General features: G+C 46.5%; 5 protein-coding genes across 9 annotated transcripts in view; 4 read left to right on the forward strand and 1 right to left on the reverse strand.

The window, feature by feature from the left end:
• Positions 1–10,464: 10,464 nt before the first annotated feature.
• On the forward strand, positions 10,465–11,431 carry OR52W1 (olfactory receptor family 52 subfamily W member 1; the record flags this gene model as incomplete). Its single annotated transcript, XM_082628891.1, is given in 6 exon segments — positions 10,465–10,500; positions 10,504–10,524; positions 10,526–10,633; positions 10,635–10,988; positions 10,992–11,105; positions 11,108–11,431. Coding segments are annotated over 6 exon segments (957 nt in total).
• Positions 11,432–13,129: 1,698 nt separating this feature from the next.
• Positions 13,130–21,174, forward strand: LOC309807767 (uncharacterized protein C11orf42). Its single transcript, XM_082627683.1, has 3 exons — positions 13,130–16,485; positions 19,912–20,710; positions 20,976–21,174. Exons 1-3 carry the CDS (start codon positions 16,414–16,416, stop codon positions 21,104–21,106), a joined length of 1,002 nt encoding a protein of 333 aa, XP_082483809.1. The 5' UTR covers positions 13,130–16,413; the 3' UTR covers positions 21,107–21,174.
• Positions 21,175–21,231: 57 nt separating this feature from the next.
• FHIP1B (FHF complex subunit HOOK interacting protein 1B) lies at positions 21,232–42,535 on the reverse strand. Of its 3 annotated transcripts, none has more exons than XM_082627681.1 (12): positions 42,428–42,535; positions 34,980–35,308; positions 34,212–34,850; positions 33,689–33,847; positions 33,409–33,495; positions 33,035–33,202; positions 28,996–29,075; positions 28,623–28,786; positions 27,413–28,192; positions 24,759–24,937; positions 24,437–24,599; positions 21,232–21,949 (listed from the first exon to the last, which is right to left on the reverse strand). In XM_082627681.1, the coding sequence occupies exons 2-12, from the start codon at positions 35,115–35,117 to the stop codon at positions 21,588–21,590; spliced, it is 2,919 nt and encodes a 972-aa protein (XP_082483807.1). In that variant the 5' UTR covers positions 35,118–35,308; positions 42,428–42,535; the 3' UTR covers positions 21,232–21,587. The 3 variants fall into 3 exon arrangements, with proteins under 3 accessions (XP_082483807.1, XP_082483808.1, XP_082483806.1); XM_082627682.1 differs by having other exon boundaries at positions 27,995–28,192; positions 28,581–28,786; XM_082627680.1 differs by having other exon boundaries at positions 21,233–21,949; positions 28,581–28,786.
• A 4,038-nt stretch (positions 42,536–46,573) lies between these two features.
• On the forward strand, positions 46,574–51,413 carry CNGA4 (cyclic nucleotide gated channel subunit alpha 4; the record flags this gene model as incomplete). Its single annotated transcript, XM_082626873.1, has 6 exons — positions 46,574–46,635; positions 46,771–46,872; positions 47,072–47,178; positions 47,480–48,125; positions 48,902–49,251; positions 50,953–51,413. 6 exons carry the CDS (start codon positions 46,574–46,576, stop codon positions 51,411–51,413), a joined length of 1,728 nt encoding a protein of 575 aa, XP_082482999.1.
• Positions 51,414–65,653: 14,240 nt separating this feature from the next.
• CCKBR (cholecystokinin B receptor) overlaps positions 65,654–70,961 on the forward strand; it is a gene marked incomplete at both ends in the record, with an annotated part of 10,209 nt that continues 4,901 nt past the window's right edge. For all 3 annotated transcript variants that reach the window (XM_082627430.1, XM_082627431.1, XM_082627432.1), the window contains one exon: positions 65,654–65,804. In XM_082627430.1, the coding sequence (XP_082483556.1) occupies positions 65,654–65,804 (151 nt within the window). The remainder of the gene's footprint in view (positions 65,805–70,961) is intronic.

Raw genomic sequence — 70,961 nt, forward strand, 5'->3', positions numbered from 1 at the left:
TCAATATATGATGGGTTTTCATGTGCACTGCCTTTGCTATCTATAATCTGGACCATGAAAAACTTCAGAAAACTACAAATCTATCTAATTGAAGTCAAAAAGTGTAGCTCAATCCCTAGACAATATAACAGGAAAAGTAGATTTCGTAGCAAATATGCCTAATTTATCTCTCTTCATCCTTGTCCCTGTTAGTTGAATGACCACTAGAATTTTATCTTTTTACTCAGTTGCCTAGCCTGCAAAATTGGGAATAATGATAATTCGTGGGCTATTTTGACCATAATCTCTCTGAAAGTAGTTTATCTCTTGGTAACATCTATGCTAATCACTACTGTGCTAATCACACGTAAAGCACTCAATAACTAAATTTTGGTTGCGCAGATGAAGAAATAAATAAATGTTGTTATTACATCAGTCCTTAGCAAAATACTGCTAATATAACATCTTATTAACTATAAGAATACAATATACCCTTGTGAATACCTGATTCATGCTATTGATTTGACATTGTTTTTAAATGTCACTGAAAAAAAGGAAACCAGAAAAAAAAAAGGAAACCAGAGAATAAATTATATCCCTTTTATCTTTTAAATTAATCATTCAGCTCCCCACATGCTTATGAGCAGGAAGTACAGTATTTTCTTCTTGAAGCTACTCACTACCACTCCCCCTGAGTGTTGGAACGCCTGTTTTTCAGAGTTGTCAGTCCCCTTTCAGAAACAAGCGGAGGTTGAGAACTAAAGTATTGCTATTCCTACTTATAGCCACAGGGCGGCAATATTGACATGTCAGCAACGAAGTGTTTCTCTACGCCTTGCAGTAACGTCATCCTGTTTATAGACTCCCTGGCTACACAGCCTTGAGGTTCCATAGTCCGCCTCTGAGGTCACAGCTCTCATCCTTAACACCCGTATGCTTAGAATATATCGCGAAGCACAGTAGAGTATCAGATGACTATGTACTAAGAGGCCCCCAAACTCCACTGTGGAAAACGTAGTTTTGTTCCCTCAGCAATATTTTGGTGTTTGTTACGGGCATTGGTCACCAGCATAGACTCCCTTTTTCCTCCAGATAATTTAATTCCTGGGAACTTGTTGCTCTCTCTTGCCACTGCATCTTGATTTAAATCTGCTCTGATCCTGAATAGCAGTGTTCAGTGGTTTCAGATCTTCTTTCTCAAAAGGGTCTGTGTTCCTCATGCAAATGTGACTAACCTGCAAACCCGGGGAGTAAAGTAAGTGGCCTTAGTAGGTCACTTCTCCCCCCTTCTCATGTTCTTAGTGCACCCCTTCCAGGACAGTTGGATCACAGTCAGCCTATTGTAGCACCGTGATTCTTCACAGATCTCAGTTAAACTGAGAAAACATCTGTATCCCAGCATTTTATTTAATTTTTTCTTTCAGTTTTATTGAGATATAATTGACCTACAGCACTTATAAGTTTAAGTTATACGTATGTTGTGAAATGACTACCACAAGAGTTTCGTTAATATCCAACATCTCATATAGGTACCAAAAAGACGAAAAAGAAAAATGCTTTTTTCCTGTGATGAGAATTTTTAGGATCTACTCTCTTAGCAACTTTCAAATATACCTTACAGCAGCGTTAATTATAGTCATCATGCTGGACATTGCATCTTTGATACTTATTTATAACTGGAAGTTTGTACATTTATACCCCACCAACTTAAAATGCCTTCAGTTTATGCTACTTCATTCTATCCACTCAAGACAGTGTTCAAAGATCTCTACTAAGTATGTTTTTTAATGCTATGGGAACTTCACAGCAGAGTTGTGTCTGCCCTTCAAGACTGGGCTCTTTGAGTTATCCTGTTCCTCCATCCCCTTTATCTACATGTAGATTCACCCCAAAGCCTATCTTAGGACCACTGTGTCCCATTCCTTGAACCACCTGCACTGGGCTTGACAATTCTGTGAGAACCTGTGATCCTCTTAACTTCTCTCCTTACAACCACAGCAGAGAGCCACCCTTATGTACATGGCATATCTGTTTGTGCCCTGCTTCTATGAAACTAGAGATGCACTGTAGACACTGTCAACTCTTGACTTAGTCACTTCAGTCTTGTAAGTAAGGGGATGTTCACTGAGCCCCTGGATGTGCAAAAATTGTGCTAGTTACTGTGAGGAATGACAACTGGTGTGTTGGTCCCTACATCCTTACAAATCCCTACAACAAGTTGGTAGTATCTATCCCCCTGTGCTCCAGTTTGAGTCAAGCTTCTCATAATTATGTCAGCTGTTTGCATTGATCTAGAGAAGCCTAGCTGAGGAATTAAGACCTGAATTTTGTCCAACTAACAGACTCTTATTTGAGTTCTTTCTGGGTTTGCAGGTGGGAAAGCATAACAAAGGTAGAGAAAGCACTCCTACAGACCAACAGAGTAGACCAGATGTTTGAAAATATTCCTTGACAATACGTACCATATTCCTATGAATTATATTCTTTCTGTTAGATCTTTTTTAAAACTCATTTTTTATAATCATCCACAGAAGGCTCTTATGAAAATTAAATGTTATCATGAACAAACACTGGTATATTGCAAGTGTTCAAAATATTTGAGCTTTTAATTTCATGATTATTACTATAATTATTATCAATATATAAGGACATTGAGATTATTAGTGTCATTAGGCAAGTGGTGTTGAAGTTGGCCCTCCTGTCCTCTGAGGGACAATAGGAGACGGTGGTGCATAAAATTCTTCCGGCAACCATGAGATGGAGACAATTCCTATTAAAGAATTCCTTTTTAAAAAAATGACAGGGCTTCCCTGGTGGCACAGTGGTTGAGAATCTGCCTGCTAATGAAGGGGACACGGGTTCGAATCCTGGTCTGGGAGGATCCCACATGCCGCGGAGCAACTAGGCCCGTGAGCCACAACTACTGAGCCCGCGCATCTGGAGCCTGTGCTCCGCAACAAGAGAGGCCACGATAGTGAGAGGCCCGCGCACCGCGATGAAGAGTGGCCCCTGCTTGCCACAACTAGAGAAAGCCCTCGCACAGAAACGAAGACGCAACACAGCAAAAATAAATAAATTAATTAATAAACTCCTACCCCCAACATCTTGAAAAATAAAATAAATAAATAATAAATAAATAAATAAATAATTTTAAGAGAGTATTCAGAAACTTTTAAAAAAAATAGAATGCCTTTAAAAAAAAAAAAAGAAATAGGTGTTTCTATAGAGAGTCTCCTTCTGTGTATTTAAAGCTCCCTCTGGGAGGAGCTGGAAGAAGTTGCTGTTGCAGGTGGCGCTGCATTAGGAAGACCAGATATCGTCTTGTGCTACTGATCATTGATACGTTCAGGAGAACCTGAGGCCCAGGAGAGTTATTATTATTTGTCAGGAGAGAAAAGAGAAAGGAGACACTGGAATTCCTGTAACGACTAGGAGTGTGGCTGAGAGGGTTTTGATGCTCCAGCTGGATGTCAGGTGTGAGCCTCTGAGATGGGGTAGCTGAGTTCAGGACATTGGACCACCAGAGACCTCCCAGCCCCACATAATATCAATCAGCGAGAACTCTCCCAGAGATTTCCATCTCAACGCTAAGACCCAGCTCCACTCAAACACCAGCAAACTCCAGTGCTGGACACCTGATGCCAAACAACTAGCAAGACAGGAACACAATCCCACCCATTAGCAGAGAGGCTGCCTAAAATCATAATAAGTTCACAGACATCCCAAAACACACCACAGGATGTGGTCCTGCCCACCAGAAAGACAAGATCCAGCCTCATCCACCAGAACACAGGCAGCAGTCCCCTCCACCAGGAAGCCTACACAACCCACTGAACCAACCTTAACAACTGGGGACAGACACCGAAAACAATGGGAACTACAAACCTGCAGCCTGCAAAATGGAGACCCCAAACACAGTAAGTTAAGCAAAATGAGAAGACAGAGAAACACACAGCAGATGAAGGAGCAAGGTAAAAAACCACCAGAACAAACAAATGAAGAGGAAATAGGCAGTCTACCTGAAAAAATATTCAGAGTAATGATAGTAAAGATGATACAAAATCTTAGAAATAGAATAGAGACAATACAAGAAATGTTTAACAAGAACCTAGAAAAACTAAAGAGCAAACAAATAATGATGAACAACAATAACAACTATATATATATATATATATATATATATATATATATATATATATATATATTATACAAACATTCATCAAAAAAGCAGGAGTGGCTATATCAATAGCAGATGAAGTAGACTACAAAGCAAAAAAAATTGCTAGTGACAAAGAGACACATTACATAATAATAAAAGCATCAATTCACCAGGAAGATATATCCTAAGCATGTATACACCAAACAACAAAGCCTCAAAACACATTAAGCATAAACTGAACTAACTGAAAAGAAAAATAGACAAATCACAATTATAATTCAGTACTTCAAAACCCCCTCAGTGTTGAAGTTCTTCTGTCTCTGCAACTGATAGAACTACTAGATAGAAAATGAACAAGGATATAGGAGAACTGACCAACATAATCAACCAACAGGATCTGGTTGACATATATAGAAGACCACCTAACAACAAGTGACCATACATCTTTTTAAATCAAGCACCCATGGACAATTACCAAGATAGACCTTATTAGGAACTATAAAACAAACCTAAGCAATTTTTTTCCAGTTTTATTGAGAAATAACTGATATACATGACTGTATAAGTTTAAGGCATACAGCATGATGATTTGATTTACATATATTGTGAAATGAGTACCAAATAGGTTTGGCTAATATCCATCTTCTCATACAGATACAATAAAAAGAAAAGAAAGGAAAAAATTTTTCTCCTTGTGATAAGAACTCATAGGATTTTCTCTCTTAACAACTTTCCTATATCATACAGCAATATTAGCTATAGTCATCATGTTTTACATTACATCCCTAGTAATAATTTATCTTATAACTGAAAGTTTGTACCTTTTGACCACCTTTCTCCAATTTCTCCTCCCTCCACCCTCTTCCTCAGGTAACCAAAAGTCTAATCTCTTTTCCTATGAGTTTAGGGTTTTTTCCTTTCTTCATCTTCTTTTTTTTTTTTTAGATTCCACATATAAATGAGATCATACAGTCTTTGCCTTTCTCTGTCTGTGTTATTTTACTTAGCATAATGCCATCAAAGTCTAACCATGTTGTCACAAATGGTAGGATTTCCTCATATATATACCACAACTTCTTTATCCATCAATAGACATTTAGGTTACTTCCCTGTGTTGGCTACTGTAAATAATGCTGCTATGAACATGGGGTTGCAGATATCTTTTGGAGTTAGTGTTTTCATTTCCTTTGGATATACACTTGACCCATGAACAATGCAGGTATTAGGGCCACAGACCCCCCAAACCCCAAACAGTCGAAAATCCACATAAACTTTACATTTGGCCCTCCATATCCATGGATTCAGCCAACTGTGGATTATGTAGTACTGTAGCATGTATTTACTGAAAAAAAATTCACATATAAGTGTACCCATGCGGTTCAAATCCATGTTGCTCAAGGGTAATCTGTTTCCCAGAAGTGGAATTGCTGGATCATATGGTAGTTCTATTTTTAATCTTTTGCGGATCCTTCATACTACTTCCCATAGTAGCTGTATCAATTTATAGTCCCACCAGTGGTGCACACATGTTCTCCTTTTCTCCACATCCATGCTGGCATTTGTATTCTCTTGTCTTTTAATGATGGCCATTCTAGCAAGCATGAAGTGATAGCTCATTCTGGTTTTAATTTGCATTTCCCTAATTACTAGTGATGTTGAACATCTTTTCATGTACTTATGGGCCTTTCACACATATTCTTTGAAGAAATGTCTATTCAGGTCCTTTGCCCATTTTTTTATTGGGTTATTTGGTTTTATGCTATTGGGTTGTATGAGTTCTTTATGTATTTTGGATATTAACCCCTTATCAGATACATGGCTTGCAAAGATTTTTTTCCCATTCCATAGATTGTCTTTTCATTTTGTTGATGGTTTCTTTTGCTGTGCAGAACTTTTTAGTTTGATGTAGTTCTACTTGTTTATTTTTTATTTTGTTGCCTGTGCTTTAGGTGTCATATCCAAAGAAAAATATTACCAAGATCTATGCCAAGAAACTTTATTTCTATGTTTTCTTCTAGGAGTTCCATAATTTCGGGTTCATTCACTAAAGTTTTTAATCTATTTTGAGTTAATTTTTGTGAGTGGTGTAAGATATGGATCCAGTTTCATTCTTTTACATGTGAATATCCAATTATCCCAGCACTATTTATTGAAAAGACTCTCTTTTCTCCATCAAGTATTCTTGGCTCCGTTGTCAAATATTAGTTGACTGTGTATGCTTGTGTTTATTCCTGGGCTCTCAGTTCTGTTCCATTGGTCTATTTGTCTGTTTTTCTTCCAGTACCATACCAGTACCATACTGTTTTGATAACTGTAGCTTTAGAGTATATGTTCTTCTTTCTCATGATTTCTTTGGCTATTCATGGTCTTTTGTGGTTCCGTATAAATTTTAGGAGTACCTTTTTCTACTACAGTGAAAAAAATACTATTGGAATCTTGATAGGGATTACATTTGAATCTATAGATGGTTTTTGGTAGTAGTGACATTTTAACAAAATTAATTCTTCCAGTCCATTAACACAAGATACCTTTCCCACTTACCTGTGTCTTGTTCGATTTCTTTCATCAATGTATTATAGCTTTCAGAATAGAGATCTTTCATCTCCTTAGTTACATTTATTCCTAATTATTTTATTGTTTTTGATTCTATTGTAAATGATTTGGAATCATTTATTTCTTTTTCAGAAAATTTGTCATTAGTGTATAAAAATGCTACTGAATTTTGCATGTTAATTTTGTATCCTGTAACCTTATTGAATTCATTGATTAGATCTAATAGTCTTTTGATTGAGTCTTCAGGATTTTCTATATATAAAACTATGTCACCTAAAAATAGAGACCATTTTACTTCTTCCTTTCCAATTCAGATACCTATTTATTTCTTTTTCTTGCCTGATTGCTCTAGTTAGGACTTCTAGTGATATGTGGGGGTGGGTTTTTTTGTTATTTGTTTTGTTTTGTTTTTTAGCCACACCACTCAGCATGTGGGATCTTAGTTCCCTGACCAGGGATCAAACCCGCACCGCCTGCATTGGAAGTGCGGAGTCTTAACCACTGGACCACCAGGGAAGTCCTCTAGTACTGTGTTAAATAGGAGTGCTGAGAGTGGGCACCACTGTCTTGTTCCTGATCTTAGAGGAAAAACTTTCAACCTTTCCCCACTGAGTATGAAGTTAGATGTGGGCTTATCGTATATGGCCTTTTTTATGTTGAGATATGTTCCTTCTATGCCTAATTTGTTGAGTTTTTATCATGAATAGATGTTGAGTTTTGTCATATGCTTTGTTTGCATCTATTGAGATGATCATGTGATTCTTTTTTTCATTCTATTAACATGATGTATCATGTATCATTGATTGATTTGTGTATGTTAAACCATCCTTGCATCCCAGGGATAAATCCCACTTGATCATGGTTTATGATACTTTTAATGTACTGTTAAATTTGTTGCTAATATTTTGCTGAGGATTTTTGCACTTATGTTCATCAGGGATATTGACCTGTAATTCTTTTTTTTTTAAATATCTTTGTTTTTGATATCAGGGTGATGCTGGCCTCATAGAATGAGTTCAGAAGCATTCCTTACCTTGCAGTATTTTGGAATAGTTTGAGAATAGTTTGAATTTGGTTTGCCGTATTTCATTGAGAATTTTTGCATCTATATTTATCAGGGATATTGGCCTGTAGTTTTCTTTTCTAGCAGTGTCCTTTTCTGGTTTTGTTATCAGGAGAATACTGGCCTTGTAAAATGAGTTTGGGAGTGTTCCCTCCTCTTCAATTTTTTTCAAAGAAACTCAAACACTTTGAGTTTCAAAGAAACTCAAATTCAAGCTCTTTTTTCAAAGAGCTTGAGAAGGCTGGAGGTTAATTCTTTAAATATTTGGTAAAATTTTACCAGTGAAGCCATCCGGTCCTGGACTTTTCTTCATTGGGAGAATTTGATTACTGATTCAATCTCCTTACTAGTCATTGGTCTATTCAGATTTTCTACTTTTTTCTGATTCAGTCTTGAACTGTAAATTGTATGTTTCTAAGAATTTTTCCATTTCTTCTAGGTTGTACAGTTAGTTGGTGTACAGTCATTCACAGTAGCATCTTATGATCCTTCGAATTTCTGTGATATCCATTCTAATGTCTCCTTTTTATTTATAATTTTGTTGATTTGGTCTCTTTCTCTTTTTTCCTTGGTTAGTCTAGCTAAGGATTTATTAATTTTGTTTATCGTTTTAAAGAATCAACTCTTAGTTTGGTTAATATTTTCTATCATTTTCCTGTTCTCTATTTCATTTATTTCTGCTCTAATCTTTATTATTTCCTTTCTTCTGCTAACTTTGGGCTCAGTTTCTTCTTGCCTACATTCCTTAAGGCGTAGGGTGAGGTTGTTTATTTGGGAATCTTTCTTGCTTCTTAATGTAGGCATTTATTGCTATAACATTCACCCTTAGAACTGCTTTTACTCATCCCACAGGTTATATTCTAACCACTTAACATGTGTAAAATGGTACTACCATTTTTATTAGGTTCTCATCCTTTTTTAAATGTGTCACTGATGAAGTTATTAATGTTGTGCCCCTACTCTCATTTTTCCCATAGGCCCTGTGGTTTCATTATATTATCTTACATAGTGTGGTGATTTTTAGAATATGTCTCATTATAGCAGAAAGAATTTTACTCAGTGGACATGTGGATGATGGTGAATAACTCTTTTTCATTTCCATGGATACTGAAGGCTTCTGAAACTGTAGGAGCCCCTGTTAGCAAATGCTGTTTGCGTGGCTGTTTGGGCCAGCAATTTTGTCCCACAATTAAGAGCAATAAATATTTATTTATAGACAACTAACTACCAGGCATTGTGATAAGCAGTGGTAATACTGAGGCTAATAAGCACTGCCTGTAACTCTTTCAGTCTAGTCGGGGAGAGAGAGACAAGTAATTACAACAGAGGGGAATTGATGCTATTAAAGAATAAAGAAAGCAAGGTCTTCTCTCCAGACTTCAGGAAGTCAGCAAAGACCTCCCAGAGGAAGTGTTCCTCTAACCCAGATCTTTCCACTGCCAAATGTCAGTCTCTTTCCTTGTTGCCCCCATCTCTGCCTCCTTACTCTACTTCCTGAGTTACCCAGGCTAGCAGAGGCAGAACAGGGAAGAGTTAATGTGGCCCAGGTGGGAGGGGTAAGGGTCCTGAGGGAAGTGGGTGAAAGGGCCCCACAGGCATTTGTCAAGGTGAAGAGAAGCTGCAAACACACGGTGCTTAGGCTCTTTCCCCAGTCAAGTCTTCTGCTGGTGCTTTCTTCCTCTTTCATTTATCCATCCAACCTTCATTAAGTTTCTGCCATGGGCTAGATTCTGGGAGGAATCGGTTCTACTCATCCTGCCTCCTCCAACACCAGAGACGATTCTTCCTCTTCTGGCTGCTACTCTGGGTTGAGTGCCATCTCCTCCCCTTCTGTCACCTGTTCTGCCTCTGGCACCCAAGGAATGAAACTCGAGGGTAACCCCCTTCTGGTTCGTGAAGAAGGAAAGAAGACAGAGAAGTTCCTTTTTTTTGCTGCCATCTCTTTCTCCATTGCTTCCCAGGCCCAGCATCAATTCTCCAGCCCACGTTCAAGTTCACTACTTCAGCATCAAGTTAAGAATAAAATACGCATCCCACACCCCAAAAACCCACCAGGTTTTCTCCTGTCACATCAGCCTTCACTCCAGGTCCCATCTGCCTCCTCCTCCTGTTTCTCCCTTCCTCTCTACTCTCCTTCTTTCTTCTTGTGGGGTTGGTGCCCAGAATGTTAAAGCTGGCAACACTTAAGATCATTGTGCTCACCCCCACTGTAGAGCTGAGGAAGCTGAGGCCCAGGAGTTCTGCTTAAGGATACACAGTCAGGGACAAAACCAGCCTGAGGCCTGATCCCCACCCAGCACTGGCCTTCTCCCCATCTACAAGACTGAAATTGACTCTACTTGGACCCTTAGGAAGAAAAACACTCATCTCCGCTCCACTCTCAGCTGAGCTCCAAATGGAGGGCTCCAGCTATACTAGCCACTGCAGCAGTGACACCACACTTCACTACCACTGTCTCTCATTACTCTCCCTGCAATACTCATGGACTTTCAGGCACAAGGATTCTCCCATCCTAGCTAGGGTTGTGACCTGGATTATCCATCCAAAACCCCAATCAAAGGTTATAACACTGCAATCCTCCCAGCCCTGCACCACTCCTACACATACCTGGATGGATCTATGCCACTGCCACACCCCCCACATCTCTCCCTTTGTCCTTCCCCTATCAGGAGTGATGCCCCCATGAGCCCTAAAGCTTTGACCCCACAGGATGGCAGAAGCTCCACAGTCCAACTCCACCTTCTCATGACCAACCTTCCTCATACTGACTTGGCATTCCAGAGTTAGGGGTTGCTGAGGCCTGGCTGACACTGGTCTTTGGGCCCATGTATCTGCTTTCCCTGCTGGGCAACAGAGCACTGCTGGCAGTGGTGGAGATAAGACTCCACACTGCACAAGCCCATGTTTCTGCTCCTGGCCACGCTGGCAGCCACAGACCTGGGTTTAACCACATCTATAGCTCCAGGGCTGTTGGCTGTGCTGTGGCTTGGGCCCCAGCCTGTGCCATACATTGCCTGCCTGGTCCAGATGTTCTTTGTTCATGCGCTGATGGCCGTGGAATCTGGTGTACTGTTGGCCATGGCCTGTGATCGTGCTGTGGCAGTAGAGCGTCCACTGCACTACCCCATCCTAGTCACCAAAGCCCGCGTGGGCTATGCAGCCCTGGCACTGGCACTGAAAGCTGTGGCAGTTGTTGTGCCTTTCCCTCTGCTGGTTGCACGATTTGGGCACTTCTGAGCCAAGACCACAGACCACGCCTACTGTGCACACTTCGCGGTGGTGGGGCTGGTCAGGGGTAACACTCGGGCCAGCAACTTGTATGGGCTGGTGCTTTCATTGGCCGTGTCAGGTGTATAGATATTCTAGGCATCACAGGTTCTTATGGGCTCATTGCCCACGCTGTGCTGCGGCTGCCTACCCGGGAAGCCCATACCAAGGCCTTTGGTACATGGAGTTCCCACACCTGTGTCATTCTGGCCTTCTACGTGCCTGGTCTCTTCTCATACCTCACGCGCCTCTTTGGTCGTCACACCATCCCAAAGCCCAGGCACATCCTTCTTTCTAACAACTATTTGCTGCTACCATCTGCCCTCAACCTGCTCATCTACGGGGCCCGCACCAAGCAGATCAGTGACCAGCTCCTAGAAACCTTCTCATTCAGAAAAAGCCAGTTCTAATAGGCAGTAAAAACAACGGAGGCTGGGGGTGGAAGTGGGGGGACATTCAGAGGAGCCTGGGGTCTGGAGGTATGGATTATGTCATCTTTGTCCCATGGTCTGCCTATGACTGTGATAATCACTCAACAGGTACTTGCTGTGAAGGCTCTACTGTGGGTACCACTGGCATATGTAGACTGGCCTAGTCATGCATTCTGCTTGGGAGGAGGCAGGAGACAGGCTACCACGTTACCATGCAGAGAAAATAAGAAAAGGGATTAGGGAATTATCATGGGATCACAGTACACACGATTTAACTTAAAGAAAACTACCCTCCGCCTCCTCCCCCTACTCTGCCCCATCATTTTAACCTAAGTCTGTCCCTGTTCCCACACAAAAGTTCCTCTACAGATCCTGGACCCAGGAGCCTGGGAAGACTGACACTGCCTCTGGAGGCAAGTGCTTGGGTACCTGTCTGGGATCACAGCCTTCTATGCCTGGAGCCAGATGCTGTTTTCAGTCGGTCCTTAGGGAAGAAGCTAAACAGGCTTATTCCCCACCTTCTGAGAATCTGGATAATGTGCCCCTGAGTCCCAAATTTGTCTAAGACCCTGATCCTTAAGACATATTCAGTTCAGAGAATCTTCTTGGTCTCATGCATAATCACTATTCCCCCTACCCTCACTGTGCTGCCAAAGTCTCGGGAGTTAATGGCTACAACGTCTCTCCCTGGGCCTGCAGCTTCAGGGGCCAGGGGTCCAACTGAAAGAAATTTTGATATCCCAGAAAATCGTTGTATTTAATATTTCACCTGTTTGCCCGAGGTCAAGTCTTTACGGTCTCTTACCAGTCTGCCCTTTTGTGCATCCTGAGCCAGAATGTAGAATTCTCAAATAAAATCCTCATCAAATAGAACCCTCATTTGTTCTGGCCAACATCACGAGTAGCACACGATGCTGGTGCAATATGATGAAATAGGAATATTTCACACTGCTGTGGCTTCCAGAGAACAGAGATATTAAACAGGAAGTGTCGTGGTATTGCCCAACATGGGATTCACTTTCTGCTCAAAGACTCCACACTGCAAGGACATTGCACAAAATAATCTTTCATGCCAGCATAAAATCCAGAATGAGAATATTCTCAGACAAAAGGCAGGGAGTCACTGTTATGAGGTCAGAGAAAGCTATGGGCTGCACAGGCAGACCCAGGCTCTCTGGGAATATGATCATAACCGTGCGTATTAGAGTTAGCCGGTAAGACCTGAAGCCCAGTACAATCTGGACCACTCAGACGGCTAGACCAAGCACCATGGGATATCACACAGGAGGGCTGCAGATCCGAAAAAGCAAGTGATGCCATCTCCAGAGCCACACGGGGTCTCACCAGGTCCTCATTAACAAGGAACTAAAGAGATAGCCCAGGAGCTCGGTGTGATTTTCAGAGGTGTTAATGCTGAAGCCAAGTGGATGAGGAGGAAATCTACAGTCCTCCTCAACCCAAGTGTGGGCTCAGTCATTCTCAAGGCTAATCTTTTTCATGAAGTTCTAAGTTAAAAAGCCCTCCAAGCAACGGTTTTACAGATAATTGTGACAAAATTCTAATCCTAATGGGTGATGAGTCTTTAAGATGTACACATCATTCTCTTAGAGATTCCTCCTCATTAAATCTATCCTGACAAAATAGATGTGAACAAAGATGTATGCAGTAAGATATTTATTACAACATTATTATAAAGAAATATAAAGAAATGCGTGACAGTCATGTGTCACACATACACACACACACCATTTTTTGTCTTTCACCTCTGGTACGTGAAAAGGGAAATCATGTGCAACCGATGTTCAAAAGCAGTGAGTTCTGTCTCCCTCCCACCACAGGAAGCCTCTCTGCTAAGGCACCTTCACTCCATGGTTGTGCACAACTCCCAAGGCAGCTGAGTCCAAAGCTGTACATTGTTCACTGCTAAGCCAAAAGTCCACCCCCGCAGACATTTATCTTTTGTTTTGGATTGAGATCGCATACATACCTTAGCATGCAGTGTGTTCAGAAGGCTTTTCCGGTACTCTTACTCCTCACTACCACCTGAGAACAATTATAAGCCCATAATCCCTTACCTATAATTACAAAATAAAACATCTCTGAAGAAACAATAGTTTTTTCATAACTTTGACCCAAAATCTGGCCTGACCCGTTATGATCATATTTATACTATTGTTCTCACTTAGTGTGAATATTCATACATTTAGCTACAGAAATATTGATGGGTTTGATGACAGGGCACAGCCCTCAATCTCACTGGGGTATTCCTTTATATATCATAAAGGCACAATATTCCCTTTCTAAAATCTGAAAAATTCTGAATTCCAAAACACATCCGTCCCAAAAGGTTTCGAATAAGCGATTAGGGACCTGTAGGATTATCCCTGTAGCCTGAGAGAAGTGAAGAGACTTGTTAGGGCTCTTGATCACTCTGAGGGCTTTGCTATCCAAACTATTCTAAACTGCCCTGGAGGCTCTTGCAGACAGCAGCATGTTCTCTGGATAACAGCCCCTACCTGTTTGTTTCCCTCGTGCTCTCCACTCTGGTCACTCTTCAGATATGCTGGTAAGCTGTGCCTTTTTTCCCAGGGAGACCCCAGAACGTGCTACCATGGTGGCAAAACCCATGAAGAGGATATGGCCCAAAGAGCCCAGGCCTTGGGCTCATCAGCTCCACCTAGAACTCAGCTGTCATGTGCTTTCCTTCATCAACTTTCAGTCTCAGACTCTGTGAGCTGAAAGGAAAGACAGACTTACTTATAGGGAGCCTAGAGAATCATGGTATTCAGACCACAAAGACAGAAAACAGAGGTATGGGCTTCTGGTCGAGGAGTTCAACAGTACCCAATTTCCCCTCCGAGCTCCCTCTATGAACAAAAATCTGAAAGAGAGCCTCATCTGATTTCACCAACAGCTCATCATCCTTGCACCCCTATTTTAACCACCCCCTTCTCATTGTGGACCCCCTTCAGGATACAGATGTGCATCACTCTCTGCCTCTGTCTCTCAACAGCTCTCAACGTCTCTGTCCCTCTGCATCTGTCTCCTTGCACTGTTGGTCAGTTTTGCCCCAAGTCTGTGTCTCTTGTCCTTGTCTCTGTCTACCTCACTCAGAATTCCTTTCTGAGGGAACAGAGGTGTCAGTTGCACTCTACCAGGTGACCTCTCCTTGTCAACAATAACAAAAAATGTGTTAAAGGGGCAGTAGGAGGAAGAGACTTGGTTTCACCTAACAGGAAGCTTGGGGTTTCCAGTTTGGTCTGTTGTGGCTCTTCTCTCATCCTGCCCATTTCCTTGTCACCACATCACATTGTACTTCCACCTGGCACACACCCCTCCCACCACACTCAGGCGAGCAGGAGGAACGTGTTGATCTCTCCCTTCACCAAAAGGAACTACTGGTTAATGGTTAAAGCTGGAATCAGGCAGACGCAGATCTGAATCCCAGATCCTCCATTAACTCACTGTATGCCTTGCACTAATTTATTTAACCTCTCTGAGCCTGTTAATTCACTTGTAAAATGGGGAAATGATAGTTCCTACTTCAAGAAGTTACTAAAAGGATTAACTAAGCTAATGCATTCAAAGCGTTTGGAATAGCCCCTAACACATTCAATTTCAACAAATATTTGAATATTAATTCCTCTCCTGGAGCACAGGCCCATGCTCACTTGCCAATCCTTTGCTCAAAGACCTGATACCCGAACTCTCAGCTCTCTAGGAAGACCGGCCCTCCCTCTCCTGGGGCCAGTCACCTCTCCTTTAAGAAACTTTTCTTGGTAACACTCTCTCCCACCACGGTAGGACCCTTCCCAGGGCTCCATACTCAAGTCACCTCAGACAATGGCCCACTTTGTGGGATAACTCTACATGCTGGGCAAGGATAGGGGAGGATGCTCCCCACACACAAGGAGTCTTTGTGGGCACACAGGAGTGTAGTGGGAAAGCAGCTACTAGAAGGACTCTCTAGAGTGGTTCTTCTCCAAGGAAAAACCACTCTTCTTCTCCAGCAAAACACCTGGTTGAGATCTCTGGATGGAGACACAAGTGAAAACCACACACAGATTAGGGCCATAAAGGAAGAGTCCCCACTAGATACAAAGCAGCCTTGGAAAGGAAGTAGAGGATGAAGAAAAATTTCCTTATATTTAGCTGCGTAATTTTGGCTTCCTGAAAGTTCTCTCCAGTTACTAAGGCAACATTATCCCAACTCGATTCTTATCCTCCACATTGTCACCACTCAGCATGGCATCCTCCTACACACACCTGGTTCTCACTGCAATTGTAACCCACTCATTAATAATGAGTTTCAACCTAGGCTGCACATGAGAATTGCCTGCAGAGCTTTTAGAAATCCTGATGCCCAGGCATACTCCAGACCAATTAAACCAGAATTTCTGGGAGTAGGATCCAAGTACCAGTAATTTTTAAAGCTTCCAGGTAATTCCAAAGTATGGCCGAGGTTGAGCGCCACTGCTTTGGTCTCAGTTTAAGTCCTGATCTATGCTTCTCCCATGTCCTTCAGGACCCCAGTTCAACCTCACAAATAAGTCATCTGCAACTGACAAGATAGCATAGCAAATTGCTTTAAGGAGGAAAGGTCTGATACTGTTTCCTTAAAGAACTCAGACCAAGAACTACACACACACACACACACACACACACACAAACATACACACACATAAAGACATATACAAACACACCCTAATGGATACCTGCATCTACCTCTCCTAAAGCAGGAGAATGAATAGGTGACTAAAGAGTATGGACTCAGGTGGTGGGTACAGTGAGGCTATGAAAGTGACTGCCCTCTCCCCACCCAAGGCCCCAACACCCAGCAGGGCCTCTATGACCTCATGCTGTAGTAGGTCAGAGTTCAGGGCGTGGGGGCCTCACCTCCATGGGCAGCTTGGGGTTTCTGCAGCAGCTACTGCCCTGCCTAACCTCTCCCACACTCCATCATGTTGGTCGGTACCCCTCACTTGCTGACACTGGATGAAGCTGATGCTACCTGGACCCTCATCAAAGATAAGGTAGGTAAAGAGGGCTAAAGAGGAAGTAACAAACTGTGACCTACATGGGTCTGAGCAGTTTATAAGTTGGAAGGAGTTGGAAGCCTAAAGACAATAATAACTAACATTTACTCAGTGCTGGCTTATGTGTGAGGCACTGCATTAAGTGCTTTGCACAGAGTGTCCAATTTAATTACAATTGCAAAAACAGTAAGAAAGGTTCCTTGAAAGACAATGGATAGGGAGCTATGAGAGCAGAAAAGAGAAATGCTAAGTCAGGGGTAGACTTAGGAGGTCAGGAAGGCTTCCTGGAGTGAGTACATTCTAGCTTGGCATATAGGAGTTATTCACATGGAGGGAAGAGGAATACCTGGCACATAAAGGGTGCTTAATAAACACCTAATGAGCAAGGGGCCGGGGGGGGCGGGGTGTGAGTGAACAGTGTACTAGATAAAGGCAGAATATATGCAAAAGCCAAGAGAGAAAGAAAGAAAAATGTAAATTAGTGAACTACAAATAGTCCTCTAGAACAGGGTTCAAAGAATTAGTGGTGAAAATGAGGAAGAAGAGGTATAGGGGCTGATGGTGAAAGGCCTTTTACATTTTCTAAAGAACCTGAACTTTACCTTTGACCTCTTCACAGATATTCCCTCCAGCTTAACTTCCACAGAATGAGAAATTTGGGGTTTGAGCCAAATATACAGATTTCCAGGAGCAGGCAGGTCTCAGCTCTGAGTTGCTGGTGTCCAGAAAACCCCACAAAATCTAGATGGACACTAATTTCTGATATTAGAGAATTTAGGGATCAGGTTCCAGTCAGGCTATCTGAAGGAGAGTGAATTTAAAGCATTTGCAGAAAGCAGCCCACCAAGTTGAAAACAATCATCTCAAAGCAGTGCCTACCAAACTCAAAGCAGCCTTAATGGCACGTAGCTCCCATTTGCCATGGAGTAGCAGCTTCCTTTCCCAAGGAAGCAGAAAGAGAAGAGCCAAGGTCCTCCCAAGAATGAGAGCAACTAGTTTCAGCAGCGTTAGAGGTTGGTCCTGGACTAGATCAATCAGAATTAGGGTGAAGTAAATGGGGTCTTTAACTATTACAAAGCTACACCATCTCTGAGTATCAGAAAAACTCCCTGTCCTATTTAAATGGAAAATTGCCAGGAAAGTCAGGGTAGGGACATTCAGGATAAATCACTGGTAGTATGTGACAAGTTCAAGAAGTAGGACACCTTTGAGTAACCTGGTTTCCTCCTCCAGAACAGCTGATTTACTGGGCACTTTGTAGAAAAACAGAATGTGGTTCAAGGGCTCCCTATTCAGAATTCAAACCAGCCAAGGTACCTCCAGGAAGATCATCTTCCACCATCACTTTCCTGGGCTGCCCCGGGGAGAGCTGAATTTGCAGGCCTCTAAGTCCTCAGAACTTCTACCCAGAAGTGCAGTGGAAGCAGGTAGTGGTCTCAGATGGTGACTGCCAAGAACACATTCACCTTAGCATAGAGTCGAGTGCTTTCTTTTTCCTGCTTTAGGATAACCACTAGGGCCCTCAGGGTAAGAATAAGGGCCTAATAAACTTCCACAGCAAATTCATGTCTATATTCTGAAACAGAGTTTCCAGCTTAAGCACCTTTTAGCAGAAATTTAGACCGTAATAAACATCACACTCCTGTTAGAGGGACCTCTCCTGGAGACACTCCAATTCGTCTCATTTTTACAGAACCCTAGGCACCAAAGGAGCAGCTAGGCTGGGATTCTGAGATTATATTTGATGGTTATGCTTTCCCGGTCATGAAGCAGATCATTCTATACAAAAATGCTAACCCACCATTGCTCGGCTCTCACCCCTGGAAACCCAACTGTTCTTCAGACCTATGCCCCCACCCAAAAGTTAAATATCCCATATCTTAGTGAAACAAAGGAGAAGGAATGATAGGAAATTCTTCCATGCAGATCAACAAACAGCACCAGTTATTTCCTTGGCTAGGTGACAAGACAGTAGTGACAAGCTATCTCAGCTTGTGTAAAGTCCAGACACAACGAGCTATGCCCCTCTTACGCTGGGGGGCAGCACTTCCAAAACAGCTTTACATAGCAAAAAGCAGATCAACCTTAAGGGACCATTGGTGAATTCTCCAAGAAAGCCAGTAAAGTAGGCAATGCCCTCAGCAGGGGCACAGACATATGGGATTGGGGGTCTGGCGGAGGGAAGTAGAGCATACAGCAGTTTAAGAATAGGACTCTAACATGAAAGGGGCCCAAAGAGCAAACTGTGTATGCTCCTTAGCAGAACCCAGAGCCAGAAGTCTCAGCCAACAGTATCTTGGATGAGTCAAGATCATATCTAAGTACAATTACTGGAGAGGATCTTACAGGGCTTCCCAGTTGGTCATGAAATTAAATTTTCCAGAACTGGGTTACCAAGCACAAAAAGGCCAGAAGGACAAAACCAAGAGCAACTGTAATCTGTGAAAGCCTACTGGAACTAGCATTACAAAGAGGAGGCCTCAAATCCCTAAAAGAACTATCCTCTGCATCTCGGGCAGAAGGTGTATATAAGATGTTGTAGACACGGTGTGGACTTCCAAACCTATTTCTGTGTAACCACTCTCAGTTAATGACCTCACCCATCTAACCCTAATCCTTGAGGATGCCTTTTCCCACACCCCTTAAGTGACCAAGTTCTACTAATTCTATAACCTAAATACCTTCCCCCATTATTTTAGTTCAGGGCCTCACCCCATCTTGCCTGGAATTTTACAATACTCTTAACTGACTTTTTCTATCTCTTTATTTTATGCCTTCCTATTCAAAATTAACTTTCTAAAATGCCTATCTGAATTATGCCCCTCCTAACCAGAGCCCTTCAAGTGGCTTCCCATTGTCCTCAGGATAAAAGTCCCATCAGAATAAAAGTCCCATCACTTAGCACACACACAAGGCCTTGAATAATCAAGCTCCTGTGTGCTTGTCCCTCTCCATACCCTACACTTAAGTAATAGGAAATTATACTTTCCTGACTATGCCCCTCTTAGTTTGTAAGTTCAAGTTTTTTCACTGGCTGTTCCCTCTGCCTGGATTGACCATTCTCCTACCTGGCTAATTCCTTCAAAGTTAAAGCATTACCACCTAGAAACTATCCTTGATCCTCTTCTATCAAAGACAAAGGCTGTTAAATCACATCTCATCTGTTCCACAGCTTGCTCTCTGAGCTATATCAGGACAAGAACAAAGTCTCATTTTTTAATGCATTTCCAGTATCTAGCAGAGTCTGGCACATAGTAGACATTCAGGTTTTGCTAGAGGGGAGAACTGGGAGACAAGCAGGAAGCACAACAGTTTGAGCACAGTGTGGAGTGACAGTGGGAGGGTCAAGCTAGAGTAGGCTACCAGGTAACTCCTAACTCTGACCCTAACTCAGTCCCTGACCTATAAACTGGCCACCTGCAGGTTACAGAGGAGCGCTTTGGGCCCAATGTAGTGGCAGTACCTTTCCTGTCAGATGCAGCCTGCTTTGACCTACTGGGTGTGCTAGTGAAACAGTCCCGCCCAGCCCACACCCGCCTGGCTCTGCCAGGTCGGCAGGGCCGGCGGGCACTACAACCAGTGGGGCCACTACCGAACCTCCTGGAGCAGGCAGGCTCTGAAGGTGCCTTTGCCCACTGCACTAGAGAATACTCACCCAATGGCCGGGCAGAGATAGCCTATGAAGAAATGCGACTGTTGGATGGGCAGCCCTGCCGGATCCGCTTACATATGGGTGGCCTGCGCAAGAAGGTGGCCTTCCTGATGCTGCCACCAGGGCAGGTGACCTTACAGCAGACTCTTCCCTGGCTCCAAAGCACCCACAGCATCTACGTCATCTACCAGGTCTTCTCCTGTTCCTGGCTACAGCTGGGGCTGCTGCCTACAGCCCATGAGCCCCAACTGCTCTGGTTACAGCGGTCACTGCCTATTGCCTTCTCCTGCCTCAAGTTTTCACTGCAACCCAAGGGAGTGCTGGGACCACAGAAGCCTCTGATCAAAGACCCACTGCCCCATAGGGCCAGTTGGGTCAGACCCAACCTCAGCATCATGCCACCTCCGGCCCCCACGTCAGCCCCTGCTGATGTCCCCAAAGCTGCCGACGTGCCCTCACCTGGCCCAGCCCCACCTTCACCACCTCCCCAGGAAGGGCCAGAGGGCAGACCACCCAGATTCTCCTACAAGGGCCGAAACCCCTTCCGAAGGGGGCCCCAGATGCTGTCAGGTACTGCTAGGGGAAATGAAGGTGAGAGGGATGGGGTAAGGTGGAGGGAAAGGGCGTGGGGTGTAGAGCCCAGGAGTGTGTGGGGCACCCATAACTCCACACTGGACCCTGGGGAGGGGGATGGAGTGAGGGAGCCAGGGGAGGGCGAGATGGAAGTGTGGTCCTGGTGAGGGGGTGGGTACAGCACAGAAGACCAGAGGGAGGGACCAGGGCGGCAGAGAGACAAGGGCGTCAGTCAAGCTGTGGCTATCCCCAACCCTGGCAGAGAACTGGCTCTTCAGCCCCCGAAGCCCCACACCAGGAGCCCAGAGAGGGGGCCCCGGGGACCCCGAGCGGCACTCCATGTCCCTGCCCCTGCTGCAGGGTCTGTCTTCGGAGTTCGACAGCGACGAATGAAGCTGAGGCGAGAGATGCGGGGGGCCAGGCCCCCAAGATCTGACATAGGGGTACTGGTCCCCAATAAACATCAGCTGCTGCTCCCCCAAACCATCCTGGGCCCATGGTGCTTCTTCCTGTAGGAGTCTGGAGGAGGAAAGTCCCAATGTTTTTCCCCAGGCTTCATGTCCCCTCACCCTCTAAAGGCATAAGTACCTCGAAACCTTGGCATCGTGTCCTCGCCAGAGAGAAAACACCCTGACCACTTCCCCATCCATGTACAACTTTCTTGGGGACCCAGCCCTACAGAAAAAGGGTGGGAAAGAAGAATGAGCACAGAATAGAGATTTCCCTTTTATACATATTGCAACAAGTTCTCCAGAAAACATTCATCGGAAATAAATTAAAAAGTCCTCTTGCCACTGCCTCCAAACATAAAAAGGAGCCTACACCCTGGCCCCAGCACAGGCCACTCAAGGCCCTGATTGTCCATGGAAGAAAGTTAAGGATTGAGGGGCCCAAAGCCTGAGATGGGAGGGCCAGATCCCTCCTCTGAAGTATCCAACAAGAAAGGCGAGGTGACAGCGTGGGCCTGGGAGATGGCAGCCAACTCCTTGAGAAACTCAGGGAAAATGACTGCACAGTAGACAGCATTCTTGACTCGCAGAGCCTCACCTTGGCGGTCAGGGGCCCCACCCCGGGGGGGTAGGACCGGTGTTGATGCCCCAGGGGAGCCCCCACCTAGGCCAAGTCCTGTGCCGTCTCTCCCAGGCTGAAGAACCATCTGTGCCGCCTGCCGAGCCCTGGTTGGACTGTGTGCATGCCGCAGGAGCAACTCCCCCAAGGACGGCCTCCGGCTCTTCACTGGGAACAAACAGGAGTGTCGTGAAGCTGCTGGCGTCAGGCAAAGTTCCCTGGCCTGGGAGAGGAGATTCCCCTCCCCACGCACCCCCACTCCCCCAGGGGCATGGACCTCTCCACTAGAACTCTTAACACCAAAGTGCTGCCTGCCCAGCCTCCTTCCCTCGACCCAGCCTCTCCACCAGCCAACCATCATGCTCAGTCTTTAGGCAGTCAACCCTTCAGACACTTCGTTCCCAGACAAGACCCCTCCCTTCTCCAGGCCCCTTCACCTTGAGGGGTTCTCTTACTGCGCCTCCCTTTCCAATCACTCTTCTACCATCACCAAGTCTGTAACATGCCCTTATTCTTGCTGCCCGGCACCCTCCTGTACTAGAGTCAAACATTTCCTCCTTCCCCTGCCTACCTATCTATAACACCTCACCCACACCCCTGCTCCTTCAATACCCACAGGTGCTACAAATGCAGTCATAGTTCAGTGACTTTATCAGATCTGTCACACACCACTGTCCCTCCAAGATCTGCTCTCCCGTGCCACCACGTGGCCTTCCACCAATCCCTCTCCTACATCCATCAAAGCCACCCTCCCACTGGCTGTGGCCAGACAACTGCATGTCAGCTTAGACTCAAATGAACCATTTAAAATACTGCCTTCTCTTCTCTAATTTCCTTCCTCCTAGATTGCTGGCTCTGGATCTGTTCTTGGCCCTGTCCAGGACCTAGGGCCTAGACTCTAGGGATCTAGTCTCTAGATCATGATACCATTCCCATTCTCGACCTCCCTCTAATAATGGCTACAGAGATATGCTAAACAGATATATTAGATTTGGCGTTCAGAGCCCTTTGCAACCAGGTTCACACACTTCCTCCCACCTCTTCTAGAAACTCTCCCTGCTTTGGCATCCACACCTATGTGCTCCTCCTGGAACCCTCCAGGCTCCTTTCATGCCTCTGCAGCCCCTTCTGCCTTAATTTTGCTTTCCTCAATGTTTTCATCCTTGGCCTAATTTCCCCATCCCTACCTCTCCTCTCATTTGCCCTCCACTAACTTCCCATTTTACTGCCCTATCACATTGCATTTTAATAACTTGTTCTCATGTCTTCTACCTCATACATTAATCTGTGAGTTTAAGGGCTTGGACTCTGTCTTATTTACCTCTATATCCCTGGGCCCTCCACAGTGAACATAGTACCAGGACTGTGGAAGCAAGAAATAATTCCTGGTACTGGACCATGAGGAAATCATGCTAAGGAACTTCAGCTGGGCCTTCACAGCTATCTAATAACCCTTCTGGTACTCTCTTCCCAACCTATACACTTTCCTCCTTAAGCCCCCATCTCACCTCTGCTCTCTTGCTCAGCATATTATTTTGCCTCCTACTTCAATTAGCAAATAAAGGATGACTTCAACTCCCTAAAATTTCCCTCCACACCTCAAAACTCCACTTGTACATAACATTTCCTCCTTTGATCTCTCCTCATTTGCCTCAAAGGGGGAAAAAACTTTCCTGTGCTCTGGATCCCACTTACTTCCACCACCTTTGGGACCTTGCTCCCTCAGTTATGACAATCCTCTAGTCACTACCTAGACTATCAGCTTTTTGAAAGCAAAGATCACATCTTGCACCTCCCTGAGTCCCCTGTATCAAAGACAACACCTAGCGCATACGGCAAGCACTCAGACACTGGTTGATGAAAGACCTAAATTTAGAATATCATGGTCGTATTCAACTCTTCCTTCTTCCTTATACCCCACAACCACTCACCAAACTCTGCCAGTACGTCCTTCCCATTTCCACCTTTTCAAATTCTTCCTTTCTATTTCCACTATTCTAATTCAAGCCTCAAAGGTCACATCTGCATTATAGCAGAAGCCTCCCAATTGCTCTTCTGACTTCATCTGCTCCTAGCTCCAGTGCAACCAGCACATGAACTAACACACTTATCTCTCCATTCCCAGATCTAAGAACCTCCAATGGTTTCTCACTGCCTAAAAGTTTACAACCTCTGCCTAGCCCAACTTCTATGCTGAGGACCTTCTGCTCTGACCAAATCTTTCCAACCTTACTACCAACTGTTCCACCACCTTCCAAATCCCCTGCTCCGACTAAACAGTTCATGCTGTCCCCTGAACAAAAGAATAAAGCCATCCCACTCCTTTGCCTACCCAAGTCCTACCCACCTCTCAAGGCCCATGTCCAATGCCATGTCCTTTACCAAGCTTTAACAGTATCTCAACCTAGAGACTATTCTGTCGCCTTGCCTGTCCCCAGCTTCTAGAGTAGCTTTTGCTGGTACTGCTGGTTTGGCTCTCAGTGGACAGAACTATGTTCTTCCTCTGCCCAGAAACCTGAGGACAAAATCAAGACTCTACTCTCTGTAACTCCCTAGTTCCCGGCACAAGGCTTCAACCTTAATAAGAAACTCAGTTAACCTGAGCTAATTCGTTGCCTAGGGAGGACAGGGAGGTGGTGGCAGGGTAGGCCTCACCGAGGGAATCAGATCGGCGGGGGGCAGATCCTGCCGCAGGGCCCTCAGTCCAGTCCAGCTTGCCACGGGCAATGAGGTACTTCTTGGCCTTGGATAGCAGTGCTGGGAAGTCCTCCTGGGAGGCTGCAAAGCTCTCAATCTTATTCTTCACAGAGCCCAGCACCTATGAAGCACAACTTCATGACATTTCTGGGTGGCTCTAGACTGACATAGTCCTTTCTAGCCCCGCTGGGCCTATTCCCAGCCCCCCCAGGGCCACTCCAGCTGTGGGCCTGGCCCACCATGGATCCTGGACGCACCCATGCATGCATGCATCGCACACCTGCAGCAGGGACTTGACACTGGGCTGGAAGACCATGTTGGTGTTGAGCAGGAAAGAGCGGAGCAGGGGCTGGGGGTGACAGGCCAGCTGGGCCACCAGCCCCGTCAGCAGGAAGTTGACATAGACGGAGTTCTGCAGCATGTTCTCGAGTTTGGCAAAGAGCACAGCCATGAAGGGGCCTGGGGGGGTGGGCACAGGGATACAAGGCCTGAACACAATGCACATCACACGCATTCCTCCCCAAAATGAGACCTCCCCCCACCACTAGATGAAAATTATTTGTGTCAGAAAATGATGTGCATGTTTAAGTATCCTGTGACCACCGATTCTGGAGGAGATAAAATGGCAGACACCACATGGACCCACAAGAGGTCCAGATGCCAGCTTTATACACATTCTAGCTGAAGGGGCAGACCACAGGCTCTGGAATCAGACAGACCTGGTTCAAATTTTACCTTTACCATTTACTAGTTAAGTTACTGGATGAATCAAAACTCTCCAAGCATAGTTTCCTACTTGGTAAAGTAAGGAAATACACCCACCTCATAAGGTTATTAAGAGGATCAAAGAGATACTGATACACAGCATTTAGGCCAAAGTCTAGCAAATTATAAGTATTCAATAATAACCATAAGCTATATAATATTTCTCAGCTTTTAAAAAGCTTCACCCAAGAGGACAAGTGAAGAAAGAACAAGTGAGAAAGTGATTAGACCAAAAGAAGAAATCAGGTTACATACAAGACAGAGGATAACACTAGACCTGAGTCAGAAATAAAGCAAGAAGAAAGCACAGTGAAGGCAAAGACAGTGACTAGATTGGTCAACTTAAAGTTAGGGGAGGAATCTTTGGAGAACCAAAAAAGAAATCAGGCCTGTTCAGGAGTGGGGAACCAAGGTGGTGAAATAGAATCTGTAGGGAAAAAAGAGCTTAGTTCAGGGCCAGAGAAAACTGATTCAGGACAGACTCTTTGGTGGAAAAGAGGATGGCAGAAGGGATTAGAATGATCTTCTGGGAGAACTGGCCTCAACTGAGCCAGATCACCAACACTAGGACTGTAGAACCATCCACAGTCTGTCTGGTCAGGGATTTGTCAGGGAGAGGGAGTGTGCCTAGGAACTGCACTAAGACTTGAGGCAGGAGAACAATGAAGGGCAAGAGACACTGAATCCTGAAAAAGATCCTAGAACATTCTTACTCCACATGCACATGACTAGCTTTAGCTCTAAAACAACTCTAGCTTAGCGGGGTCCTAAGATAACCCATAACTTTGTCCTTCTCATCTCCGGGGACTTTTTTGCAAGAGAAAAAGCTCAGATGAGTTTAGAAGAAGAAAAAGGACAGAACTTCAATTAACGCTTCAAGAAAGTGGTAAAACCTGCACACTACCTTCTAGTGGTGTAGAGAAGGAAAGAGCAGAGCAAAGGCTAAATAAATGAAAAGATATATTTTCTGTAGTCTGCAAGAGAGTTGTCATTACTCCAGAGCAAAAGGCCTGATGCTGTGCAAGGCCCAGTCAGGACATGTACTGATCAATGCATAACAACTTGACTACAAACAACAGGAAGATATGCGGGTACCTTGGTCAACTTGTAACTGCCATGCACCCAAGAGATGATAATCCTAAACTACCACATGCTGAGTTCTCACAATGTACCAGCATCATAGTGAGTGATTTACATGCATCAAAGACATAGATGGAATGCTAACTCAAGGTATGTCTAGTCCAAAGCACTATACAGCTACCCAGAAGTGCCTCCCCACCAATCCCCAGCATGGGGTGTAGAGTAGGGACAAGAGCCAGATGAGGGTTGGGCTGGGTAAAGCTGGCTCTCAAACAAAAACAAAGAGGAGTTAGCCCAGCCACTCAGGCCAGATCTAGCTCCAAGGTCTTTTGGAGAGACCAAAAGAACTTAGCGGGGGGGCTCAGGGCCATGCTTTGTCATTTGCCCTGATAGAGGTATTTCACTGATCTAACTTACCCAGATAGAGGTATTTCACTCCATCTGCTTCAGTTCTTACCACTAACCATAAACCCTTAGAAAGTCTTACTGAGCAGTCAGGGCAACCAATAAGGTGCAAGGATAGGGAACAGGAGAAACTTGAAACTGAGCCCTTCTCGAAAGAGGCTGGGAGAAAGGAGGCCAGGGCTGAAGAAGAGAAGTATACCAGAGAGCTGACCCTGGGCCACAGAAGAGCTGACAGGAGACCCAACACCCAGACAGATATACTGGTGGGAACAACATGGAACGGCATGATTTATAGGTGCCTCCCATACAGGACAGCACGTATGTCTTCCACGTGGTTCAGATGTATTACTTTCATTCACCAGGAAACACCAAACACAGAATATCCTGATCACACATCCCAGAAAATGGCCAGACTGAGGAAGAGGAGGGACATGCATAAAGGACAGACATACAAGACTTAGACATAAGTCAATACTCAAACCAGCACAAGCATGGAAGACTACAGACAGACACTGAGACACAAGTATGACATGATATGTATCTGGAGGGGACCCAAGCAAAATGGATGAGGAGCTAGGCAAGTACACAGGAATGACATGGGCAAGAAGTCTCAGAAACCAGCACAAACATGTCGAGAACATGCAAAGAGTACACAAAGGAGAAGACCTAGGCTAAGTAGCTTACCAGTGAAGGGCTGGCTTGGCAGCTGGTTGAGAGTCCGCAAAGGGCTGCTGAGGAAGGGGCCAGGGGGCTCAGGGGGACAGGTGAAGCTTTCGTAGGCCTCCTCCTCCTCAAGAGGTAGTGAAGGCTCTAGAGGGGGCTCTGAGCCAGTGCCCCCATTGCTCAACGCCACCTCCAGCTCCTGGAGCTCCTGCCCAAAGCTCTCTAGTCCTGCCACGCCCTCGGAGGTGCCCTCTAGTAGTTCCCCAGCTCCCTCCTGTGGCACCCGACGAACCTTCTTGGCCCCCTCAGGCCATGGTCCTGGCACCCCATTGAGCTGGGGAGGGAGCAGGTGGCCAGGGCCCTCCCTTGCACCCAGAGCCAGCGCCCCCCTCCCCAGCTCTTCCACCTCCCCTTCCCCTGCATTGTCCCTGTCCTCCTCAGGCAGTAGGCTGCGTTTCTTAGTCCGGGAGCCAACAGGACTGGGCTCAGGAGGGGGCCGCTCGCCATCATAGGGGGCAGACCAGGTACGGCAGGCTTGGACACAGCGGTCCACACCAAGGCGCGCCTCACGCAGATACTCCAGGTAATTGTCTTCCAGCTCACCGGGCTCCTCCACAGGGCTGGGCCGTCGGCCAGGGCTGGAGGCTGGGGATGCAGCAAGCCCTGGTGAGCGAGGGGCTGGGGCTGGGGACTCGGAGCCACCCAGGCTCTGCTGTCGCAGGAAGAGGGCCAGACGAGATGGCGTGGAGGCCCGGGGTACCGTCACCACAGAAGAGGAGTCAACACTTGGGCTTCCAGGGCCTGCAGAGGAGAAAACACATAAGAGAGATCAAAGAGCCAGAGGTGCAGGAGGAGGGATGAGACACCTTGGGTAACTAAGAGAAAAGGCAATGAAGCAGAAGAAACCTGGGACCGATTCAGACAGCTGACTCTCCACCCCTCAAATTAAGCTCTTCCTCATCTACCACCCCCTCCTCATTACCACCAACACCACAAAAACAATGGAAATAGAAGAGTACAACTGGAGTGAAGAAAAGGAACAGCTTTGCTCAGAAGCTAAATTTCTTTGGTGGAGTTAAGGATCCACCCTACAACACCCCTCATCAACCTCCCCAAAGATGGAATGCCACTCACGGCCACCTCCCTCCTCCCACCTTCTTGCTAGGCTCCCCAAGAACCCAGGCCATACCCGTCGTGTCCTCCCTTCTCCCTGCCTCTCTGCTAGGCCCACCTCGAGCCCACGAGGCATGCTCTGGACGAGGTGGGCTGGAGGCACGGTGCCGGCAACAGCGTGGGATTAAGGAGAGAAATTTGTCTGCTGCTCGTCCATATAGGTCCACATCGCGCACAGCTGGCTTCTGGCTCAGCATCACATGGTTACACGGGACAAGATACCTGGGAAAGACAGCAGAAAAGGGACAGGATAGATCAGGAAGGAAGGACAGGGCTTGGGAGAACATCAGTGGAACTATATGGCTAAGCCAGGCTTCGAGAGGACACACACAAGCAACCCCAATGCAACCCATCACCCCAGCAATGCACAAGGTCCTGAGGGCCCGGAGGGTTCAGGATCAGCCATCCCTCATCCCTGCCCCCACAGGTACCTGAGAACCAGCTGCAGCAGAACATCCTCACAGCTGAGGTTCAGTAGGGTCCTGAAGAGACTCAGAGAGACCATGCAGAGCTGGGGGGAGGGGGGGGCGGGGAGTCACCATAAGAGCTCTCTACCCTCCAAGATGCTTACCAAATGGAAACCTCCCCAACCCCAGGCCCAACCAACCTCTCCTGGAGCAATGATGGCACAGGGCCTGGCACAAAACAATCATTCAAATATTAAATAAATGATCACATGATCTTTGTGGTCAAGACTTCATTATTCACAGATAGGAACGAACCACATGTCAGATTTAATGTATTTCTATAGACCATACACATGTCGGCAAACTCTCTGGCTATATATACCTGGCAGCAGAGATACCAGCAATACTTAAATGGAATGAACACCCATGAAGAGACCCCAGGAAATACTGGGACTAAGTGAATGACTAACAGGAGACAACAGCAACGTGATAACTAAGGGAATGCCTGTCAACAGACTATAGCAGCATAGTAACTGAACGCCTACCAACAAAAAACCAGAGGGAACCTGGAAGAATCCCAGCTGGGAAGTGGGTGGGGCTGTGAACATGGAGTCTGAGTCACCTCTCCAACACCAGTGTCTCTCTCAGAAGGTAGGATAAAGGAAAGTTCAAGGGCAGCTGACAGGAAAAGGAAAAAATAGGTGGGTCCAGAACAAGGGAAACCTTTTGTTTTAGAAAAGTAAAAAGGGTGGTTCACCTCTGGCTAGATGAAGAGAAGAGACACATGTAAGCACTCCCTCACTCCTATGAATCCCCGAAGCACTTTCTCTATACTTCCCTTACGGCAAGTATACCTTGAGCACCCTGAAGACAACTATTGGGTCTTAGTCCAGGGCACTACCTGCACAGTCTAGGTGCTCATCATTAACTAAACGACTGTGGGGGAATTAAAAGCCAATCATGGGACTTCCCTGGTGGCGCAGTGGTTAAGAATCTGCCTGCCTGTGCAGGGGACACGGGTTCAATCCCTGGTCCGGGAAGATCCCACATGCCGTGGAGCAACTAAGCCCATGCACCACAACTACTGAGCCTGCACTCTAGAGCCCGCAAGCCACAACTACTGAGCCCACGTGCCACAACTACTGAAACCTGCGTGCCTCGAGCCCGTGCTCCACAACAAAAGAAGCCACCGCAGTGAGAAGCCCGTGCACCGCAACGAAGGGTAGCCCTCGCTCACCCCTAGAGAAAGCCCATGCACAGCAATGAAGACCCAACACAGCCATAAATAAATACATTTAAGGAAAAAACAAAACAAAACCAAACAAAAGCCAATCATGGTGGGAAAGAGATAAGATAGCAGTTCATGTTTTAGACAGCATGTATGTTTATCCTAAATGACCATTTTAACTAGCAATGAAAACATTCAGACTCACTGAAAGATTGTGTGGTAGGTAGAAAAAATGGCCCCTCAAAGATGTCCAGGTCCTAATCTCCAGAACCTGTAAGTTACCTTACATGGCAGAAGGGACTTTGCAAGTATGATTAAGGTTATTAAAAAATTTAAGATGGGGAGAGTAGCCCAGATTATCCAGATAGGCCCAATCAAACCACACGAGTCTTTAAAAGCCAAGAACCCTTCCTAGCTGGGTCAAAAAGAAGAGAGATTTGAAGCATGAAAGGGCCTCGATCCACCACTGATGGCTTTGAAGATGGAAGAAGGGATCACAAGCCAAGGATTTAGTTGGTCTCTAGAAGATGGGAATGGTCCTCAGCTGACAGCCAGCAAGAAAACAGGAGTCTCAGTCCTATAACTACAATTAAGTAAATTTGACCAATGATCCCAATGAGCAAGGAAACGAATTTTCTCCTAGGGCCTCCAGAAAGGATGCAGCCCCGCTGACGCTTTGATTTTAGTGGGGTGAGGTCCGTGTCAGATACATGACCTACAGAATAGTAAGATAATAAATTTGTGTTGCTTTAAGCCACTATGTTTGTGGTAATTTGTTAAGACAGCAATAGGAAACTAATACAGATACTCAGGCTAGCTAGCCAGCATGATTCACCTTAAGCCACACAAGTCAGACTATAGCAGTTACAAAGTCAGGCCGACAGAATCAAGCTTAAAAGGGCCAAACAGGGGAAAAGAAAGCACCTGCATGTTTAACATGGGCATCCTGAAATCAGAAGAGATTTGGTTCCTCCAAGAACTGAGAGCCAAGAATAAATACCCCCAAACAATGAAAGGCTCCTGAGACCAGGGGACCAAATGCAAGACTAACAGAAATATATGCTGAAGACTAAAGACACTGAGGGAGAATCAAAGAAGTTAGGATAAGGTTAAGACAAAAGCAAGATGGACAGAGCCCAATACAGGAAGAAAAATCAACCCTAGGAAGGAAATCAACATTCCCAAAACATGAACAGGACATTCCATGAGGCCAAACAGATTTAAGACCTTGGTCGAGCTTCAGCATAATGAGAAATAAAACGTTTTCAATACCTTTGTAAAATTAAAGCTTTGACATCTCTTCCCTATCGGTTTATGACAATAATTCTTAACCCAAGGCATGTATCATAATTACATTTTGGAATATTATAAAAGCACACATGCCTTGGGCCTACTCCCAAAGATTATAACTCAAGAAATCTAAGGCAGAGCCTAGAATCTGTTGTTATGGTTATTGTCATTTTCAAATTTTAAAGTGTACACTTGGTTCAGAAACACTGGTCAAATCAGAGTCAGTCTAGAATATCTCACATACACCCTAACGTAGCTTCAGAAACCTCAACTATACAAAACATAGCTATCCAGGAACCTTACTTACCTGGAACCCTACTACCAGGTACCTCAGTTATCTAGAACAGTTTTTTAGAACCTTTAGTGATCTAAGAACTTCTATTTTAAACACAAGGACCCAGAGAACTTCAATTATTTATAATAAAAGAAGGAAACAAAAATGGATGATGGAGCCAAAATAAATGCCATAAAGTCCATGGCTAAACTAATGCTTTACTCCCCCAGAAAGACTTCAGGTCTTTATGACTTAGAAACAATTTACTCCTATTTTATATACATTTCTATTGGTTAAAATCTAAACTTCTTACCATGGTCTACAAGGCCACACATGATCTGAACTCACCCACCTCTCCTTCCCTTCTCCCCTTTGCTCACTATACCTCCAGTCACACTGGTCTTTCATTTCCTCAAATACATTTCATTTCCTCTTCCCCACGTATGTACTTTGCATGCATTGCTCCCTCTGCCTAGACTGTTCTTCCACTTGCTCTTCAACAGGCTAACTCCCTCATGACCTTTAGGTCTCAACTCAATGTCACCTCCTCAGAAAGGTTTTTTTGACCACTCTACTGTTTTCGAAGCACCCTGTCGGGCTTTTTATAACAATGACCTCAATTTTCAATTATTTTGGTTATGTGTTTACTTGTCTACCTCCTCTATAAAGGAAGCTCCATGAACTCAGCAACCACTGCTTACCATTATAGCCTCAGTACCAGAGAACAGTATGACACATAGACATATAGTGAACATTCAATCAAAATGTTCAGGAAGAAGGAACGTAAGTAGGTAGGCGGGCAAATGGGTGCCCCAAGTTATAGCTGTTCAAATACAGCAAATCCAGAGGGAAGAAAAGGTAAACATACTAGTAGCAGCTAGATCACCTATCAAAGCAGACACAAAGCCTGAAGAAGTGATCTTCAAGTCACCCACAGCAAGTCACAAAGCGCTACACAGCTGAAGAGAACCTCAGGCCAACACTACATAACAAGTGTCGCACAATGGCAAAACCTATAGCCAAGACGAGCAGCTGAAGTCATCCAGAAAAGGTAACTGTGTCTTAGATTTGTATATTACAAAAGCAGGAGGCCACATTAAAATTGTACCCAAAACAGTTAAAAGTTTAATACTAGAAAGAAAATGCCACCTAACTTTGAAGTGATTGCTGGAGACAAAGGCCAAAGAAGGGCAGGAACACCCTCCCAGAACAAAGGTCGGAGAGAGAAAATGGCTCACCCAGGTAAGCCAGGACAGAGGTAGGGGCCATACCCGGGAGTTGCTGCCAATACGGGCAACAAGGGTGTCAAGGATGGTGTGGGTGTCATGCCGGTGTAATAGCAGGAATCGCAGGAAGGTACGGAGCAAGGCAGGCTCTGAAATACTCCGTAGGAAAAGTTCCAGATAAGCGGTACTGGCAATCATCTCCTCCACAGAGGTCTGGACAAAGAAAGAGAAAGTTTGGAAATTTAGGGCTTCCCCGCACATATGCTAAGCCATTTTCCCTAAATTCTAAGGAGGTACCAGGAGCAGACAGGGAAAAAGGGAGGAGTACCCAGCCCACTGCCGCCCACACTGGTCCTGGCATTGAGGTTACCACCCCTCAACCTAATCCCTTAATCTGCCTTGCCACTCATGACTCTCACCTTGTGCAGGGCAGGGCCCATGACAGGCACCAGGAACCCATTATGGATATAATCTACCAGCTGCTTTTGCACTAGAGGGTGAGCCACCTGTAAGGGTGCAAGACAGAGGACGGAGGATTTTGAAGGGGACCATTGTCAGGAAGGGAGCAGAATGGTAGAATACAAATAGGCACCCTACCCGCAAGCTGAAAGAAAACCAGAACTCCAGGGAATGCACCCCCTCCCACCCCATCTCCCCAGAATGACCAAAGGCCAGACCTCCTGGAAACCCCAGTCCCACCTGAATGACTGCGTTGCAGAACTCTAGGGAACTCATGAAGAGAGCAAGCGCTGGCACCCCCAGCCAGTCCTCCCGTCGTAGGCAGTGCCAATCGTCTCCTGGAACTTCAATCTTTCGGGGCAGTGAAGAGTACAGGGCACTCAGCCCTGTGGCCAGCACCTGGGGGCCATCCCCAAGGACAGGTTACCAAAGACTCAGATGATATAAAAAAGGGGAACAGGGAACTATTAACCCAGAGTTTGTATGCGAGTAGGGGTAAGAGCTATTACCAGAGCAGATATTTAGTCACCCAAGGTGCCAACACATCACCTGGGAACACTGGCCCATGAAGAGCCTTCACAATTGCCTTATCCACCTAAGCCCACGTCTCATCCCCACCCCAACTCCAGGTGCTGCTTTCAAACCCGGGGGGGCTACTTCCTGAAGGAGAGGGCCCTGGTACAGTCCCTCCACATCTCCTGGACAGGAAGGTGCCCTCCAGTGCCTACACCATACCCTACCCCCCATCCCAGGAGGTGCTGACCGGGCAGAAGTAAGAGTGATCTGCGATGTAGCGGCCCACAGTGGGACTTCCAGCTGACAGAGCCATGAGCAGGAGTAGGGCATCACGGGCCTGCTGGCCCAGAGTGCCCTCTCGATGGACAAAAGGTACAAGGCGAGAAAAAAGGAGAAGACGGGGAGCAGCTCCGGGCTCAGGAGGTGGCTGCAGGAAGAATTCAAGCAATGAAGGCTCCCGGGCCAGACACACGCACAGCTGGCTGAGAAGTAGCACCAGGCCTTCATCCAGTGCTGGGCTACTGGGCACAGGGCGGCCACAGGCATCCAGCAAGATCAGCAGAGCCTCACGAACTGGACTATGCCGCAACAGTGGCTGGCGAGCTTCGCTCACTAGCATCTCAAATAGTTTCAGTTGCTCAGCCCGCCGTTCCTCAACCCCATCCCCAAGCTCATCCCACTGCAGCTGCCACGTCAACACACGGGTTAGCAGATCCTCGCGCAGAGCAAACTCCAGCAGGGGCCCAGGAGCTGTGGGAGCCGAGGGCACCGCACGATCCTCCGCCAGCAGTGTCAGCATCTGATAAGTGTGGTTGCACACAGCACTGAGATCGTCGGCTCCCCCAGGAGCTGCCCTAGGGCCTTGCCGCTCCAGAATTCGCACCACCTGGGGAATCAGGACAGATAAGAGAAAAAATTTAAGATGATCAGGTGACTAGATGGCAAGGTGAGAGAACAAAGAATGTTAGGACTTGGGCAGCCAGTAGACTGGGACCTTTAGCATATAGTCTCCTACCTGGGACCAGTGATTCTTAAAGACCATGAGGCAGGTCTCAGGGTCAGCCATGACAGGAGTCTGCAGACTGGCCCCTTGTGGTACACGATGCCCAGGGCCCCGGGAGGCCAGTCTGCTCAGCCAGTTCATCCTCTCCATGAGGTAGGCCGGGCAGGGCCAGTGGCCAGAGGGCCACACTCTGAGAATTTGCCAGCCGGAGGCTTTCTCTACTTGTGTCTCTTGTCTGCTTCATCCGGTCTGTAGGAGCCAGTAACTGTCCATGGAGCCAGAAGATATACCAGGCTGGAGTAGTGAGCTCAGAGGTCACTGCCCGATCCAGACCTACAAATCTGATTCAAAGAGAAAGGATGGAAGAGGTTAGTAGAAGTTTGCCTCTCTCTACCGCCCAGCAGGAAGAACTCAGAACCACCATTCCACTGAAAATTCCACACACACAGTCAGCACCTTAAATTCAACATGTCTAAAACAGAACTCATTCCAACACTAAACCTGTGTTACTCCCCCAGCCTTCTCCACCTTAATAAATGATACCAATATTCACCTACTTGTTCAGGCCAAAAACCTAGGCGTCATCCTTCTTTCTTCTTGTCCTTACTTCTAATATCCAGTTCATCAGCCTATCATCTATACCCTCCAAACATGTCTCACTATTGCAATAGCTTCCAATCTGGCCTTCATACTTCCAGTCTTGCCCCTCTGAGAATCTATTCCCCACACGGCAACCAGAGTTTTAAAACATAAATTATACTACATCTCTCCTCTGCTGAATATCCTCCAATGACTCCCTATCACACTGGTAATAATCCAAATTCTCTATCTTGGTCTCTAGGGCACTACATAATCTAACCTGTATAACCTCCTGCTATACCCCACCTCACTCATACTTTACTCATACGAGGCTTCTTGAATACTTGCTCTTCCCTCTGTCTGGAGTGTACTTTTCCTGATCTTCACATTGCTTACATCACTCAGTTCTTTCCAAATGCCATCTCCTCAGAGAGGACTTACTTAACAATTCTATCTAAATAGCACATCTTCCCACCTTCACTCTCTAGCTTCCTAATCCTACTTTCTTCTTAGCAGTTTTTTTACTTTCTAAAAATATTTATTTGCTTATTTATTTGTCTATCTTCCCCACTACAATGAAGCTCATTGAGGGCAAGGCTTCTCTGTTGTATCCCCAATACCTAGAGCAGTGCCTAGGGACTCAATAAATATTTGCTGAATGTATGGATGTTTAAGTGAATGAGTGAATGAACAAACAAAGAACAATCAGGAAATCCAGTCTTGATCTGACTCCGGCCCTCTGGGACTGTTGAGGAAGAAATTTTTTTCTAACTATTACAGGTCCCTCCCTAGAAGCCCACCCAGGAGGAAATACACTAACAGACCTTTAGCTGGCTGAATAATCTTAAGAGGTAAAAATTCAGAGCCAACCAAAAGAGCAAAAGGATTTTCATTCTAGCAAAGAACACAAGGATATACTCCCATAAACACACATATACTCACTCCTGTCAGATGCATCCAACACTCACTCCTGGGGACATGACGTGACACCCTCACTAGAGACTGGGGAAAAGTACCAAAACAGCTGTTGGCCTCGGCCATGGCTCACAGTTCCTTCTCATCACATCTACCACCCCCTCAGCAATACTGTCTCTCAACAATATCTCACAAGTATAAAAACTTCAGAGGGAAAAAAAAAAAAAAAAACTTCAGAGGAAAGGTGTGGTTCAGTTGTCCTTCCTCTTTATACTCAATAAGGCTAAAGGAACCCAGAGACCTGGCAACAGGCCCACACTCGGCCTCCAGTTATATTAACCACCACCCCTTCTACCCAGATACACTCCCTCTCACCACTATCAGCTCACACTAAAGGAAGATAGCAACTATGCTTAAGAAAACCTTCTGGAGAACAAAAAGACAGTCTTTTTTTTTTTTTCAAAAGACAGTCCTATAAAGGGTGGGAGCAGTCCTAAACAGCAGGCAGGGCTCACTCATTAAGTCGGTGTACATCATACTGATAAGTACTGGGACACTGTGCTAATAATAGGTAAGCACTGGAAATACAAAAATGGATAAAAACCATTGGGGGAGCATAAACAAAAACTCCAATAGATATTATAAACAGAGGTACTTACAAAAATGTCATGGGGGTGCTAAGGAAAGCAACTAAATCTTCCTGGGAAACTATGAGAGGATTCCAGAAAAGAGGTGATATCTGATTTAAATCTTTAACAACGAGATACTGGCCACAAAGAAAGCAGACGGAAAGGCCTTCTTCATATTAAAAACAGTATGTTCAAAAATATGGCACTGTGAAAGAACATAGCAAATTTGAAGAACAGTTGCAAGTTTGGTGTGGCTTAATCTCAGACTATTTAGAGACGAGAGCTACAATATTAAGTTGAAGGGTAAACATGGGTGAAGGTTATAAATATCACTGAGTATCATGCTAAGGAGTTTGGGTTTTATCTATCAACACCCTGGAATAAAGGAGGTTTTTAAACAAGGAAATGACAAGATCAAATTTGCCTTTAAAAATATGTCAGATAGCAACATAAGGTGGAGCAAAGGGAGATCTAACCTCACACTCATACCCCAGGGGAGCTGAAGAAGGGCCAAGCATCCAGTCTCAGCAAAGGCCTTAACATGTCCACAACTAAACTGCTTCCAGCTTCTAGAACTCAATTCCAAAGACTAACAAACAGCTTCTACCTTGGGATGTACCTGGGGCGCCCACTTCTGCTCCACTCCTTGACTAACATACAGCACTGCTCACAGACCCAAGGGGAACTGGCCTCCAGGACTTTCCCTCCCCATCCCACCCCCATTTCTTTTCAAAGACCCCAAAGAGAAAAGCCACACTGAAATCACTGTCTCAGAACCCAAAAGCTAACACTTAACCTGGACCCTCTTCACACACTTCAGAAATCTAAAAGAAAGCCACAGCTTGGTGTTCCTGTCACCTACCTAAGGCTCCCTCACTCCCTGTTAACCCTGAAAAGTTCAGAACAAGACAGAAGAGAATGGGATCACCACCCTATTACTGTGCCCTTTCCTCCCACAGCAAAGTCTAGAGAAAAGTAGATCCCTCTTCCCAAATTTACCTACAGGCTCAGCCACAGGGAAAAAAGGAGATGATCTTTCAGACCCCCCAGAATGGCCAAGGTCAAGCACTCACCGCAGGGCCCGAAATACAGCCTTATAGGAACACTTAGCAAGGGTGTCCACCAACCTCGGAATAGCAGACACGAGGCAGGAAATGGCTCAGTCTCATTTATGAACCTTTGCCCTGGGAGAGGCAAAGAGGGAGGAAGGTGGGGGCAGGGATACACCTGCAACATCTACAGCAGAGAGAGAGAGACCAAAACAACCTTCTAAGAACAGGTCAGTCAAGTTCTGAGGCTTCTCTCCCCCTACAATGGCTCTTCCTCTTACTGACATAAGAGGCAGCGATGGGTTCTTACCCTAGATTCTGAAAGTAGAAAGATCTGATTAAAACTTCATAGTAATACAAAAGGGAAAAACAAATAAACAAACCCCACCTCATAGGAGCCTACGATCTAGAGCTCAGCTCACACATATCTTCTCTGCCTGTCTATCCCTCAGCCTATATGTATGAGACAAATGGGATATCAGTGTATGGTCCTAACTCACTCCCTCCCCTCTCCCCAGTACCACCTCTGCTTCTTGCAGGGATCTCCCCACCTCACTCCAGCAGAGCCCTCATAACTCACAGCGTGAACTCTACTGCACAGTGACTCCCCTTTACAACAGTAAATCCCCATGTCACACACGGCTTTCTCCACCCCTTTTGCTGAAGGGTGACAAAGAAGTCAAAGAGGAGGTGAAAGTGAACTAGATCCTAATGGATGAGGAAAGTTCACTGGGCAGAGAAGAAAAGGCATTCCTAGTAGAGGAAGCAGCTATTACAAAGATTTCAAGGCTCAAAAAAGTAACATGTTTGTCAGGGAACTGTGAACAATTTATTCAAGCTAGAACACAGAGCAGAGAGAGAGTGGCCCGAGATGAGGCTGGAGAGGTGAGTTGAGGCCAAATGATGCCATATTAAGGAATTTGGATGTTATCCTACAGAACACAAAGAGCCAGAAGTTTTTAGCAGAGGAGCTCCATGATCAAATTAGCATTTTTAGAAAGACCATTCCAGGGACGGATTAGAAAAGAGCAAGTCTGAAGGCAGGAGACTGTCTGGGGAAAAAAATCCAGATGAGAGATGAGAAGGTAGTAAACTAAAGCCTTAACTGTGAAGATGTAGCTGTGGGGATGAAGAAAACAGATAATATAAAGGGAAATGTATTAAGATTTTCGTGACTGACTACATACAGGGGGTGAAGGAGCAGAGAGATGGAAGATGACACTGAAGTCCTTGCCTGGATTGCGATATGACACATGGTACAAAAGCAGACTTTCAAAGCAAAGACAATGAGTTCTGTTTTGGACACGTTAACTGCAATACCTGTGGAGATATACCATAGATCACTGAGTAAATATGACTGGAACATACAGAGAGACTGAGACTAGATACAGACAAGTAATCACCTCATTATGATATACTTTCATATTTCACATTCTCTCTCTCAACTGAAATTATCTTTTTATGTGTCCATCTCTCCCAACCAGATGGAAAATTCCTTGAGACTTCACAGGACCACATCTTATCTATCTTGTTATATCATAAAATGTGAGCATCACAAGGGCAGACTATATGCTGAAGTATTTGCTGAATGAATAAATGAATTACTATATGAATGAATGAATGTTTTCTCCCAGCACTTATAAGAGGGCCTGGCACATAGCAGATGTGGAATAGATGGTTACACACAGCACCCCAAGCATGTTTCTACCTCTACATCATCATCCTCATCTATGTTTCATCTCCTCATATCTACCACTCAGCTATATATATCATAAAGCAAAATCCATTATACTTAACGCACTACTGTTCAACAAAGAGTTCAGTATAGCAAACAGGAAGCTTACAAAACCCAGTGCTTTCTCCAGAACAGCCAAGAATTTGGACAGTCCCTAAGAACCCTCAAACATGTGACTTGTCTCACCTGTCACTATCACAATGTGATCCAGGTATTATGTACACCTGTTCCTATGTTTTTGCCACATTATTAAACAAAAACTTCAAACCCATGTCACCCTCAAAGTCTCTTTAACCTCTTTTGGAAACAGAACAATTACAAATCATAGAAAAGACTTTTTTTGCCAGGATAATGTCCTACATGTCATCACAACCCTTCCTGTACATCACATGCTTTTTACTCCACATCACCTTCACTCTCTTGTTACAAACTTTTTTTTCCCAAGTCACTGTCACTCTCTTGAGACCAAATTTTGGGTCCAGCTTTGCCACTTTATCACTATGTGGTCTCTGGCTCTTCGATTTGATTCTCCATCTATAAAATAAGAATTCCTGCCCTTGCATACTTCACAAGGAATCTATGTAATTCCAGTAAAATCTGACATCGCTATGTAATGCATGAATGCAATTTAGATGTCAGACAGTAATTCTACTGTATAAATGCAGGCTTCCTCAACATAATACAGCAGCCACACTATCATCACCCTAAATTCCTGGATTTCATGAACCAGTAGAAATAGATTTTTTTAAATTTTAAATAGGATTGTTACTTTTATTTTGGCAAATAGATCAGTTTTTTAAAACCCATCATCCGCTGCCACCATTACTTTACCAGTGAGAGAGCACTTTAATACCAAAATAGGAAAGATAATTTAAGAATAAATTTATCTTTATGGAAAACTCATGTTCCATATGTTGCCTTTCTCTCTTTCCACCTTGAATAGATAAAAACTTTATCATGGACTGGCACTGTCCTTGACCCAGTGTTCAAGAATCATTGTTCTAAACTCTTTCATTATACATGTAAGTTCTATAGGGTTCTGACCATCTGGGCAGATTGCCAAGGGTTCCACCAGCATGAAAACCTGTTCAGCCTCCAGAGAGAAGCAATGAAAACATACCACAGGACAGAACAGTTGGTTCTGAGGCTCAGACTCTAGAACAGAATGGGGACTTGGGCTGCCCCTAATTCCCAAAGAATGGTCTGGATAGGGAAGGTCTACCTCTTCCTGAGGTTGTGGGAGGTATCTGCTCTGTGGCAGACTGTCAAGAGAGAGGAAATTTTAGTGGTGTGAAAGGAGCCATTATCTGAGTGCCAACCCAGCTTTCTAGAACATTCAAAATTTCCATGTGCATATGGGTTGGCAGGGAAAAGGGGACCTGTAAAATGCTAATAAAGTGAACCCAATAACATGTCGTGGAGCGAGGAGTGAACTGCAAAGGGACAGGAGAAAACTTTTGGGGGTGGGAGAAATGTTCAGTATCTTGAAAGTGGTGATGGTTTCACAGATGTAAACGTATGTCAGAACTCATCAAACATGTACATTTTAAATATGAGTAGTTTATTGTACATAAATTCGCTTTTTTTATTTTTAATTTAACTGTAAGAAAATGAAAGCAAAGCCATCCTGTTTGGGAGTCGAAATACAGCGTTGTATGTAACGAACCATATGATTTCCATGAAAGTAGAATTAGCAGCTGTAAGTGGTTAGTCCAATACAGATGGCAACGGTCAAAGCCCCACAGCTCAGCACAGGTAAGGAGCAGCAGTGGAGTAAGGTTGCCCAGAAGCAGGTGGAAAGACAACAAACATAGGCGGTCATAGCCAAAAAATCTCCATGAGAGGGACCATCTTCAAGTCTGCAGTCCCAAGGAGGAACTTGAGGGAACGAGGGATTCCAATGATGACTCTGTTGAAGAGTAAGCCTAAAAAATGATTTCCATTATCATTGTTACTACTGCCCACGACGCTTTCATTTTTTGATCCTCCAAAATATGTAGAGCCCATGCAGCAGAAGAGCCAAGAGCACAACACTTCCACCCAAGCTGTCCTACTCAGTCTAAAACTACTGCTCTCACTGGGCAGAACACTCCACTCAGAACCGACCTCTCACCTTTATCCAAGTCTCACAATCCTCATTCCTTCCCCCATGCCCTGCTCTCAACTCCCTCCCGATTCACCACCAGCCCGCATGCTCCCGCCTTCGCCCTGCCCATTCCCCTCCCCGCGCAGGCCTCAGCCCCTCACTCTGGTCCCAGGGTTGTCCCTCACGCCTGCCCACAGGAGCCCCAGCTCCTCAGTAAATCGTGTTCACAAGTCCCTTCCACTTGGCCCCTCAGAAGGCATCCCGGCCCCTCATACAACCCAGCTCTTTACTTGCCCACTCACCCCGAGGCTCTCGCCCTGCTCCCCTACCTTAGACACTCACACCTGGCCGCTCAACACATGCCAGCCCCTCACCCTGTCCCCTCACAACCAGGACAGTCACCAAACCCAGTGCCGTCATTCCCCAGCCCCTCTTCCCCTCTCACACGCCCTCCGGCCCTCACTTACTGTTCAGTCACAGAACTCCGACCCTGAGCAGGCCCGATCGCCACCGCGGTGCTAGGTGAGTTGAGGCCGCCATCGCTCCTCAGGCGCACCAGCCGCGCCCCGCCCCGCGCCACACGCAACCCGCGCCCCCGCGCACCACACGTAACCGCCCAGCGACGCACCGCTGGGCAGCGGCGTGCCAGCTCATTGGCTGGGCCCGGCCAAAGCCAGAGCGTCGATGCTTGTTTCCTGGCAACGGCAGAGCGCAGGGGCGGGGTCGCCGACGGCATTCCAAGCAAGGAGTACCGCCTCTTCCCCCAGGTTCCGCCCCCTCGCACTGCAAACCCCGCCCTTCTGAAGGACTCTGGCGTGTCATAGGGGAAGGCCTCTGGGGAGGCGGAGGCCCGCGGGGCGGGGGCGGAGCCTGAGGAAGAAAGGTCGAACCGTAGGGCAGAAGGAGGGACCTAAAGAGCGACGCGACTTAAAGAGGCAGGGAAAGACTGGAGGGCGGGGCTTAGGACAGAGATCCGGCTGAAAGAGACTAACGTGATAGGGGCGGGGTCACGGATCTTGGCGGTGCTGACAGTGGAAGAGGGGGCGTGGAAGGGGAGGAGATAACAAGAGGGTAAGCCTGAGGGGAGGAGTCGGTAGGTGGGCGGGGCCTGCGGAAAAGCAGAGCCCTGGAGAGGGCTGACAGCGAGAGGACTAGTTCCTTTTTTGCACCGTCTGCACGAATGGCTTGGATAGTACCTGGGCGATGACCGCCCCTCGTTGGCTCGCCAACACCTGCTGTCTCGTGATCCCTTGGGCACTATCGTTTTCAGTCAACCCAAGGAACATGGAGTAAGGTCCTCTTTGTCAGGCAGGATTCCAGATCAATTAAAACCAGTCTCAGCCCTCCAGGACCTCAGCCCTTATTGGTAGACAATTGCAACGTAGTGTAATTGCCATCGAGGAGCAGCACTTAGCGTGTTATGTGTGTTTAGAAGATGAGGGGAAAGAAGAGCGAAGGGGCCTAGGGAGGCCGTCCAGGAGGAGATGATGTCTGAGCAGTCTTGAGAATCAAGCAAGAGTAAGATTGAGAAATGGAAGTTTCAGATAAAGTCTGCAGTTTAGTTGCAAGTATTGTATCGATGTTAATTCCCCGGTTTTGATCACTGTGCTCTAGTTATATAAGATGATAACAAGGGAACATGGGTGAGGAGTTTACAAGGACTTTTATACTATTTTTGCAACTTTTCTGTAAGCCTAAAATTAGTTCAAAAGGAAAAGTATTTAAAAAGAAAAAGAAATGGAAGTTTCAGCCCAAAGGATCAGCACATAACAAGGTGAGAAAGAATGGACAACATGTGGGAGGTACTCTGAAAACTATAATCAGTACAGCTTGTCTGGAGCCTAGGGAACATGCAGAGGAAACACTGTGAGATGAGGCTGAAGACACAAACAGAGGTCAGGTACCAGAGAGCTTTGCAGTCCGTGTTAAGGAGTTTAGACTTTTATCCTTGGGATAATAGAGAACTATAAAAATTTTATGATCAGATTGATAAGGCCCAAATTAGAATAGTAAGGATGTAGAGAAATGGGTATGTGCTTATTAGGTCACCAGGGCTTGAGGACTGGATGAATATGAAAGGAAAATAAGAGGAAGGATTAAAAACTGATGCTTAGTTTATAGAAGTCAAACACAGGCAAAACTAAACTACAGGATTGAGAGCCAGGATAGTGATCACCCTTGGAAAAGCGTTGACTGGAAGAGGACAGAGTGGGGCTCTTGATGTGAGTGCTGATTCATGACTGTGTTCACCACCTTGTGAAATTCATCAAGCTGTGTACTTAGGAAATATGTACTTTTCTCTATATATGTTCTGGTTACTATGCTGTGTAACAAATCATCCCAAACTTAATAGTGTAAAAAAATGGCCATTTTTTTATGCTCACAGATTCTGGGAATTTGAACAAGACATGGCAGGAATGGCTTGTCTCTGTTCCCTGACGTCTGGGACCTCATCTAGAAAGTTCAAACGTGTGGCGGGTGACTTGAGGCTGGTGGCTGGAATCATCTGGAGGCTTCTTCACTCACATGTCTGATGCTTGAGCTGGGACTGTCAAACAAAGTACAGACACCTGACTGCTCCTGTGGCTTGGGCTTCTCACAGCGTGGCAGCTAGGTTCCAAGAGGGAGCATCCTGAGAGGGAGCTTCCAGACAGTGAGTGTTCAAAGAAAACCAGAAGGAAGCTGCATGGACTTTTATGATCTGGTCTCAGAAGTCACACAACATCATTCCTGCTATACTCTATTGACTGAACAGCCACAAGGAAGGAGCATCAAAGAATTTGTGACTATTTTTTAAAACTGCCACAATGTTATACAATAGTAATAATAATAAATCCTGGTGCTAGGTATTTTGGCTGATAAGCCAGAGATAGGGATTATAAGAGAAAGAGCAGATGGGGGAAGATAATGAGCTCAATTATGGAGCCAATGGGCTGAAGGTGACTGTGGAATGTCTGAGTGGGGACATCCAGACAGCAATTAGTGGTATAGGTAGGTCTGGAGCTCAAAGAGAGTCCTTGGGAGACATTAGATGAAAAAGGAGATCCTGTGGGTGACCAAGGTTGACCAGAGAGAGTTGGGAGGATGGAAAGAGAGGAAGGCCTAGGACAGAGTCCAAAAAAACCCCAAAACAGGAGGGGTGGACACAGGGGCTTATGAAAGAGACTAAGAAGAAATAAGCAGAAAACCAAGACATTATGGTATCAATAGAAGCCATGGGAAAAGAGGATTTCAAAAAAATAAAATAAAATGTTGGAAACTGTAGATGTTCCTTCCAAGAAACTCTCTGAAAACACAAATCTAGCCATATCACTTAACTGTGCAAAACATTTCATGAGTTCTTCATTGCCTTTAGATAAAATCCTAGCTGTATAACATGACTGACAAAGCTCTCCCTGAGCTGTCCTCTGTCCACCATTCAGCCTCATCTTTTGCCACTAGCCTCTCAGGTTCACTACAAAAACCAAGTGATGTTCGCGCAGTCACCCACGCTTTTTGAAATCTCTATGCCTTTGCATACTCTATACGCTTGGCCTAAGTGCTCTTCACTCTTCCATCTTACACTTGACTAACTCCTATTCATCCTACAGAACCCAGTCTCAATTAGGACCCTTTCTATGTACTGTAATAACCCTCTGTGTACCCACCTAACAGAGTACCCATCAGACTGATGTGTAATTGCCTATCTATGTGACTCTTCCCCCCTACCAGACTGTGAGTTTCTGGAGGGCAAGGAATGTGTTTCATTCATCTTTTATCCCTGATACTTAACACAATATTGGCCTGGCACATAGCAGGTGTTCTGATTATGACTTGTTGACTGAGAAAGATGATAGTAGTGAAAGGGACATAAAGTTGAGGGAGAATTTTTAGGATTTTTTTGTTTGTTCTGGTATGGGAGGTTTAAGCATGTTCACAGAAAGGGAAAACTGAAAGAGGTTGAGGATCTAGAAAACACATGACATAACGGGTGAGATCAGGCATGAGAGGTAACAAGAAGGGAATGAGGGCAAAAATGCCACAGGATGGCCCCCATCACACTCATCCAGCAGGAAGGAAGTATATAGGGTGCAGGTAGTGGAAACAGAGCTCATATCTGATGTGACAGGCATTCTTTGTCCCTGGAGACTAGTTCAGCACCTGACACAAATGAGCCATTCAGTGAATAGTTGTTCAGTGAATAAAAAATGAGGTGCGAGCAGGGAACTTGCACAGGGTTAAAACAGAATGAATTTCTGAGCCTACACTGGCACACAGGTCTCCTGACTAGAGGGCCCCTGTGTAGTTCAACTTTGAGGAAGGCGGAGGGAGACGAGGCGTAGCCTTAACGTCTGAGCCATGCACCTCCACCATCTCCAGGGACCCCATTAGAGATGTTTAGTTGGGCAGATGTAAGCCCAGGCCCTAGGAGAGGGGGCGGAGCGCTGGAGCCACACTGCCTCCACCCCTTCAGTAGCAGCTCGCCCTGGTTGTGTTGCTAAGAGCTTCAGAAGCCAAAGATGGAGGAATCGCAGCTGGAGACCAAGGGCAGCTTGGCACTACCCCCACCTCCTGAAGCCACCTGCAGGCAGAGGCCCTGGATATCTTACACCCAGGGACCAGGCCACAGAACCATGCGCCAGGACAGCAAAGTGAAGACGACAGAGTCCAGCAATTCTGCCCCAGCCAAGGCCAGGTGAGAGACCCCGGTCCCCTGTGTAAGATCTGTCTGCCTCACCAGATGGAGCCTGACCCTTCTTTGCTGCTCCCAGTCACAAGCGCAGCACTGAACGGTGAATTAATGAAGTGCAACTTCCCCTCTTGCCCACAGGAAGTTGCTGCCTGTCCTGGACCCATCTGGGGATTACTACTACTGGTGGCTAAACACTATGGTCTTCCCAGTAATGTATAACCTCATCATCGTCGTGTGCAGGTTCGGCGCTATGGGAAGGGCCTTAAGCAGAGACCAGGGCTAAAGAGTGAGGCCCAGGAGAGGGGCGGGTCCCTGCATGGGGCTGGTGTAGGGGCGGTGTCTCTACGAGAGCCCAGCGCTTAATGCTCAGCGGCTGCGGGAGAACACCTAACATACAGAGGGCGCCCTGAAGCCAGTCCTTTCTGTCCCTGCCACGCAGAGCCTGCTTCCCCGACTTGCAGCGCTATTATCTGGTGGCCTGGTTAGTACTGGACTTCACGAGTGACCTGCTCTACCTACTGGACATCGTGGTGCGCTTCCACACTGGTCAGTGAGTCTCAGGACTGACTTTTTTTCCATGTTCCCTTCCTAAAGAGAGCCTCTTAGTAACAAGAAAGTGACCCCCTCCCTGACAGCACTTTCACGTGCCTCTATGTTTACGGTATCCCTGTGCTCACCCCAGAAACCCTGGAACAGGGTTAAGCCGGCCCCCACCCCTGTCCCCGGTAACTGTCTCCCTGGCCTGCCCTGGCCTGCCCACCTTCAACCTCGTTTCTGGAGCAGGCAGATGCCCTGACTCCACCCTATATCTGACACCACCCACGGCGGCCCCCACTTCCCCCACCAGGATTCTTGGAACAGGGCATACTGGTGGTGGACAAGGGTAGGATCTCGAGTCACTACGTTCGCACCTGGAGCTTCTTCTTGGACCTGGTTTCCCTGTTACCCACGGAAGTGGCCTATGTGAGTCTGAGTCCGCACACACCCATGCTGAGGATGAACTGCTTTCTGCGGGTGCCCCGCCTCTTTGAGGCCTTTGACCGCATGGAGACCCGCACAGTTTACCCGAATGCCTTCCGCATCGCCAAGCTGATGCTTTACGTTTTTGTTGTCATCCATTGGAACAGCTGCCTATACTTTGCCCTGTCCCGGTACCTGGGCTTCGGGCGTGACGCCTGGGTGTACCCCGACCCCGCGCAGCCTGGCTTTGAGCAGCTGCGGCGCCAGTACCTCTATAGCTTTTACTTCTCCACGCTGATCCTGACCACCGTGGGTGATACGCCGCTGCCAGACCGGGAGGAAGAGTACCTCTTCATGGTGGGAGACTTCCTACTGGCCGTCATGGGTTTCGCCACCATCATGGGTAGCATGAGCTCTGTCATCTACGACATGAACACTGCAAATGCAGCCTTCTACCCAGACCACGCCCTGGTGAAGAAATACATGAAGCTGCATCACGTCAACCGCAGGCTGGAGCGGCGAGTCATTGACTGGTGAGGATGCTGGGGTTCCAGACCAGGACAGGGAGAGGTGTACTGGATAGAATCTGAGGAAGGTGGGTGGGTTCTTATTGCCTGGTGGGTCAGGCAGGGCATTCAGGATGTGGCTCATTGGAGGGTTCACTGGGTGGGACTTGGAAAAGGACTTCCTCCACTAATTGGATATGGACTTAGGGCGAGGGGTTGGGTAAAAGATTGACAGGGAGAGGAATTCATACACAAGGAAGGATAACCCAGAACCCAGGGAATGGGAACTGCCGCCACCTGGTAGGACTCAGAAGGTCCTGGAAGAGGTAAGAGGGAAAAGCAACACTCCTCAGGGGATGGCCAACAAAAAGATGGTTGACTATGTCATGGAGTCCATACCGTAGGCTGAACAAAGGGAAGTGTCACCAAGTTGGGGACCTAAAGCAGAGGATTGCTAAAGAAGATGGGGCTTGGTGACTGAAGTAGATATCGGTGATATGGTACAAGACATCACTGAATGGTGGGTGAGTAGAGCCTGATAAGAGCTAAAGGGTATCCTAGTCACTGTTCACCGGTGGAGGCTTCCAGGCCCTGGGTGAGGGAGAAGCTGTCAAAACATATCTCTGACCAGCAGGTAGTGCATTAAAGATGTTTATCAACCAACTGTCAAGTATTCCCATGACCCCTGTGCGAACTCAGTGTGGTTGGGTTCTTGGCTGAGGCTGAGCTGAGAGCCCTGATGGAAGACATAGAGGGAGGCACGTAGCGGGCTGGTGAGGACTGGTGATGTACCTTGCCCCCAGGTACCAGCACCTGCAGATCAACAAGAAGATGACCAATGAGGTAGCCATCTTACAGCACTTGCCTGAGCAGTTGCGGGCAGAAGTGGCCGTGTCTGTACACCTGCCTACTCTGAGCCGGGTGCAGATCTTCCAGAACTGTGAGGCCAGCCTGCTGGAGGAGCTGGTGCTGAAGCTGCAGCCCCAGACCTACTCACCAGGCGAATATGTCTGCCGCAAGGGGGACATTGGCCGAGAGATGTACATCATCCGAGAGGGTCAGCTGGCTGTGGTAGCCGATGATGGTGTCACTCAGTATGCTGTGCTTGGTGCAGGGTTCTACTGTGGGGAGATCAGCATCATCAACATCAAAGGTGGGCACGCCATCATTCGTTCTGGAGACAGGGCTAGAGGAGGGCAATGGGGACAGCAGAACCTCATGCTGAGACCAGGTGGTATTTCAGAGCCTACAGATTAAGGACACCTGGCCCTTGCCTGAGCCACTAGAGGGCTCAAGAGAAGAGCAGGACAAGGAGGGTCTGTTCCCTGAGAAGAGGCTGAGCCAAGGTCAATGAGCAGGGTGGGTCCTTGGAAGAGAGAGTTGACCTGCTCTTCGGATAGCCACCCAAGGCACCAACACATCAGTGGAAAGTGCAGAGATAATAACAATCAATAATAATAATAATGGCTAATATTCATTGCATGCTTACTACATGCCTTGTTCAAAGTTCTCCACATGTACCAACTCATCAAATTCTCACAGCAGCTCTATAAAGTAGGTACTATTATCCCCATTTTAAAGGTAAGGAAATTAGAGCACAGAGAGTTTGGGGAACTTGTCCAAGGTCACACAGGTAATAAGTATACACTCCTGGGAACAGTACAAGAAACAAATTTCTCATAGCCAAGTGGAAAGGAAGGTAGAAGGAAGGAATTCCTATTTACTGCATCAACTCCAGTCCAGGCCAGGTACTGCACACTGGCTCATTTGTTCCTCTTATCAGCCTGTGCAGTAAGAGTTGTTATACGTAAGCACAGGTAAAGACACTGAGGCCACAGGAGATGGGAAAGACTGAAAAGGGGGTGAGAACACTGGATGTGCTCTCAGTCTGGGGATCTCACTCTCCAGTTGTCCTAAATGCCTCACATCTTCCTCCAAGGACCCCCTCAAGACCCACATCTTGTATGTAGTTGGCCACTGTTTACCTGACTTTGGACAAGTCACTTCCCTCTTTTAAGCCTCAGTTTCCTCACCTACCCAAGAGGGATGATATTAAAAACCCAAAGAGTTATTTGGGAGGATTAAATGAGCCGTGAGTGAGGCACCCAGTGCAGTGCCTGGCACATAGCAAGAGTTCAACAAACGGTAGTTCCCTTGCCCCTTCTAAGGTCCTTCTACATCTGAGACGTTGCAGCATTCAGACGAACCTGTCTTCCCACCCACCACCCACCAATATCTTTCTAAAATGCAAATGACACCATACAGTTCTCCTGCTTAAAATATTTCAATAATTTCTCACTGTCCTCAACACAAGGTCTGGACTCCTTGCCAGGGCTACGAGACCAGCATGACCTGGCTCTCTCCATCTCTCCTCATACCCTGAACTTCAGCCTCCCTGGACTGCTTACTGTATTTTGTAACCACCTGACTCTTTCCTAAGTCCATCCCTCTGCCTAGCTGCCCTCCCCACCCCCTCCCCTAGTTACCTCCTACCAGTCCAGGCATCAGTTCCTCCAGGCTTCCCTAAATTCTCTGCCTTACAGCTTGTCAGGGGCTCTTTGCCTGTCTTCCCACAGTACCAGATGCACATCTACGCTGCATTGGCTATACTGTTACATAACTATCCCCTTAAATGTCTAAGTCCTCTAGACTGTGAACTCTTGGAGGCAGGTCACTGATACCCACCCAGCACAGGGCCCAGTCCCTACCCAGTACTCTACTGGATGAAAGAATTAATGAGGCAGGAAGAGAGGCTCCGAAGCACAAATGTGGAAGTGGGGGTCCTGGTTCCGGAGGGAAATGCCCCCTCATGCCCACCCTGACTAACCGCCCACATGTCTGCCCGTGGCCACAGAGAACATGTCTGGGAACCGCCGTACAGCCAACATCAAGAGTCTAGGTTATTCGGATCTGTTCTGCCTGAGCAAGGAGGACCTGCAGGAAGTGCTGAGCGAGTATCCACAGGCCCAGGCCATCATGGAGGAAAAGGGCCGTGAGATCCTGCTCAAAATGAACAAGTTGGACGTAAATGCCAAGGCAGCTGAGATCGCCCTACAGGAGGCCACGGAGGCCCGGCTGCGAGGCCTCGACCAGCAACTCGATGATCTGCAGACCAAGTTCGCGCAACTCCTGGCTGAGCTGGAGTCCAGTGCACTCAAGATGGCCTATCGCATCGAGCGGCTGGAGTGGCAGACTCGGGAGTGGCCAATGCCTGAGGAACTGGCCGAGGCCGACGATGAGGGCGAACCTGGGGAGGGAACGTCCAAGGATGGAGAGGGCAGAGCTGGCCAGGAGGGACCCCCAAGCCCAGAGTGACCCCATGGCTATTCCCCAGACCCCCACCACCAAGTGAATCCAGAGTTGTAGGAAAGCCTGCCTGCAGAAACTCTGCCATCCTGTCTGCTAGGTTACAGAGATGGGAGTGAATTAGGTATGTAGATGCACCACCTAGAGATGCAGGAGTATAGCACACATTTATCCCCTGCTCACCCAGCACACATACACACACACGCACGCGCACACACCTATTTGCATATATCCACACTGGCCGTGAGACTGAAATCCATATAAAATGCTCTGGAGTTCCCCTTCTCAGAGCACACATGCTTTCTCACATAGATACGTCTTATACCCACATCATATATGCACATTCAGTCACACACCTCATAAACACACATATACTGAGAATCACACATCAGTACACACAGATGCCTTCCACAGGTTTGCGCACGCTTGTGAACGCACAAAAGTACTCCCATAACCCTCTTGTTCCAAGATATCTTTTAAATGCCCCTCCATATGGGAGGTTCACAAGTGTACCCTGCAAGTAGCACTTCAATAAATATTTGCTTCCTCACTAAGCATTTATGGGGCTGATGGAAAAAAGCAAAGCCAACGTGGTCCAGGATGAATTCTGTCTGAATTCTCGGTTACAGGGGCAAGGGGCACAAGCTGTGTAGAGTTGGTGGGTTGGATTCAAAGAGGCAGGAGTACCTGATGAATCAAGAAGCACTGAGCCGGGCTTCCCTGGTGGCGCAGTGGTTGAGAGTCCGCCTGCCGATGCAGGGGACACAGGTTCATGCCCCGGTCCGCGAGGATCCCAAGTGCCACGGAGCGGCTGGGCCTGTGACCCATGGACGCTGAGCCTACGCATCTGGAGCCTGTGATCCACAATGGGAGAGGCCGCAACAGTGAGGGGTCCGTGTGCCGCAAAAAAAAAAAAAAGAAGAAGCACTGAGCCAAGGCAAAGCAGGCTTATGCATCACACTGCTGTAAGTGTGCACATGTTTTCATAGACACATTCACATATACACACTGACCATTGCATCTCACAGCAGAGTTTGTGTCCTCAACCTCATGAGCTCTGAAGGGTTTGATCTAGCTTAGTAAGCCAAAGGAAATACCTCTGATCCTTTTTCCTTCCTTTGGTCCAGCCCTGGAACCTGACGCCAGGGCTACCTTGCTCTCGGGACTGATTCCAAGGGGAGAATAGTTCCCAGGACTACTCAGCTGGCCCTGTCCTACCATGCTGGTTCTCAGAGCTGGCCTTTGTCCTGTCAGGAACCCAGCCCTCCTCCTCTATACATTCCAAGATATAGGGTGGAGAATAGAGACTAGGTGGAGTGGAATATCATGACTGGGAACAACAGAAGATGAGTGTTTGGGGAGTTTTGGAGAAACTTTTACATACTTAGAAGAAGGTCTGCAGGTTTGGGGCTGAAGAGGTGTTATAGGGTCTGTGGAGCAGAGTCAGGTGTCATCTCTGAGTCAGATTCACCCTTGCCACAACTCTAGCTCCTCCAGGGCCTGGCAAGTCTTTGGGTGTGGGCTGTGCCAGGTGGTATTTTAAAATGTGCCTGGAATTTAATTTATCGATATCAAACTGATAAATTTATATTACACTGATTGAGTGATGACACACTCAGAGATCAATGCCATTGAACGGAGAATTTATTACTTACAGTCCTCAACAGGAGGGGGCACACTGTGCCATGCAGGGCCACATGGGGAAGCACCAGCGTTGGTCAGGAGGCAGAAGGAACAAGAAGAAAACATGGGTAAAAGAGCCTTTATTTCTATAGTGGTAGCAAGTTTTTAGGTGGGGCCATCCCCTATTTGGTAGGAAGCAAAACACAGTTTGGGGTCTTGTGGTTGAAGTGTTTGTAATATGATTTTCAAGCATCCATGAAAGATCACAGGGGAGATGTAAACAACTTTGGTCATTAATTTTCTCATGATTTCAAGATGTTGAATCATCAGTTACAGAATATCAAGAATGATTATTACAGGTAGTACAAAAGAATGTAGGGTAGGGCCCCCAGTGCTGTGAGGGCAGGATGTGTGGGGAGCATCTGCTAATGTGTTGTCATGGAGACATTCCCCAGAGCTGTTGGGGTCCTCTAAGCTGATCAACCTTTTAGATATGATGCAGGACTCAGACATGAAGGACCTGAAACAAAACTTTTTCAAATAGCCATAGAAACTGAGGCTGTGGCTGGAGCCAGGGTGTCAAGAGAGATTATGAGGGTCATTGCACATTAAATCTTTTTTTTTTTTTTTTTTTTTTTTGCGGTACACAGGCCTCTCACTGCTGTGGCCCCTCCCGCTGCGGAGCACAGGCTCTGGATGTGCAGGCCCAGTGGCCATGGCTCATGGGCCCAGCCACTCTGCGGCACGTGGGATCCTCCCGGACCGGGGCACAAACCCCTGTCCCCTGCATCGGCAGGTAGACTCTCAACCACTGTGCCACCAGGGAAGCCCCACATTAAGTCATTTTAAAATGTGTGGTTATTTTTTGATAGCCTCCTCACAAATTATGAGATCCATCGGATTGTCACTGTCTGTCTTGATTATCACTGTATCCTCAGAGCCAAAACAGTGCCTGGCATGTGGTAGGTACCTAAATATATATTTGGCAACCAAAGAGATGGGAGTCAAAACAGGTAAAGGCCCAACATTGGAGGAAGACGTGTGTCAATTTCTCAAGAGGTTTTCCTACCATCTCTACCTTCAAATCATGTTGAGATAGAATGGGTGGATATGCAATGAAGGCCTTTTTAGTGGTTCCTGATGGATTTGGGGTGCTGAGAATAAGCTTTTCATTGATAAGGTGCACACCTGTCCCAAGAGAAGGATCTCTTAGAACAGGTGGCCCTGCCACCCCATAGAATCCTGGTCTATAGAACAAGGAGGGTAATAACTGGCCATCTTGCCTATCTTGCATGCAGAAACAAAATTCTTCTGGAGTCAGCTGTGCATCTTGCTGTGCCTCTGCTTTTCCAGGATGAGGAGATCAAATTCCTCCTGGTAGAGCCACCACACCACAAGACATCTTGAATATCAGCAATACCATGCTGGGGTCCTCTAGTTGTGGAGTGACTTCTGTGTGGAAGACAGTGTTTTGACAACTTGGGATCAAGCTGCATAGAGTTGAGTCAGGATGGGCAGAAGGGAACACACTTTTAAGTTCCTGGAATCACAACAACAAAACAACAGCAAAAATAATCTTTAGCCCAAAGAATATTATTTACTGTGTGTCAGTTGCTAGGCTAAGTACTTATATATGTGGCAAGAAACTTCACTGAGATATTCACTTGGGTTTTGTTCATTTTATCCCTCCTCTCATCATAAGAAAGTACCTAAATCTTTGTATCCCCTTGACTTAAAGCTTTTTGAATTGCAGCATCAAAAATAGAAATTTCCAAAATGGGAAAAGAATTTGAAAAAGAATAGATACATGAATATGTATAACTGAATCACTTTCCTGTACACCTGAAACTAATACAGCATTGTTAATCTACTATACTCCAATATAAAATAAAAAGTTAAAAGCATATATAACTTTTCAGAAACTCTCTGCCCTAGCTTTTGTTTGTGAAAATCAGAGCTCTGAGGTTTTCACAAAAAATTCACCTAGGGGTGAATTGTGCCCGATTGTCTGGGAGGACTGAGAATTGAGGAAGCAGAAGCTTATGGACTTCTGAGGAAGGAGATTCCCCAAGACTAAGAAAAGGAATGGGATTCTTCAGCATTTTATTCGTTTTCTTATGCTGCTGTAACATATTGCCCCAAATTTAACAGCTTTAAACAGCACCGATTTATTATCTCACAGTTCTGGAGAAGTAACACCAGAGGGCAAAGACAATGGAGTAAAAATTCTACCTATCACAGGGTTTCTGGGAAGGAAAGCAGCCTGGACCCCACTTTCACCCCAGACCCAGAATAGGGAACACTAAGAATTGAGTCTTTGGAAACTAGAGAAAGATCACCTTGCCCCAGCTCACACTGGAGCCTCAGAGCAGCACCCTTAGGGGGAGCACAGGCTTGAGCGAGGTGCATACCTTCATAACCAACATGGTCTGACTGCCAGAGGCCCTCCCCCTCTGCAGCTATTCTGTCCAACATAAAACCCCCAGAGACTTTTATAAGACCCTAAATTTGGAGGAAGAGAGAATGGAAAGAAAGTCACAAAACACAAGTGAGATTAAATCTTCTGTAAGGTAGGTGGTTAAACACTTAGATGAGAATTGTCTGATTTAGAGAATCAAGTAAACGTCCAATTTTTTAACACACTGTTATGGACTCACTTATAACTGCTCTATATAAATTATCTCATTTGGAAATTTAAATTAGCAATATTAGGAAATTTAGATGATTTTATGCTCATTTTTCCAAATCAGAAAACAAGACCATGGGGCAACTAAAAATATTACATATGATTTATTGTAAAGCTATTTTATGCCAGGTCCTGGGCTAAGTGCATTGTCTCAATTAATCTTTACAACTATGAGAAAGATGTTCGTCTTTCCCCAGTTTGAAATGAGGAAACCAAGGCTCTGGGAGATTTAGATAACTTGCCCAGTATCACAGGGCCCCCAAGTCACATAGAAAGAAACCGAGGTCTGTGTTACTGTTTCTTTTAGGGAGATAAGAAAAGGGACTACCTCAGCTTGAGGTCAAGGCCAGGCAAGCTCCTTCTTTTCTTGAGAATGTTGCGAGCTGGAATGGTGGCAACAAGTAGTAACCAGAGAAGGAGCCAGAGGTGCAGAGCAGAACCTGTGAATCACCAGCAAGCCTGCCCAGCGTGCTGAAGTGTGACCTCAGGGCTACTGCCAAAGACAAGGGACCACCCACTGCTCTGGAGAAGAGCTGCCAATTCCAGCTCTCTGCCCACACACATGCAGCTGTGGGAGGAGGGCAGGTGTTGGGGAGTCACCGCCAGATTCCTACAGGGGTGTCAGAACTGTTCAAGGGCCCTCCTGCTGAGAGCCCAGCTGCCTCTGGCTTACCTGTCTCCCTCCCGCAGGATCTAGGGCCTCACCCACTTCCCTCCTTGGGTCACTAACCTCAGGACACCTTGGCCTGGCTAAGATTTGAGATGTACACTCCTCCTCAGTGTTCCCAGTTAGCTATTCCCCCCACATTAGCTTCTTTGGCCCACGTACTTCACCTTTTCCTTTTTGACAGTTTGGCTGCTGGCCCCAAAAAGAGGTGGAAATAAAGTATCAAGCTTGGGAGGAAATCCCATTCCTAGCCAAACAGGCCATCCAGCCCAGGGAAGATCTGGTGCAGACACTAGGAGCCAGGACCAGGAGGCAAGGTCGGTGGATTCCAGCTTGGGGCTGAAGCTAGGGTTTGGCTTGACGCTTGGATCAGAAATGGATGGTCAAGCTGGACTGGAGCTGGGGTCAGGGCATGGCCCAAGTCAAGGCAGGTATTAGGCTGGCCTAAAAGCACAACAGATAAGAAAGAGTTTGGAGCCAATCATGTGCTTGTAGGCCAGTCAGAGTCAGATTTTAGTTCTGAAACATTGCTTACTGGCTGGGGGACTCTTCACCTCCTACAAAATCGTTCAAGGTTGTTGAAAGCAGTGCTTGGGGAATTAAAATGTAAATGAGATAAGAAATGTAAACTGTCTACCAGTGCCTGACAGATAGCGAATGCTTAATAATGAATAATAGCTATGACCATTACTCCTATCCCTCTAGCAGCTTATTATGCCTTTGAGGACCCTGAGGAGCAGGGGTTGTGCAGCCCTGCCTGGCCCTGGGCCTTGGGGCTGTGCTGGCAATGCCAGGTCTGGCCAGCAGAGGGCGCAGGGCTCTCCTTTCCTCCCTTCCTACCAGCTCCCTCCCAGGCCTTAGGATTGCATTGCATTGCCTTGCAAAGCTGGGAGAATTCCCCAGGGAGAAATGGAATCTTAGAGACAGAATCTGGGTCTCGACTGGGTTATGAAAAAACTTATTCAGATGTTTTAAAAAAAACTAAAATGCAGCAGTGGTGATGCTGAGAGACATTAGCTATGCCAAATCAGAGCCCAAGGCACCTGGTGGGGTCTACACTGGCTGGGATCATTCAAGACTCCCCTACCCGAGAGCTTGAAAACTCCTGTGCTTTTTACGCAGAATGCATGGGCCCTCTCTGTGTCTGGCATTGCCTTTCCGGTTTCGGTACCTTGGCCTGTTGCCCTCAGCCTTGCCTTTCACCAATAGGTTTCACAGGGCCACAGAGGCTCAAATGTATTCCTGGAAGCCCTCTATCCATTTGACTTCCTGGGTGAGCCTTCCTATGGCCATCTTAGCCCTCAAGTGAGGCCCTGACCTGGGGGATCCAGGCCTGTCTTGGCCTACCTGTGAGAGCCACATCTGAAGCCAAATGTAACCCTCCAGCGGGAGCCAGCCCCCAGTGTATGCTCTGCTCTCCCCAGCACAAGGCCAGCCTCTGGAGGGCTGCTCCTGCCCCTGGTTTCTTTCCTCTAGCCAACATCCCTGCCTGCTCTGGCTCCAGGCGGTGTGTCTTCTCAGCCCATTCCCTCTTTGTTGAATTATGCCAAGAGAAGGGGCTTCTGCGTGGGCAGGGAGTGCATGGGCAGGAGCTCAGCACAGAAGAATATCTGCACATCACAGAAATGCTGAGAAAAGAAGGCCTTGAATGGGGAGGGGAAGAGGCAACCTGATCAGCCACAGGGGGGAGGGGCTGAGCCAGTGGGCAAGCTGGCACCCCAAGGACTAAATGACTGGTTCCCCTCCTAGCACTGGATCCCAGCTGCATGTGTGTCAGGGCCAAAGGTGTGGAGGCAGAGCGTGTTCATGACCCTCACACCACCGTGTGTGAGCACTGGGTTTCCCAAGGGAAGTGCTGATGTTTTGTGGATCTGCAAGCTAGCTGGAAATAGGTCCTACCTTATAAAGCAGGTTATGTGGCTGTGCATTTGACACTATGTGCTCCTCTCTTTTGTTCTTTCCCTTGTACATTTACTGACATGTTGTTTAAACATTCCCCTCTTATCTCAACTGTGATATGGAATATTGAAAGAAGGATCATGTGCCCACCTTGGGCAGTAACGTGGGTGACTGAGACTTCCCCAAGGCAAAGGTAGATTGTTCTAAGCCACAAGAGTCAAGGAGGTGGGCCAGCACCCCCTGCAAGACACACACACACACACACACACACACCACAGAGGCACCAAAAACCAAAAAACTGACAATATTGACAGGTCAAGGCCTGAGTCAAAAAGGCAGCTTCCCTGAGGACTGAACTTGGCCCTACTTCAGGACCTCATGCACTTGCTTCCTTGACCTCTTAGGTTTCTGACTTGTTCTGGAACAAGGGTCCAAGTCTCTGTCCTCTGGCATTGATTTTGCGTTTCCCTCCTTGCTCTCATCTAAAACTCCCCTGTTTCCTGGCCCTAAGCAATCCCATTCTCTCCAAATGTTGGCTTAACTCTGGCATGGATAGAATTTCCTGATTTTGAGAAATGAGCTTTGACCCTCTTAGCAGTGCATTTTCATCCCTCCTCCTCCCTCCTCTGCTCATGGTATGTCCTCTTTCCCCACTGTATCTATGACTTGGTTTTTTTTCCTCTTTACAAACCATCTTCTTGAAACAGTTTATACCCACTGTCTCCTGGTCCTCACCTCCCATCACCCAACTGCACTTAGTTAGAGGGGAGAATATGAGCAAGGTACGTGGATGATGAACAATATGGAAAGCACCATGAAACAATAAGCAACTCAAGGTTCCTTGAGCATAAAGAAAAGATAGAAATGAGAGTCATGTGGGGAGTGGTTTGAGAAAATGTTGGAGAAAAGGACAGACACCAGAGCCTTGAAATATAGACAAGCAAAACGGCAATTACAAGACACGTAATTGTAAGAATTACTGTAATGAGAGATACAGGTGTTACAGAAGTACATGGGTTAAGAGGCACCTAACCCAGATGTGTGGGGCTAAGGAAAGCTTCTCAGAGGAGTTTTCACCCTCTGTAACTCCTTTCCCAACATCAGCAAACTGCTATATCCTCAACTTTGAACACCCTCTCAACTCCCATGTTAACTAAAACCAGCCATCCCCTAAAGATAGTATATCCTTCACAAAAAGGGGTGGCTTCTCATCCTCTCATAATCCATGTACACAGATTTTGGGATCCTCTGCCCTCACCAATGCTGCTTCTTTACTCTCAATAGACCTCTGCTCTTTGACACTCATATGTTCATTGTGCTACCCTCTTCCCTTCCTTATTGCTGATGACTCCCAACCTCCTAAAGCCTACTTATTACTCATTTAAACTTTGTCACCTACCTCATAGTTCTGTCTTCTCCATGTCCAGCTGAGATTTTGTGGCCCATCATTTCACGCTTGTCCCTTTGTTTTCCATCCCACCCACCTGGTAAAATCTCAACTTAGGAGGAACTGAACCATCAACATTCTCCATACTTGCATCCAACTGTCTGGGCTCTGCTGGAGAAACTGATACCACTAGAAATTCACGGTCACCAACTCTTAAGTGGGTCCTCAACACTCTCCTAATTATCTTACTACATTCCTCAGATGTCCACTTTCCCTTTCCCATTATATACAGTTTTCTTAAACCATCTTGACTCCTAAAATTTCAGTCCTATACACACACACACATACATATACACACCACTCATGGTAAACAGATCTCCAATTTCATAGAGAAACCAGAAACTATCAGAAAACAACTCTCCACCAAATCTAACACCTACTGTCTTAAGCTACAGATCAAGTTGCTATGATAAAAGAGAGAAAAAATTGTAGAGCCTTAAGATTGTAGTTTCTTTCTTTTTCATACAAGAGAACCAGAGGTGGCAAAATGACTTGAGCATGTAGGAGACCCAGGCCCCTTTCATCTTGTTACTCTGCCATCCCTAGTGTGTGAGGGATGCACACTTCACTGCATGACTGAAAGTGGCTTATCCACATCCACAGTCAACCTGCAAGAAAAGTCAATGAGGAAGAGAGAGTTCACTCTTTTCCTTTAAGAACTTGATCTGGAAGCTGCACTTATGACTTCCATCCACAACCACTGTCTAGAATGTAGTCATTAAGCCACACTTAGCTGCAAAAGAATAGTCTAGGAAATATACTTGTTATCTGGTTGCCATGACATTTTCATCTATATACTTGTTATCTGGTTGCCATGACATTTTCATCTATAATTATTCTCTTCTACTAACTTCTTACAATTGAATCTGTACTCCCATCAAAAGCTAGAACCCTCCACACATGCACTGGGTTCCATACTTCCCTACCTTTTCTCAGGAACCTTGTATTAGTGTCTCTGTCTCTATCTCTCTCTCATTTCTTCAGTCTTTTCTACACATTGCAGTAATTCCATCTGCCCCTAAAAACATTCTAGTTCTTCCATCTTAAAAATCTTTCATTCCACATCCCCCTCTAGTTACTACCCTCTTTCCTTTCCTTAATAACTATTCTTCAGAAAGACTTGTCTAACCAAGGGGGGAAAGTGGGGAGGGGGGGTTGCTGTGATGAATTGGGAGATTGGGATTGACATATATACACTAATATGTATAAAATGGATAACTAATAAGAACCTGATGTATAAAAAAATAAATAAAATTAAATTTAAAAAAAAAACCTTGTCTAAAGTCACTTGCTCCACTTTCTCCCATGACATTCAGTGTTCAGTACATCTGATCTGTCTTCTGTCTCTAGGACCTCACCAAAATGGCTCTTTCTGTGGCCAAGGACCTCCAGGTCCCTGAATTCAGAGAACATTTCTCATCCTTGTTTTCTTGGTCCAGGTGCAGTGTTTGATTCCATTCAGCATGTCTCCTTTTGCTTTCATGATGCCTTGCTCCCCTTGTTCTCCTTTTACCCCTCTATATGCTCCTTCTTGGTCTCTTTTGCAGACTGGTCTTTCTCTATCCAGCCTTTAAATAATGGTCTTTTCCAGACTTCTGACCTGGTTCCTCATTTCTCCTTATTCAACATACTCTCATTAATTCTATGGTTTACGTTACTTCCTTTACAAGCTGCTTATTCAGCTTCCTACTGGAATTCCTGCTTAGATGTCTAATAGGCATCTGAAACTTTACTTATCCAAAATGGACCAGATTCCCTGGTGGGAGCTACTGTCTGATAGCTACTATTTTCTCTATGAAGTGGGAGGCCATGTTACTTGCTGTGACTGAAGGATATTATGTGTGTGTGTGTGTGTGTGTTTGTACATACGGGCTGTCACCAGGGTAAGAGATGAAATAAGAGATTTTATAAGTCAAGAAAATTTGAAAAAAATATTTTGTAAAATGAGAAAAAGAAGGTGACCAGAGAAACAATAAAACTTATACTGGGAAGCAGCGTACTAGGAGCACCTGAATTCTGACTTCCCAAATCCCTGGCTTTGAATTGTGGCTTTTTTCACCTAGTAGCTTTGTGGCTTTGGGCAAGTTACTAAAACTCTCTCTGAGCCAGTTCTTTCATTTAAAATAGTGATCAATAATCTTGCGCCCAAATTTGTAGTTCTTTGTGAGGATTAAAGATAATATGCTTGGAACATAGTAGGTGATTATCAAACAGTTCCTATGCAGTTCCCAGTTGGTCCCATTCCTTAAGTTGCTCTCCACACCAGCTGCCACTACAATATTTCCAAGTCTTTCTAAATTTTAACAAATTTCCAATGCCCTCACTTCTTCCTTGCACGGCTTGCAAGGGTCTGCATTTGCTACCTCCTGAGATGAGAGGTGTGTTATTTTCTATTTCTATGGTAACAAATTATCATGAATTTGGTAGCTTAAAAACATCCATTTATTAGCTCACAGGCAGTATGGCTGGGTTCTTTGCTCAGGGAGGATATCACCAAGCAGAAGTCAGGATGCCAGCCAGACTAAGTTCTCTTCTGGAAGTTCTGGGGGAAAGTCTGCTTTCAGGCTCATTCTTGTCATTAGGAGGATCCAATTCCTGTGGTTGTAGGACTGTGGTCCCTAGTTTCTTGCTGGCTGTCAGCCAGAGATGGCTGTCAGCTAGAGGCCACTCTCAGGTACTTGTTCTATGCCCTCCTCCATCCTCAAGCCAACCACAGCCACCCCCATTCCTTGCCTCATGGCCCCCTCCATCTTCAAGCCAGCTACAGTGTATCAAATCTTGTTCCTCAAATCTCTTTGACTTCCCCTTCTGCTGCCAACCAGAGAAAATTCGTGGCTTTTAAAGGATTCATATGATTTAGTTAGGACTAGTTGGATAATCTCTCTATCTTGAGGTCAACTGATTAGCATCATTAATTACATCCACAAAATCCCTTTTGCCATGTACCATAATCTTAGGAGTAGTCTCATCACATTCACAGGTTCCACCCACACCTGAGGGAAGGAGATCATACAAGAGTGAGAGTCATTAGGGATCATCTTGTGATTCTGCCTACCCAGGAGGGAAAGCCAGGAGAAACACCCCTGAGAAATGCTGAGACTTTGAGCTGAGATCAGAAGGATGAGTAGGAGTTAATTAAATAAGGAAGGAAAACTTCCAGAGAGAATGCACAGAAACCATGTAACTAGAGGATATACACCCAAAAACTGGACTAAAGGAAGGCCAGTGTCTTCAGTGGAGAGAACAAGAACAACAGTGACTCAAAACAAGGTGGTTAGAGAGATCAGAAGGAGTCAAGACATGCAGGCTTCATAGACACTGTTAAAAAGCTTTCTCGGGCTTCCCTGGTGGCGCAGTGGTTGAGAGTCCGCCTGCCGATGCAAGGGACATGGGTTCGTGCCCTGGTCCGGAAAGATCCCACATGCCGCGGAGCAGCTGGGCCCGTGAGCCATGGCCGCTGAGCCTGCGTGTCCGGAGCATCAGTGAAACGTGGACCACTTAGGAGGCTGGGAGAGTAGTAAAAGAAACAGTGGGGCAACATCAGTGGAGTCAGTAGCTAAAATCAACAGCACTTCATGATGGACTGAACATGGGAGGGAGGCTGTTATGTTCCCCAGGAAGCAGACTCTAAGACAGAGGTTACTGTGGAGGATGTTTACTAAGGAGTGCTCTCAGAGTCAACACCTGTGTAAGAGAGAGGATGAAAGTGGGATCGGGCAAAGGGAGAAGCTGAGAAGCCCAACAACGACCTCAGTCAACCCCACGAGCAGCTGTGAACATCTTTCAGAGTTGTCCTCTGTTGGGGTGAGGGAGCTGAACCTTTATACCTCTCTGTCGATCAGTCATTGTATGCCCCAGAAAAGGACCATGACCTTAAATGAGCCAGCTTTCTTCAGCTTAGGCAACTCCCAAAGGGGCTGACAGTTGAGGGCTATCTTCCAGCAGCATTCTCAGTGAAGAAGGAGAGTAAATCCTTCATTTTTCGGCAGGAGTCTGGGCTTTTCGTCACAGCCTCCACCACAGGGGTGCAGGAGCATAAGGGAGTAAGGCATTCAGGATGATTTGTAAATTTCCGATATGTGCATCTTGATGGATGCACTTATGACCGTATGTTGTCATCATTGGCTTACCTGTAATTTTCCCCCACTCGCTTGGGAGGTACTCAGGCACAGACCGTATCGGACAGCCAGTGTACAGCCCTATACCTGGCACATACTTTGCTGAATAAGTAAATGCCCATCTACTTCTCCTATTTCCACTCCCCTTTCCCCTACATTTCCTTTGCTTCCCTGCTCCCACACCTTACCCTCATCCAGTGTGGGAAAAGTCCAGCAGGTTATCTGAGGCCTCACCTGTGCTGGAGCTGAACAAACAGCAAATCAGGCTGCTATGGTGGGGAAGGCAGGTAGTGCCAGGAGAAGGGGGAGGGGGGCGGTTGACAACATTCCCACTGACCTCAGGCTTAAATCCTCCTTCAGTGTCTCATCCCTTATAAACTCAGTGCTAGCTGGACCAGGTTCTCTCCAGAAGACTGACTGGCTAAGCGTCTCTGAATTCCCCATAAACTCAGACCTCATCCCCAGTCTAATGTTCTCTTTGACCGATAACTCCCACCTCTGACAGCTACTGCTGGAGGCCAGAGAATGGAATTCCAGGTCATATCAGAGTTTCTTTGGAATAGAGAAGAATGACATCAAGCAGGGCTGAACCATTAGAGGAGGCAAGTCCGGCCCAAGGAACCTAGCGCAGGCCCTGCGCAGGCCCCCTTCAGTTTTGTCCCCGCTGCATTCGGGTGCTCCAGCCCCTTCCAGCCCCCTCCCGTGGGAACCTGACGCCCTGCACAGGCTGCTCCACCTGCGCTGAGAACAAACAGGGAGCGTCAGTGTGTCGGGTGGTGAGGGTGGGCGCTGCCTGGAGACCACAGAGAAAGCCAGCTGCCTCCTCCCGGGTTATGCCTGTGCTGGTCTGGGAACAGAAGCATACCCACTCCTGTTTATCCCAGGCAGTTCTCACCACTACCCCGGCCGCCCCTCAACCCCCAAGTCACTCTTCGTCCAGGCAGCCCTTTTCCCCTGCCAGGGTTCCCCAGGGGGAAATGCTGTCCCTTCCCCATCCTTGACCGCTGAGGAGGGTTCCTTGAGCGCTTCGGGTAGAAGCGTGGGTGCTGCGCCTGAGGTAAGAGGTGAGGATGCGGAAGCTACCCCAGCCCCGAGGCGAGGAGCTGCAGGGAGCTACCAGCGATGGTGTCGCGGTCACTGCGGCCCCTGCGGCAAAGTAGGGAACCCGTGGCGCTCCGCGCGGGCTAAGGCATCTGCGCTGCAGCCAGGGATCCCAGCGTGCGGCCCCGTCTCCACGTTCCCCGACCCACCAGGGAAAGATGCTAGACCCCGCTGCAGCCGGGCTCTATCTACCCCGTCCCTCTTACGCTCGCTCCTTGCCCAACCTCCCTCCTCACAACCTCTCCATCCACTCCTAACCTGTCCCCAACCCTCACCAACACACACACACACACACACACACACACACACACACACACGCACACACACACACACGGAGGCTCCCGAGAATTCTCCGGAACCGGGACGCTGGCGAAGGGAAGTGGGCGGGAAGGAAATCTCTAAGAGAAGACCGGAGAGATCTAGGGAGGGGGCGAGGACAGTCGTGGGGGTCGGGGGTGGGAGGACCAGTAGGTCCGGAGCAGGAGAGGGGGGCGGAGAGTCACCTGGCAGGACCGAGGCGGACCCGAGCCTGGGAGGGAGGCGAGCCGAGGCGGGGCGAGGAGAGGAGGAGCGGAGGGGCGGGGGCCGGGGTTGGGGGCGGGAACCAGGCGGGGCGGGAGCCTCAGCCGGAATCTCCGCGGGAGCAGGTGGATCCGCTGCGGGGAGCCGGCCCGGCCGAGCGCAGGGGGCAGCGGATGGGCCGGGGCCATGGAGCTGCTGAAGCCGAACCGGAGCGTGCCGGGATACGGACCCGGGCCGGCGGCTTCCCTGTGCCGCCCGGGGGGCCCCCTCCTCAACGGCAGCGGCACCGGCAACCTCAGCTGTGAGCCCCCGCGCATCCGCGGAGCCGGGACACGAGGTGGGTGCCTCCCTGAGCCCCGTCCACGAGCTCCTTCTCACTGCACCCCGCAACACTCACAGAGGCCCCCACTGCTTCCCCAAACGCCCACGCTATCCCTTCATAGTACTCCGTCTGTCCCCAAACAGCTCCCCTGACGCATGTGTCCCCCACAGCTCATAAAACTCCATTGCAGCTTCACACTACCTGGTCAGAGCCCCTTCACACCCTGGTCCCCTGACCACCCCCAGAGCTCCCGGTCACCCCCAACACACAGCCGCCTCCTAGACAGAGACGGTGGGAAGACAAGGACCTCCTCTGGCCAATCCTCCCAGGTCTCTCCTTTCCTTTTGCAGCCAGTTCACGGAGCCACAGTGGGGAAGGAAAGAAAGGAAGGAAGGCAAGATTGGGGGAAGGAAGGGGCCTGGTTGGGGAAGGGGCACTCTGGAAGACCCGAATGGGAAGTTAGCGTTATAATCTCCTGTGTCCCCCACCCAACCCCCTGCCTTCCCAAAACAGATCCTCTAACCTGAATTAGGCTGGACATTGGGCTGAGGGGCTGCTCTCTAGAGCTAGCTGCCTGTCTCCATTTCCTCAGATCCCTTTGCCTCCCAAGTTGGAGTTTTTCTCAAGGGTCTATACCCTCCCTCTTTCGCTGTCTCCAAGTAATGCCTCCAGGTCCCTTCCAAGCCCCCTCTCCAACGTGCCTCTCCTTAGGTTTCAGCCTCCTAGAGCCTGGCTGCCCCATTCATCATCCCACCCCTTTGTGCCACCTTCTCCGCCTCACCACCAGACTGCTTCCACTCACCCAGTCCCCAAAGTGACTTTCATTCCTCCCATCAGCCAACGTCCACATTTTCTCAACGACCCAGCTCAAGTCTTATTTTTCCCCTTCCTATACCTTTTCTTTCCTTAGATGGTTACTGGACACCTGCTATTATAGTCTCTGGGCTAGGTTCCGGGTACACAGGGATGAACTAAACCCGGTCTGGACTGTCATCTCCAGTGCAAGCGGGAGACAAAAACCAATGGGAAAATCACAGTCAGAATTGGGATTCCCACAAGAGGGACCAAACTCTGGGCACCCAAAGGAGATGGGGTCTGAAAACTTCACAGAGGGAACCTTGAAGTCGGAGTTCAGTAGGCAGAAAAGGAAGAAGTGGGATTCCAGGAGAGGGAACAGTGTTAAGCACAAGGAAATTATTCCAAGCTCTAGAAGAGAAAATGGGAATAAATTGCAATTCAAGTATTTATTTACCCCCATAAAATATTGCATGCATTCTCAGACCAGTTGTCACACACTCTCTCATTGTTACACCCAGATTCTTTCACACAACAAATATTTATGGAGCCAGAGATTGTGCTAAGCACTAAGGACAGGAGTAGAACAAAACTGACACAGCTCCTACTTCATGGAGCTCACAGTTCAGTGGGGGAGAAGGACAAGTAAGCAGAGAATTGCCGTACAGAGTGGGAAGTGCCTTGAGAGGGATGTGGGAACACAGAAGACGAGCACCTCTATCTAGCCTAGCCTAGGCTTAGGAATCAGAGTTGGCCTCCTGAGGAGGTGAAGGCTAAATTGAAATAAAAATTAAAAAGCTGAGGGAAAGCCAGCCAAGTGAAGGGGCAGAAAAAGCAAAAAGCATCTCAAGCAGAGGACCAGTATGTGTAAACAGCCAGAGTTTAAGGCCATGGCCCTTTCATTCAGTGTGTCATAGCTTCTGTGTGCCTGAGACATGTACCATAAGAGAGGAATAATGAACACTAAAGATGAAGACCAGCCTAAAGGGTTTCCAGAGCCTAATGAACCTTGTCTAAGGAGTATGGATTTTATCCTGAGGGCAATGGGAACTACTGAAAGGTTCAGTAGTACTGCCAGGATTAGTTCTGTATTAAAGAGGATGGATTGGAGGACAATCCAATGGAGAGAGGAGCATCCTTTAGAAGGCTATTATATTACATTGGTCCTGATGAAAGATGATGCTGGCGTAGACTAAGCTACTGGCAATGGGGATGGAGAGAATTGGATTTGACAGGCACTTCTGGAAGTGAAATCAACAGAACTTGATGATTTATTAAAAATGGAGAGGGAGGAAGAGGTCAAGGGATGACATCTAGGTTTCTGGCTTAGACAATTGGATGGATGTTGGTGCTGTATAATGAGAAGGATAACAAAGGAACAGAAACAGGTTTGAAGGAGATTATACATTCAATTTGGAACCCACTGAGTTTAAATGCTGGTAAAATATCCAAGTGGAGTTACCCAGTAAACTGTTGAATCCAAGGGTCTGGAACATAGGGGAGAGGTATGAGCTAGAAATACAAACTTGAAAGGTGTTTGTCTAGAGGTGGTAACGGAAGCCATGAGAACAGATTAAATCATACAGAGATTGTGTCAGATGGGGAAAAAAAAAAGAGGTCCTGGGACAGGACCCTGAAGAAGACCAATTTTTTAAAAATTGTTATTTATCTATTTATTTTTATACAGCAGGTTCTTATTAGTTATCTATTTTAAACATATTAGCATATATATGTCAATGCCAATCTCCCAGTTCATCCCACCACCACCCAGCCCCGCTTTCCCCCTTCCGTGTCCATACATTTGTTCTCTACATCTGTGTCTCTATTTCTGCCTTGCAAACTGGTTCATCTGTACCATTTTTCTAGATTCCACGTTGATATATGATACTTGTTTTTCTCTTTCTGACTTACTTCACTCTGTATGACAGTCTCTAGGTCCATCCATGTCTCTACAAATGACCCAATTTTGTTCTTTTTTATGGCTGAGTAATATTCCATTGTATATATGTACCACATCTTCTTTATCCATTCATCTGTCGATGGGCATTTAGGTTGCTTCCATGTCCTGGCTATTGTAAATAGTGCTGCTATGAACATTGGGGTGCATGTGTCTTTTTGAATTGTGGTTTTCTCTGGGTATATGCCCAGGAGTGGGATTGCTGGGTCATATGGTTAGTTCTATTTTTAGTTTTTTAAGGAACCTCTATACTGTTCTCCATAGTGGCTGTATCAATTTACATTCCCACCAACAGTGCAAGAGGGTTCCCTTTTCTCCACACCCTCTCCAGCATTTCTTGTTTGTAGATTCTCTGATGATGCCCATTCTAACCGGTGTGAGGTGATACCTCATTGTAGTTTTGATTTGCATTTCTCTAATAATTAGTGATGTTGAGCATCTTTTCATGTGTCTCTTGGCCATCTGCATGGGAAGACCAATTTTTAAAAGCCAAGCAGAGGAAGGGGAGTCCATGAAGTAGATCTAGATGAGACCATCAGAGAGACAAGAAGGCAAGGAAAAAAGAAAGTTTCAAGCAGAGTGGGAGAAGTGATGTCAAATGCTGCCCATATAAGTCAGATAAGGTCATAACAGCATCCTTCCGATTCAATAACAAGGAAATCTTAGGAGGAGCTGTGGGTGTTAGGGGGTGGCTACAGTTGGTAAAAGTTTGGGCCATGGGGGAGGGGTTATAAGAAGTGAACCAAGGTGTGCAGATAAAAGTTTCCAGAAGTTTGGTAGGGAGAGAGAGAGAGACAAAGAGAAAACAGGATAGTGCTAGAAATAACATGGGGCTGAGGAGGATAACATGGGGCTGAGGAAGGGTGTGTGTGCGTGTGCGTGTTCGTGTGTGTGTGAGCACGCACGCGCTCATGCATAGTTTGTCTTTTGAGTGTGTATGTGTTGTAGAGAGAAGGCCATTTTAAAAATGTTGATGGGGAATGGGCCGAGAGAGGAAGGTTGAAGTGCAAAAGATAGCAGGGCTAGCTAATAGAGTAAGGGACCTTGAGAAAGCAGAATGTGAAGTGATTCAGAGCACAAGTCATCTAGACGTTGCTGCCCACATACATTTGGATGTAACACCTGGCAGTCAGAAGCTACCCACAGAGACTCTGTTAGCCACACTCACTCAGCTGTTACCCCGACAGACGCATCTTACCCAGGCTCACTCCAGTGTTACCAATAGAAATATGGATGTTACTCACATTATTCTGATATAATCCACATAGACTTGAACGTTGCCCATGTTCACTCAGATGCTACCCACAGAAAAGCAGATGTCACCCACACTCACTTTAATATTGCCGACTGTCACTCAGATATTACTCATCCATCAAACACACTCGCTTTTGTTTTATTATTATCCACATACAATCAAATATTACCCATGCTCACTTAAGTAACCCTTCTCCAGATATTACCCATAAAGTCATAGAAATTACTCTTACATATTCAGATATTACCCGCAAAGACTCAAATACTACCTATGTTCGCTCAGGTGCTCAGCTATTTTACTCAATAAGATTAACATCTTAATCTGTTAATATTTCATATTCACACTCACTTAAATATTGCCCACATATAGTTGCATATTACTTCTGCTCAGTCAGCTATGATCACCATCAGTTGGATATTCCCCTATTCACATACAGACCTCTGAATGTAACCCATGCTTCCTGAAGATGTTACTTACAGAATGAGATGTTATCTGCAGACCCTGGCTCATTCAAATGTTATAACACTTATTCAGATATTGCCTAAACTTACATGCAACCCACACTCAATCAGATATCACCTATAGACATGTAGCTGTTACCCTTCTCCAGATATTGCCTACAGAAATATGTGTTACTCTCACCCACCCAGATATCAGCTCCAAGACTAAAGTATTACCCAATGCTCACTCTGATCTTACCTACATACACACCCTGCATATTATTTCTGCCCCCTCAGTTAGAATCCATTAACATGTGGATGTCCCCATCACCCAGCTGTTACCCACAATCAGCTAGATGCTATCCATGCTCACCACAGAGGCATGGGTACTACTTTGATGCCTGAGTGATGGGTGACCAGATCCAACACACCAGTGAATGGCAGGATTTGAGGCATCAGCAGCTTCAGTGTTCTGTGGAATCCTTTCTTAGAAAAGCCTGTTTTTGTTTCATGTCACGTCATCTGGATTTTTGTACCCACACTTCTCTGCCATCATCTGGACAGAACACATGTAGATCCTCTAGACCCCAGAAGCAGAACTGAACTGTCCCAGTCTTCTGAGTCCCCTGGTCTGATTTCTGCTCTCCTCTCATCCCCAGCAGAAGGATGCCCACAGATAGACTGTCAAGGCACTAGGTACCCTAGGAGGTGCATCTCCCATTCTG

The sequence above is a fragment of the Mesoplodon mirus genome, assembly GCF_964341445.2.
Source record: "Mesoplodon mirus genome assembly, chromosome: 7".
NCBI classification, from domain to species: Eukaryota; Metazoa; Chordata; class Mammalia; order Artiodactyla; family Ziphiidae; genus Mesoplodon; species Mesoplodon mirus.

Coding starts and splice junctions, on each gene's coding strand:
- LOC309807767 (XM_082627683.1), top strand. CDS start 16,414: ATGTTGGTCGGTACCCCTCACTTGCTGACACTGGATGAAGCTGATGCT. Junction 16,486..19,911: donor GGACCCTCATCAAAGATAAG/GTAGGTAAAGAG, acceptor GGCCACCTGCAG/GTTACAGAGGAGCGCTTTGG. Junction 20,711..20,975: donor GGGGCCCCAGATGCTGTCAG/GTACTGCTAGGG, acceptor CAACCCTGGCAG/AGAACTGGCTCTTCAGCCCC.
- FHIP1B (XM_082627680.1), bottom strand. CDS start 35,117: ATGGAGAGGATGAACTGGCTGAGCAGACTGGCCTCCCGGGGCCCTGGG. Junction 34,851..34,979: donor TTAAGAATCACTGGTCCCAG/GTAGGAGACTAT, acceptor CTGATTCCCCAG/GTGGTGCGAATTCTGGAGCG. Junction 21,950..24,436: donor CCGCCGATCTGATTCCCTCG/GTGAGGCCTACC, acceptor GTTTGTTCCCAG/TGAAGAGCCGGAGGCCGTCC.